General features: G+C 61.2%; 10 protein-coding genes and 2 long non-coding RNA genes across 22 annotated transcripts; all 12 read left to right on the top strand.

Annotated features, from left to right (window-relative positions):
- The first annotated feature begins 3170 nt into the window (after positions 1-3170).
- Positions 3171-4972, top strand: LOC125328829. 2 transcript variants are annotated; one of them, XR_007204891.1, is made up of 5 exons: positions 3171-3244; positions 3515-3579; positions 3689-3838; positions 4022-4641; positions 4886-4972. It is a non-coding gene; the product is annotated as an uncharacterized LOC125328829 (long non-coding RNA). The 2 variants fall into 2 exon arrangements; XR_007204890.1 differs by having other exon boundaries at positions 3689-4641.
- Positions 4973-5219: 247 nt separating this feature from the next.
- On the top strand, positions 5220-8258 carry LOC125328572. The gene is made up of 8 exons (XM_048309462.1): positions 5220-5299; positions 5594-5708; positions 5882-6019; positions 6228-6404; positions 6538-6936; positions 7334-7436; positions 7677-7733; positions 8024-8258. Exons 1-8 carry the CDS (start codon positions 5220-5222, stop codon positions 8221-8223), a joined length of 1269 nt encoding a protein of 422 aa, XP_048165419.1. The 3' UTR covers positions 8224-8258.
- A 4177-nt stretch (positions 8259-12435) lies between these two features.
- LOC125328791 lies at positions 12436-14237 on the top strand. Of its 2 annotated transcripts, XR_007204865.1 has the most exons (5): positions 12436-12509; positions 12780-12844; positions 12954-13103; positions 13287-13906; positions 14151-14237. It is a non-coding gene; the product is annotated as an uncharacterized LOC125328791 (long non-coding RNA). The 2 variants fall into 2 exon arrangements; XR_007204864.1 differs by having other exon boundaries at positions 12954-13906.
- A 247-nt stretch (positions 14238-14484) lies between these two features.
- Positions 14485-17525, top strand: LOC125328573. The gene is made up of 8 exons (XM_048309464.1): positions 14485-14564; positions 14859-14973; positions 15147-15284; positions 15493-15669; positions 15803-16201; positions 16599-16701; positions 16944-17000; positions 17291-17525. Exons 1-8 carry the CDS (start codon positions 14485-14487, stop codon positions 17488-17490), a joined length of 1269 nt encoding a protein of 422 aa, XP_048165421.1. The 3' UTR covers positions 17491-17525.
- Positions 17526-21448: 3923 nt separating this feature from the next.
- LOC125328787 lies at positions 21449-23507 on the top strand. 3 transcript variants are annotated; one of them, XM_048309891.1, is made up of 5 exons: positions 21449-21779; positions 22050-22114; positions 22224-22373; positions 22557-23176; positions 23421-23507. In XM_048309891.1, the coding sequence occupies exons 1-4, from the start codon at positions 21656-21658 to the stop codon at positions 22920-22922; spliced, it is 705 nt and encodes a 234-aa protein (XP_048165848.1). In that variant the 5' UTR covers positions 21449-21655; the 3' UTR covers positions 22923-23176; positions 23421-23507. The 3 variants fall into 3 exon arrangements, with proteins under 3 accessions (XP_048165848.1, XP_048165846.1, XP_048165847.1); XM_048309889.1 differs by having other exon boundaries at positions 22224-23176; XM_048309890.1 differs by having other exon boundaries at positions 22224-23473.
- Positions 23508-24141: 634 nt separating this feature from the next.
- Positions 24142-26792, top strand: LOC125328800. Its single transcript, XM_048309916.1, has 8 exons — positions 24142-24242; positions 24416-24553; positions 24762-24938; positions 25072-25221; positions 25369-25470; positions 25868-25970; positions 26211-26267; positions 26558-26792. The coding sequence occupies exons 1-8, from the start codon at positions 24186-24188 to the stop codon at positions 26755-26757; spliced, it is 984 nt and encodes a 327-aa protein (XP_048165873.1). The 5' UTR covers positions 24142-24185; the 3' UTR covers positions 26758-26792.
- A 3316-nt stretch (positions 26793-30108) lies between these two features.
- Positions 30109-32789, top strand: LOC125328753. 3 transcript variants are annotated; one of them, XM_048309846.1, is made up of 5 exons: positions 30109-31047; positions 31318-31382; positions 31492-31641; positions 31825-32444; positions 32689-32789. In XM_048309846.1, exons 1-4 carry the CDS (start codon positions 30924-30926, stop codon positions 32188-32190), a joined length of 705 nt encoding a protein of 234 aa, XP_048165803.1. In that variant the 5' UTR covers positions 30109-30923; the 3' UTR covers positions 32191-32444; positions 32689-32789. The 3 variants fall into 3 exon arrangements, with proteins under 3 accessions (XP_048165803.1, XP_048165801.1, XP_048165802.1); XM_048309844.1 differs by having other exon boundaries at positions 31492-32444; XM_048309845.1 differs by having other exon boundaries at positions 31492-32789.
- A 608-nt stretch (positions 32790-33397) lies between these two features.
- On the top strand, positions 33398-36062 carry LOC125328805. Its single transcript, XM_048309920.1, has 8 exons — positions 33398-33511; positions 33685-33822; positions 34031-34207; positions 34342-34491; positions 34639-34740; positions 35138-35240; positions 35481-35537; positions 35828-36062. Exons 1-8 carry the CDS (start codon positions 33401-33403, stop codon positions 36025-36027), a joined length of 1038 nt encoding a protein of 345 aa, XP_048165877.1. The 5' UTR covers positions 33398-33400; the 3' UTR covers positions 36028-36062.
- A 3315-nt stretch (positions 36063-39377) lies between these two features.
- Positions 39378-42058, top strand: LOC125328758. 3 transcript variants are annotated; one of them, XM_048309850.1, is made up of 5 exons: positions 39378-40316; positions 40587-40651; positions 40761-40910; positions 41094-41713; positions 41958-42058. In XM_048309850.1, the coding sequence occupies exons 1-4, from the start codon at positions 40193-40195 to the stop codon at positions 41457-41459; spliced, it is 705 nt and encodes a 234-aa protein (XP_048165807.1). In that variant the 5' UTR covers positions 39378-40192; the 3' UTR covers positions 41460-41713; positions 41958-42058. The 3 variants fall into 3 exon arrangements, with proteins under 3 accessions (XP_048165807.1, XP_048165805.1, XP_048165806.1); XM_048309848.1 differs by having other exon boundaries at positions 40761-41713; XM_048309849.1 differs by having other exon boundaries at positions 40761-42058.
- Positions 42059-43308: 1250 nt separating this feature from the next.
- LOC125328574 lies at positions 43309-45411 on the top strand. Its single transcript, XM_048309465.1, has 6 exons — positions 43309-43476; positions 43611-43760; positions 43908-44009; positions 44407-44509; positions 44750-44806; positions 45097-45411. Exons 1-6 carry the CDS (start codon positions 43309-43311, stop codon positions 45294-45296), a joined length of 780 nt encoding a protein of 259 aa, XP_048165422.1. The 3' UTR covers positions 45297-45411.
- Positions 45412-48553: 3142 nt separating this feature from the next.
- LOC125328282 lies at positions 48554-51327 on the top strand. 3 transcript variants are annotated; one of them, XM_048308668.1, is made up of 5 exons: positions 48554-49585; positions 49856-49920; positions 50030-50179; positions 50363-50982; positions 51227-51327. In XM_048308668.1, exons 1-4 carry the CDS (start codon positions 49462-49464, stop codon positions 50726-50728), a joined length of 705 nt encoding a protein of 234 aa, XP_048164625.1. In that variant the 5' UTR covers positions 48554-49461; the 3' UTR covers positions 50729-50982; positions 51227-51327. The 3 variants fall into 3 exon arrangements, with proteins under 3 accessions (XP_048164625.1, XP_048164622.1, XP_048164624.1); XM_048308665.1 differs by having other exon boundaries at positions 50030-50982; XM_048308667.1 differs by having other exon boundaries at positions 50030-51327.
- Positions 51328-51935: 608 nt separating this feature from the next.
- On the top strand, positions 51936-54600 carry LOC125328806. The gene is made up of 8 exons (XM_048309921.1): positions 51936-52049; positions 52223-52360; positions 52569-52745; positions 52880-53029; positions 53177-53278; positions 53676-53778; positions 54019-54075; positions 54366-54600. The coding sequence occupies exons 1-8, from the start codon at positions 51939-51941 to the stop codon at positions 54563-54565; spliced, it is 1038 nt and encodes a 345-aa protein (XP_048165878.1). The 5' UTR covers positions 51936-51938; the 3' UTR covers positions 54566-54600.
- The last annotated feature ends 7926 nt before the right edge of the window (positions 54601-62526 follow it).

Consider the following 62526-nt stretch of genomic DNA (forward strand, 5'->3'; position numbering starts at 1 on the left):
CTCTGGACGCCACAGGAACGGCACCAGAGCGTGCCCAGGAACAGCAGGAGCCCGAGCGCCGGCACCTGCTCAACGAGGCATCCGGGCCAGCCGGGATGCCAAAAAGGGGGATACTGTGGGCACAACTGCACGTGGTTTGGCAAAAGGCTCCAGCAGAATTGGCCATGATGGCTTTCTCTTGACTCGCCAGCCTCACAGCAATGCTTGGCAGCTTCAGCTGCAGCCTGTGCCCCTGACTGACTTCAGTGGCTGTGCTTGAGGGCAGACTGGCCTTCCACAGTCAGGCGTCCCAAGGCAGTGGCATTGGTGCCACCGTGAGAGCGAGACTCTGATGGGACACGAGCCCTGCGCTGCAGCTGCCGTCCCTCTCCTCCATGCAGGCACCTTACAGACACGTGCATGAGCTTCCAAACTAAATCCTGGACTTGCTTGGAACAAAGGAAGCAGCCGCAGCAGGCGCTGAAGAAAAGCAGGGACTTCTATGGCTCCGTTTTGCTCTCCACTTGGGGAATCACAGAATCCCAGAGCACTTTGTGTTGGAAAGTATCTTAAGGATCATCCAGTTCCAGCCACCCCGCCATGGGCACAGGTGGTGTGCACGCACACCAGTCACTAGAATTGGAAGAACACTTGGCTGCCGTGTTTACCTTTTCCCCTCCTGGATTTCAAGCTAAGAGGAAAAGGTCAGCTGGTTAAAGCTGAATCTTGTTGCTCACGGAACTAGGAATAGGAGTCTCCAATGGGACCTGGTATGTCCATTCAACCTTTGTAAGATCCCACGGTTGGAGCTCAGCCCTGTACAGCCCAGGCACAGGCTCCAGGCTGGTCCATTTCAGCATCCCCAAGTCTTTGTGGCTTCCTGTGCACCCTGAGACTTCTGAATCCATTCTTGAATTCCCAGTTACTGCTGTGCAGGACGTGAGAACACAGTGCTTGGAACAGCCTGTTTGGCTCATTCTTGGGTTTGCTGCTCCCGACTAAAGTAATAATCAGGAGTATATGCTGATGCACAGGTATAGCTGAACACCAGGGACTTTCTATGGAGTGTCTAAAACCTTGTGTGACTGCCCAGAGACTCTAAAACCCAGAGGTGAAAATGACGGCTTTGCTATTTAAGAATCCTAGAAATTTTGACATCTGATTTTTCTGGTCAAGGATTTTCATGCCAATGCGGAAATGACAAAAATATTAAAACTTGTTTTCCTTGGCAACCCCTTTTAAACGGCATCAGTAAACTTACAGGGGACAGGGTGTGACACTGGGCATGGTACTTGGCAGTCCATGGCTTCAGATGTGGGTGATTAATGTTTTGCCCGGTTTCACCCAGGAGTTCAAGTGTTCCCAGGGCTTTGTTCAACTGGTCATTGCAGGTAACTTCCACTAAATGCAAAAGGATGTCCCAGCAGAACTTCTGGAGAATGTGCCCTAGGGATAGGGACAAAACCTTGAAAATGATCAGCAGGGTCTGAAAAACTTTAAAAAAAAAAAAAAAAAAAAAGTTAAAGTAGATATGGCTCTGTGGCTTTTCAGGCACGACTCTTTGGGGCCGGAGGAAACGTTTGCCTTGCATCAGCTGCAACGTAGACAGACATGCAGCAACTGGAGTGTTGAACGTCAGAGACTGGGCTAATGTTTTTCCCAGGGAAACAGACAGAAGATCACAAGGAAACATGACCGTGTCTCTGTACAATCTAATTGTCCTGTGAAACTCAGAAGCTGGTGATGCTCTGGTTCTACTGCTAATCCCTTCCATGAAAAAATTCATTCCAGGAAGCAGCAACATCTCCTGTCAGATACTGAGTGTTGCCCCCAGTTGCTCCAGGTGCTCCTGCCAACAGCCCCCTGTAGGAAGGAGCACAGACCCCAATGCGCCTTGGCTTTGGCTGCCCTCTGGCAGAGAAGTCCCCCGGGGGCACAGGTCTCTGGGGCAGGAGACGGGCACCAGCGCGGCCAGGGCACGGGGGTCTAGCAGGTCTGCTTCGGCGGGGGCTCTGCCACACCTGCTGATTTCAGCGCTCCCCGGGGCCCCGGGGTCAGAGCAGCATTTGCGCCCTGGCTCACACGTCCTTGTGTCTGTGTCACAGCCCCGGCTTCAGGATGGCCACCAGCCGGGATGTGTCCCACGGAGGCCGTGCCAGCTTCTGTGGAAGACCCCGTGCCCTTCCTGCCACGGCTGTGTTGCTGGCCGTGGGGGCTCCTGGTGCTGCTCCGAACCCACAGAGCAGGGGAGCGTTTGCTTATGGATTGAGCCATTCTTAAAGCTGCTGTCGGGCTGTCTTAGGCACTTGGAGCAAGGGATTCCTTCCAACCTGGGCCACTTGGGGTGGGCTGGGGGCGGCCCCAGGGCAGGTGGCAGTGTGTGCAAAGGCCCTTTGTGACACGGTGCAGCATGGTCACCATGGGATGGAATGGGACAGGGTGTCCCAGGGCCCTTTGTGACACGTGCTGACATAGGTGCTGGTGGTGACGCGGCCACGCCACAGTGCTCGGAGCACGCGACGGGATAGGACAGGACAGAGCGGTGCTGTGAGGAGCCCCCGCACAGCGCGCTTGTTCTTTGCTGACCCGGAGCCTTTCCGAGGCGTTTACCTGTGCAGGTGCCCTCGAGGCCAGACCATAGGACTTGGTGACCCGTGGCCTTCCTGAGGCTTCTCTTCTGCAGGTGCCCTCGAGGGCAGACCATGGGACTTGGTGCCCCGGAGCTTTTCTAAGGCATCTCCCATCCCTGTGGCCGGTGCCCTCGAGACCAGACCGTGGGACTTGCTGTCCTTGCTTCCCAAGACTTCTCTCTTGAAGGTGCCTTGAAGGCGCGACTGCAGGACTTGCTGACCCGGAGCTTTTAAGAGGCATCTCTCCTGCAAGTAGCCTTCAATCCGGTCAGTGACATGGAGCAGAGACCCCCAACCATGCCCAAGCTGGCCTGGGTGAATGAGGATGAAGAAGGCCCTGGAGCTGTCCCAGAACAGCAGCTAGAAGAGGTGGAGCAGTTCCAGCCACCACAGGAGGGTGAGTGGCAGAGCTAGGCCACAGGGCTGGTGCCTTCAAGGCACAACTGCAAGACTTGATGACCTGGAACTTTTTGGAGGCGTATCTCTGCAAGTACCCTTCAATCCAGTCAGTGACATGGAGCAGAGACCCCCAACCGTGCCCAAGCTGGCCTGGGTGAAGGAGGAGGAAGAAGGCCCTGGAGCTGCCCCAGCACAGCAGCTAGAAGAGGTGGAGCAGTTCCAGCCACCACAGGAGGGTGAATAGCAAAGCTGGGTCACAGGGCTGGTGCCTGCAGCCAACTTGGCCCCATCCCATCCCGTCCCATCCCATCCCATCCTGTCCCGTCCCCTGGGGGCATGCCCATGGACAGGACGGAAGAGGGGCCGGGGCAGACCCCCCCCACAGCAGCCGTGCTCCATCCCCTGGGCATACCGGGGCTGTCCCTGCCTGGGGAGCGCAGGGCTGGGCTGTGTTCTCCGGCCTCTCCCGCAGCCCCTCAGCTCTGGCTGCGCTCGCTCTTTACCAGACCCAGCCGTGGACCCGACACAAGAGCACGACCCCGCCCGTGGCCGCTTCCGCAGAACAGCGCAGGTACCTGCAGCCGTCCCCACCTGGGCTGGGCCTGCTGTCGCTGCTCAGCCGAGCACTGTGCTTGGAGCACCCCATGGAACATCCTTCTCCTCTTGCCCTCCTCCTACAGATGGTTTGCAAATTCATCAGGAGCATTCGGGAGAAAGAGACCAGCGTCATGGGCACTGGGGTCATACCATACTCAGAGGTCTTCAAATACGAGACCAGTGCCGCCCTGCTGGATTTGCTTGTGAAGCAGGGTGTTTCCAGTCCAGAGCAAGTAAGCAGCATGTGGCCAGGGTTCAGTTCCCCCAGGAGTCACATGGCTTGCCAAGCCACGCCTGCTGGTCACTTTAAGCCTTTGAGGCCATCCCAGTGTGGTGGGAAGGGAAGCAGTTCTCTGGGGAAGCTGGGGGACATTACTCCCTGTGGCAGCTTCCAGCTCTCCCCGTACCTTCTCCAGGTGCCTGCCATGGTGAGGTTCATCCACCGATGGCTCATGGCCAATGAGCCTGCTGAGCACAGGCTGGACAATACCCTGCTGGAGCTGACAGAGGCACAGCCAGCTGATGTAGTCATGACTCTCCTGCGTGTGGCCCCATTGTGTGACAGGTATGGGGCCCACCTGCCCAAAGGGCTCAGGGCTCACCAGCCCATCACCCTGTGGAGCCTGTCTCCCAGGCGCGTGACAAACGGAGAGTTCCAGGGCCCTCTGGCTCCTCCATTTTCCAGCCGTGGCATGTCAGCCCCCAAGCCTGCTGCCATGCTCCCTCCCTGCCCCTCAGGGGCCGGTGCCCACAGGGGTGGGCTGCCTGGGTGCTGCTGGTGAAGGGCCGTGGGCAGAAGCAGAGCTGGCAGTCAGCCCGGGCCCCTACAGCTGCCCAGGCCACGGTGCTGTGGCTGACACCCCCCGACACAGAGTTCTGACCCCACAGAGCTGCTGCGACCATGTGGACGACAATCATGTCCTCGCCCAGGACTGCGGAGCTGGCGCAGCTGCTGCTCCTCGATGTGCTGGGGAGCTGGCCAGAGCACAGCATGCGCACCTCCGATGGCGACGACACAGATGTCTTTGCCCTGGCTGTGAGTTTCTGGAACTGGCCTTTGCTCGCCCCCAGGCCACCTTCCATCAGCTCTCCATCCTCCTGCCCCCACTGCGTCTCCCTGCCTCAGGCGCTGGGCTGAAACCTGGGCTAGGGGCAGGTTCAGGGGCACCAGGCCAGGTGCTCCGCCTACGTCTCCCCTGGCCTCCCCCTTCCATGCTCTGGCCCTGCCACGTGGACGCCTTGGCACTGGGCGCTGTCTCAGGGTGGTTTGTCCTTTGCAGGCAACTGTGGTGATGTGGAAGATCCTCCAGGTGCCCTGTGTCCCACACGTACTGATATTCTTTTTCCCCCGCCTCTTTGCGCATCTCCTCTTCCAGGTGTACTTCAGCACATTGGATACGCCAGAGGAGGTCAATACCTTCTGGAAGGGATGCCAGGAGGAACACGGCCTTGCCACCAACCCCAGCAGGTGCTCCATCCCAGTCCTCCTGTCCCTCCCATGTCGCCAGGGCAGGAGCCAGTCCCCCAGCGTGACCTGGGCTTTGCTCTGCACACAGGTTTGCAGTGCGGACCCTGAAGGCCCTGCTCTGCCTTCTCCAGTGTGAGCACGTGGTGATGGCAATGGAGCGCAAGCGTGGCTGGGACACGCTGCTCTGTGCCGACACCCACCACTATGCAGTGGGTCTGCTGGCCAGGTGAGACCCCCTTCTCCCCCGCTGCCCTCGGCTTTTGTGCCCTGTGCCCAGGGTGCCCCACACGGTGGCCGTGGTCGTGGGCCAGAGGGCCTTGTCACCGAGGAACGGCTGAGCTGACGGGAAAAGGCCGGGAGAGGAGGGTGCCCCGGAGCAGCCGCCTCCCAAAGGGCCCAGGTCCCTTCGCAGGGTGGTCGGGAAAGACCAGAACTATGTGACTCAGTCCTGGGACAGGTTTGCCCCGCCCCCCCCCCCCCACCCCAGCTCAGGGCCTGAGTGCTTTTTTCTGCCTTCCAGGGAGATGAGCCAAGCATCGCTGCACTTGTGTAAAAGCATCTTATGCTGTCTCCTTGAGATGCTCAGCAAAGAGATGCCATACTGGGATTTCCCCGCCCTGGCGTTCCTTGTGGAGGTGAGCCCGACGGCCAGCGCTGCCTCGCTAGAGCTGCCTCCCAGCTCTCTGCCCTCCCGTAGCCGCAGCTGCCTGGGACGGTGCCCGCGCCCTGCGCTGCTGCCTGGGCCCAGCCCTGTGCGCTTCCGGGCTCCTGCCGGCCGGCTCCCCTGTCACTGCCCTGTGCCTTTCAGGTCCTCGAGTGCCTGGACCTGAGTGAATGCGGTGACAGCATAATGGACGTCGTAACAAGACACCTGAAGAGCAAGCGCAGGGAGATGCGTCGCCTGGCACTCAGGGTCCTCCTCTTGCTCAGGGATGATCCCTCAATGGTGAGAAGGGGGCAGCACCTGAAGCTGCGCTGGCAGCGTGGGGCTGGGGAACACTGTCGCTTGGGCTTGGCCGGGCTTTGGGCGCTGAGGCAGCTGTTTCCAGCTCTCCTGCCTCCTGGTTCAGCTGCCCGAGTGCTTCGGGACAGGCCTTTGGCCTCTGGGCCCTACTGTAGAAGGGTGGCGTTGCACAGCTTTGTGTTCCACACAGGCCGAAAGAATGTGGAGCCTGACTAAAAGCCTTGTGGTGCTCCTGCGGGATAGCGACAACGACGTGGTTAGGATGACCGTCGTTCTCCTGACTTATTTCTTCCTGGACAAGGATGCCCCGATACCGAGCCCCATCGCCCTGCAGCTGGCTGAGGCCCTCCTGCCACTCTTTGACAACGTAAGGCTCTGTGCCCCCAGGCAAGGCCACTGGATGCCACCCAGATACTGTGTACCCTGTGGATTTTCAGGCCTGCGCCCAGGTGGGCCTGGAGCAGCTGATGTTGAGGTCTTTTTTTCTTCCTTTCATACAGGATGACAGCCAGGTGCAGCTGCTCTCCATGTTTGTCTTCAGAACACTGATGTCTTTTGTCATAGAAAAAGAGCCCCTGAAAACACAAGTGTGCCAGAGCCTGCTCCCACTCTTCTTCCACTGCCACGATGAGAACCAGCACGTGGCAGAGGTGAGGACTCGTGCCCCGGCATGGAGATGGGCTGCCTCCTGCCCTGGCGCCTCGCGGGCTTCAGCCTCCTCCTGGCCTTGGCACAGGGACGCGCGCGTCCCATGCCCTGGGCTGTGGTGCCATCTCCGGGTCTCTGCTGCTCGCCAGGCTTCTCAGGAAACGCTGCTTTGTGCGGTCCAGTTCCTGAAGAGGAGAGATCTCGAAAAGCTGGTGAAGAAGGAGAAGCTGTGGAAGTTCGCCGAGTGCCTGGTAAGGACGGCCTGGCCGCAGCCTGGAGAAGCCCCCTGCCCCCGGCGCTCAGTGTGCGGGGCTGGCAGCTGTGCTCCCTGTCCAGCGCTGCACCCAGGGGCGCCAGCCTGCGCCCCACACGCTGCTCCCTTCCCTGGGCCGCGCGGGCTCTTCTCCAGGCTCCTCTGGCCCCGAGCCGGGCGCCGATGGAGCGCCGGCCCAGCTGGGCTGTGGGGCGGGGGCGGCACCGAGGCTCCCCGGGCAGCACCCGGCCCTCGGCCCTCTCCAGAGCCTGGCGCCAGCGGCTGCTGGCCGGGCCTCGGGGCTGTGCGGGCAGGGGAGGCAGTGCCGGCCGTAGGGAGCGCCCGGCCAAGGGGCTGAGCCCGCGCTAAGCCTTCCCTCCTGGCGCTCTCTCCAGCTGGCAGAGGACAGGAGCCAAGCGGCCGAGCACCTGCGCCTGGCCCTGCCGTACCTGGAGAACCCGCAGGAGCCCCTGCGAGAGGCGGCCGTCAGGTTCATGGGTGAGCCACGAGGCCGGGGCCCCTCCCCGCCCCGCCGCAGCTCGGCCCCGGCCCCGCCTGCTGCCCCGGCAGCGGGATCCGGGCCCGGGGCCGTGGAGCCCCGCCTGCCCTCGGGCGTCAGGATGCGGCAGGAGCCCGGGCCGAGCGCTGCCAGGGAAGGAGGTCGTGTGGCCTCAGGGCTGGCAGCGCCGGTGTGGGGCAGCTGTGCCGCTGGGGCTGTGACAGGCTCTGTGTTCCCAGAGATTGCCGGGCGGAGCATGAGGGGGCAGCACAAAGAGCTCCAGCTCATGTGCAAAGGTGAGTGAGGGCAGCGGGCTCTCAGCGGGGGCTGGCGGGGGGATCTGCAATTCCTGCCCCGGCTGCGGAGGGCTCTGCTCCCTGTGCGGACGAGGGGCGGCGTGGGCAGAGCACAGAGAGGTTTCAGGGCCGCGTGGGGCATTGGTGGCCAGCACCTTTGGGCTGATCCTGTCGGTCCCTGCTCCCTCCTGGCCATGGCAAGAGCAGGCTGGGATGGCCCTGGAAGGGGGCTCTCCTCGGGTCCCCGCAGATCCGGGATCTGACCGTGGCTCTGTTCCTCTCTCTTGCAGCCCTTGAACACCTGACAGAGGACATCAGCCCTGCTGTCTCCAACCTGGCACTTCAAACATTGTACGTTCTCCGGTCACTAGAGACGTCTCGATACTCCATATTCCGGAGGCTGCAGGATCAACTCCGCAGGGCATGGAAGACACGGCCTCGGCTGTCGAGCCTTGGCCGGCTGTGTTTCTGGAGCTCTGCGGAGAGCTGATCTGGGAGGCTCTGCCTGCTGGGGCCACCTGAGCCAGAGGGGATTTTCTTTTCTTTAAGAATTTTCTTTTCTTTTCTGTATTCTGTAGAATATAAATATAGAATGTGTTATAATACACAGACTCCCAGGAGCTTTCTTTTGGTGCCCAGTATCGGCAGGGCATAGGGGAAGAGGGGAGAAGGGGTGCTTGCGCTCAGCAAGTTGCCCAAGCGTGCGGAGTGGAAGGGGAGATGGCCAGAAGCTCCTTGGCCTTTGGTGGGTCTGCTGAAGCCTTAACGCTGTCGAGAGAGCGGGTGGGCAGGGGCCAGAGCTGCGGGGATCCCTGCGGGACTGGTGCCGGGAGATGGCCATAAGCCCTGTCCCCGGCAGGAGCCGCCATCTGTGTCCTCCTGCCCGTGCGTTGCTGCCTGGCTTGCTGAGGGCTCTGAGGTGCCTCTTGATCCGGCTCGTCTGGAGCTCTGTCAGGGCTGTGCTGCTGCCGGGCAGGTTGGCCAGGCTGGGGGAGACCCTGAGGGGACGGGGCGGTGGTAGGCCGTGAAGGGAGGAGGTGCTGCGGAAGCCCTGACGGGACAAGGCAGCGGGAAGGCACGAGGAGGATGTGTGACGGAGTGGGTGGCAAGAGGCTACAAGGGGACAGGAGGTCCCTGAGGGGCGGGGGTGGTGGGAAGGCCTGAGGAATTGGGTGTCAGAGGCCATAAGCAGCCCCCAGGCAGCCACCTCGTTCCTGCCACCCGGCTGCTCTGGCGCTTCCCCGACACGTCTCCCAGGCCTGTGGCAGAAGCCCTTGAAGCCGGGCCTCAGCAGGACAGTGGGGACCAGCCCGAGGTGCCCAGGCTGGGCTGGCTGGGGACAAGGAGGGCAGAGGGGCCCTGCCGGGGCACGGCCACTGGGTGCTGCCAGTCCCCACGGCTGCCCAGGCCACGGTGCTGTGACCGCAGCCCCCCTGACACAGCGCTCTGGGCCCGCACGGCTGCTGCCACCATGGGACAGACGGCGATGTCTCCTCGAGCAGGGCTGCCGAGTCGCTGCTGCCAAAGCGGCTCTGGACGCCACAGGAACGGCACCAGAGCGTGCCCAGGAACAGCAGGAGCCCGAGCGCCGGCACCTGCTCAACGAGGCATCCGGGCCAGCCGGGATGCCAAAAAGGGGGATACTGTGGGCACAACTGCACGTGGTTTGGCAAAAGGCTCCAGCAGAATTGGCCATGATGGCTTTCTCTTGACTCGCCAGCCTCACAGCAATGCTTGGCAGCTTCAGCTGCAGCCTGTGCCCCTGACTGACTTCAGTGGCTGTGCTTGAGGGCAGACTGGCCTTCCACAGTCAGGCGTCCCAAGGCAGTGGCATTGGTGCCACCGTGAGAGCGAGACTCTGATGGGACACGAGCCCTGCGCTGCAGCTGCCGTCCCTCTCCTCCATGCAGGCACCTTACAGACACGTGCATGAGCTTCCAAACTAAATCCTGGACTTGCTTGGAACAAAGGAAGCAGCCGCAGCAGGCGCTGAAGAAAAGCAGGGACTTCTATGGCTCCGTTTTGCTCTCCACTTGGGGAATCACAGAATCCCAGAGCACTTTGTGTTGGAAAGTATCTTAAGGATCATCCAGTTCCAGCCACCCCGCCATGGGCACAGGTGGTGTGCACGCACACCAGTCACTAGAATTGGAAGAACACTTGGCTGCCGTGTTTACCTTTTCCCCTCCTGGATTTCAAGCTAAGAGGAAAAGGTCAGCTGGTTAAAGCTGAATCTTGTTGCTCACGGAACTAGGAATAGGAGTCTCCAATGGGACCTGGTATGTCCATTCAACCTTTGTAAGATCCCACGGTTGGAGCTCAGCCCTGTACAGCCCAGGCACAGGCTCCAGGCTGGTCCATTTCAGCATCCCCAAGTCTTTGTGGCTTCCTGTGCACCCTGAGACTTCTGAATCCATTCTTGAATTCCCAGTTACTGCTGTGCAGGACGTGAGAACACAGTGCTTGGAACAGCCTGTTTGGCTCATTCTTGGGTTTGCTGCTCCCGACTAAAGTAATAATCAGGAGTATATGCTGATGCACAGGTATAGCTGAACACCAGGGACTTTCTATGGAGTGTCTAAAACCTTGTGTGACTGCCCAGAGACTCTAAAACCCAGAGGTGAAAATGACGGCTTTGCTATTTAAGAATCCTAGAAATTTTGACATCTGATTTTTCTGGTCAAGGATTTTCATGCCAATGCGGAAATGACAAAAATATTAAAACTTGTTTTCCTTGGCAACCCCTTTTAAACGGCATCAGTAAACTTACAGGGGACAGGGTGTGACACTGGGCATGGTACTTGGCAGTCCATGGCTTCAGATGTGGGTGATTAATGTTTTGCCCGGTTTCACCCAGGAGTTCAAGTGTTCCCAGGGCTTTGTTCAACTGGTCATTGCAGGTAACTTCCACTAAATGCAAAAGGATGTCCCAGCAGAACTTCTGGAGAATGTGCCCTAGGGATAGGGACAAAACCTTGAAAATGATCAGCAGGGTCTGAAAAACTTTAAAAAAAAAAAAAAAAAAAAAAAGTTAAAGTAGATATGGCTCTGTGGCTTTTCAGGCACGACTCTTTGGGGCCGGAGGAAACGTTTGCCTTGCATCAGCTGCAACGTAGACAGACATGCAGCAACTGGAGTGTTGAACGTCAGAGACTGGGCTAATGTTTTTCCCAGGGAAACAGACAGAAGATCACAAGGAAACATGACCGTGTCTCTGTACAATCTAATTGTCCTGTGAAACTCAGAAGCTGGTGATGCTCTGGTTCTACTGCTAATCCCTTCCATGAAAAAATTCATTCCAGGAAGCAGCAACATCTCCTGTCAGATACTGAGTGTTGCCCCCAGTTGCTCCAGGTGCTCCTGCCAACAGCCCCCTGTAGGAAGGAGCACAGACCCCAATGCGCCTTGGCTTTGGCTGCCCTCTGGCAGAGAAGTCCCCCGGGGGCACAGGTCTCTGGGGCAGGAGACGGGCACCAGCGCGGCCAGGGCACGGGGGTCTAGCAGGTCTGCTTCGGCGGGGGCTCTGCCACACCTGCTGATTTCAGCGCTCCCCGGGGCCCCGGGGTCAGAGCAGCATTTGCGCCCTGGCTCACACGTCCTTGTGTCTGTGTCACAGCCCCGGCTTTAGGATGGCCACCAGCCGGGATGTGTCCCACGGAGGCCGTGCCAGCTTCTGTGGAAGACCCCGTGCCCTTCCTGCCACGGCTGTGTTGCTGGCCGTGGGGGCTCCTGGTGCTGCTCCGAACCCACAGAGCAGGGGAGCGTTTGCTTATGGATTGAGCCATTCTTAAAGCTGCTGTCGGGCTGTCTTAGGCACTTGGAGCAAGGGATTCCTTCCAACCTGGGCCACTTGGGGTGGGCTGGGGGCGGCCCCAGGGCAGGTGGCAGTGTGTGCAAAGGCCCTTTGTGACACGGTGCAGCATGGTCACCATGGGATGGAATGGGACAGGGTGTCCCAGGGCCCTTTGTGACACGTGCTGACATAGGTGCTGGTGGTGACGCGGCCACGCCACAGTGCTCGGAGCACGCGACGGGATAGGACAGGACAGAGCGGTGCTGTGAGGAGCCCCCGCACAGCGCGCTTGTTCTTTGCTGACCCGGAGCCTTTCCGAGGCGTTTACCTGTGCAGGTGCCCTCGAGGCCAGACCATAGGACTTGGTGACCCGTGGCCTTCCTGAGGCTTCTCTTCTGCAGGTGCCCTCGAGGGCAGACCATGGGACTTGGTGCCCCGGAGCTTTTCTAAGGCATCTCCCATCCCTGTGGCCGGTGCCCTCGAGACCAGACCGTGGGACTTGCTGTCCTTGCTTCCCAAGACTTCTCTCTTGAAGGTGCCTTGAAGGCGCGACTGCAGGACTTGCTGACCCGGAGCTTTTAAGAGGCACCTCTCCTGCAAGTAGCCTTCAGTCCGGTCAGTGACATGGAGCAGAGACCCCCAACCATGCCCAAGCTGGCCTGGGTGAATGAGGATGAAGAAGGCCCTGGAGCTGTCCCAGAACAGCAGCTAGAAGAGGTGGAGCAGTTCCAGCCACCACAGGAGGGTGAGTGGCAGAGCTAGGCCACAGGGCTGGTGCCTTCAAGGCACAACTGCAGGACTTGATGACCTGGAACTTTTTGGAGGCGTATCTCTGCAAGTACCCTTCAATCCAGTCAGTGACATGGAGCAGAGACCCCCAACCGTGCCCAAGCTGGCCTGGGTGAAGGAGGAGGAAGAAGGCCCTGGAGCTGCCCCAGCACAGCAGCTAGAAGAGGTGGAGCAGTTCCAGCCACCACAGGAGGGTGAATAGCAAAGCTGGGTCACAGGGCTGGTGCCTGCAGCCAACTTGGCCCCATCCCATCCCGTCCCATCCCATCCCATCCTGTCCCGTCCCCTGGGGGCATGCCCATGGACAGGACGGAAGAGGGGCCGGGGCAGACCCCCCCCACAGCAGCCGTGCTCCATCCCCTGGGCATACCGGGGCTGTCCCTGCCTGGGGAGCGCAGGGCTGGGCTGTGTTCTCCGGCCTCTCCCGCAGCCCCTCAGCTCTGGCTGCGCTCGCTCTTTACCAGACCCAGCCGTGGACCCGACACAAGAGCACGACCCCGCCCGTGGCCGCTTCCGCAGAACAGCGCAGGTACCTGCAGCCGTCCCCACCTGGGCTGGGCCTGCTGTCGCTGCTCAGCCGAGCACTGTGCTTGGAGCACCCCATGGAACATCCTTCTCCTCTTGCCCTCCTCCTACAGATGGTTTGCAAATTCATCAGGAGCATTCGGGAGAAAGAGACCAGCGTCATGGGCACTGGGGTCATACCATACTCAGAGGTCTTCAAATACGAGACCAGTGCCGCCCTGCTGGATTTGCTTGTGAAGCAGGGTGTTTCCAGTCCAGAGCAAGTAAGCAGCATGTGGCCAGGGTTCAGTTCCCCCAGGAGTCACATGGCTTGCCAAGCCACGCCTGCTGGTCACTTTAAGCCTTTGAGGCCATCCCAGTGTGGTGGGAAGGGAAGCAGTTCTCTGGGGAAGCTGGGGGACATTACTCCCTGTGGCAGCTTCCAGCTCTCCCCGTACCTTCTCCAGGTGCCTGCCATGGTGAGGTTCATCCACCGATGGCTCATGGCCAATGAGCCTGCTGAGCACAGGCTGGACAATACCCTGCTGGAGCTGACAGAGGCACAGCCAGCTGATGTAGTCATGACTCTCCTGCGTGTGGCCCCATTGTGTGACAGGTATGGGGCCCACCTGCCCAAAGGGCTCAGGGCTCACCAGCCCATCACCCTGTGGAGCCTGTCTCCCAGGCGCGTGACAAACGGAGAGTTCCAGGGCCCTCTGGCTCCTCCATTTTCCAGCCGTGGCATGTCAGCCCCCAAGCCTGCTGCCATGCTCCCTCCCTGCCCCTCAGGGGCCGGTGCCCACAGGGGTGGGCTGCCTGGGTGCTGCTGGTGAAGGGCCGTGGGCAGAAGCAGAGCTGGCAGTCAGCCCGGGCCCCTACAGCTGCCCAGGCCACGGTGCTGTGGCTGACACCCCCCGACACAGAGTTCTGACCCCACAGAGCTGCTGCGACCATGTGGACGACAATCATGTCCTCGCCCAGGACTGCGGAGCTGGCGCAGCTGCTGCTCCTCGATGTGCTGGGGAGCTGGCCAGAGCACAGCATGCGCACCTCCGATGGCGACGACACAGATGTCTTTGCCCTGGCTGTGAGTTTCTGGAACTGGCCTTTGCTCGCCCCCAGGCCACCTTCCATCAGCTCTCCATCCTCCTGCCCCCACTGCGTCTCCCTGCCTCAGGCGCTGGGCTGAAACCTGGGCTAGGGGCAGGTTCAGGGGCACCAGGCCAGGTGCTCCGCCTACGTCTCCCCTGGCCTCCCCCTTCCATGCTCTGGCCCTGCCACGTGGACGCCTTGGCACTGGGCGCTGTCTCAGGGTGGTTTGTCCTTTGCAGGCAACTGTGGTGATGTGGAAGATCCTCCAGGTGCCCTGTGTCCCACACGTACTGATATTCTTTTTCCCCCGCCTCTTTGCGCATCTCCTCTTCCAGGTGTACTTCAGCACATTGGATACGCCAGAGGAGGTCAATACCTTCTGGAAGGGATGCCAGGAGGAACACGGCCTTGCCACCAACCCCAGCAGGTGCTCCATCCCAGTCCTCCTGTCCCTCCCATGTCGCCAGGGCAGGAGCCAGTCCCCCAGCGTGACCTGGGCTTTGCTCTGCACACAGGTTTGCAGTGCGGACCCTGAAGGCCCTGCTCTGCCTTCTCCAGTGTGAGCACGTGGTGATGGCAATGGAGCGCAAGCGTGGCTGGGACACGCTGCTCTGTGCCGACACCCACCACTATGCAGTGGGTCTGCTGGCCAGGTGAGACCCCCTTCTCCCCCGCTGCCCTCGGCTTTTGTGCCCTGTGCCCAGGGTGCCCCACACGGTGGCCGTGGTCGTGGGCCAGAGGGCCTTGTCACCGAGGAACGGCTGAGCTGACGGGAAAAGGCCGGGAGAGGAGGGTGCCCCGGAGCAGCCGCCTCCCAAAGGGCCCAGGTCCCTTCGCAGGGTGGTCGGGAAAGACCAGAACTATGTGACTCAGTCCTGGGACAGGTTTGCCCCGCCCCCCCCCCCCCACCCCAGCTCAGGGCCTGAGTGCTTTTTTCTGCCTTCCAGGGAGATGAGCCAAGCATCGCTGCACTTGTGTAAAAGCATCTTATGCTGTCTCCTTGAGATGCTCAGCAAAGAGATGCCATACTGGGATTTCCCCGCCCTGGCGTTCCTTGTGGAGGTGAGCCCGACGGCCAGCGCTGCCTCGCTAGAGCTGCCTCCCAGCTCTCTGCCCTCCCGTAGCCGCAGCTGCCTGGGACGGTGCCCGCGCCCTGCGCTGCTGCCTGGGCCCAGCCCTGTGCGCTTCCGGGCTCCTGCCGGCCGGCTCCCCTGTCACTGCCCTGTGCCTTTCAGGTCCTCGAGTGCCTGGACCTGAGTGAATGCGGTGACAGCATAATGGACGTCGTAACAAGACACCTGAAGAGCGAGCGCAGGGAGATGCGTCGCCTGGCACTCAGGGTCCTCCTCTTGCTCAGGGATGATCCCTCAATGGTGAGAAGGGGGCAGCACCTGAAGCTGCGCTGGCAGCGTGGGGCTGGGGAACACAGTCGCTTGGGCTTGGCCGGGCTTTGGGCGCTGAGGCAGCTGTTTCCAGCTCTCCTGCCTCCTGGTTCAGCTGCCCGAGTGCTTCGGGACAGGCCTTTGGCCTCTGGGCCCTACTGTAGAAGGGTGGCGTTGCACAGCTTTGTGTTCCACACAGGCCGAAAGAATGTGGAGCCTGACTAAAAGCCTTGTGGTGCTCCTGCGGGATAGCGACAACGACGTGGTTAGGATGACCGTCGTTCTCCTGACTTATTTCTTCCTGGACAAGGATGCCCCGATACCGAGCCCCATCGCCCTGCAGCTGGCTGAGGCCCTCCTGCCACTCTTTGACAACGTAAGGCTCTGTGCCCCCAGGCAAGGCCACTGGATGCCACCCAGATACTGTGTACCCTGTGGATTTTCAGGCCTGCGCCCAGGTGGGCCTGGAGCAGCTGATGTTGAGGTCTTTTTTTCTTCCTTTCATACAGGATGACAGCCAGGTGCAGCTGCTCTCCATGTTTGTCTTCAGAACACTGATGTCTTTTGTCATAGAAAAAGAGCCCCTGAAAACACAAGTGTGCCAGAGCCTGCTCCCACTCTTCTTCCACTGCCACGATGAGAACCAGCACGTGGCAGAGGTGAGGACTCGTGCCCCGGCATGGAGATGGGCTGCCTCCTGCCCTGGCGCCTCGCGGGCTTCAGCCTCCTCCTGGCCTTGGCACAGGGACGCGCGCGTCCCATGCCCTGGGCTGTGGTGCCATCTCCGGGTCTCTGCTGCTCGCCAGGCTTCTCAGGAAACGCTGCTTTGTGCGGTCCAGTTCCTGAAGAGGAGAGATCTCGAAAAGCTGGTGAAGAAGGAGAAGCTGTGGAAGTTCGCCGAGTGCCTGGTAAGGACGGCCTGGCCGCAGCCTGGAGAAGCCCCCTGCCCCCGGCGCTCAGTGTGCGGGGCTGGCAGCTGTGCTCCCTGTCCAGCGCTGCACCCAGGGGCGCCAGCCTGCGCCCCACACGCTGCTCCCTTCCCTGGGCCGCGCGGGCTCTTCTCCAGGCTCCTCTGGCCCCGAGCCGGGCGCCGATGGAGCGCCGGCCCAGCTGGGCTGTGGGGCGGGGGCGGCACCGAGGCTCCCCGGGCAGCACCCGGCCCTCGGCCCTCTCCAGAGCCTGGCGCCAGCGGCTGCTGGCCGGGCCTCGGGGCTGTGCGGGCAGGGGAGGCAGTGCCGGCCGTAGGGAGCGCCCGGCCAAGGGGCTGAGCCCGCGCTAAGCCTTCCCTCCTGGCGCTCTCTCCAGCTGGCAGAGGACAGGAGCCAAGCGGCCGAGCACCTGCGCCTGGCCCTGCCGTACCTGGAGAACCCGCAGGAGCCCCTGCGAGAGGCGGCCGTCAGGTTCATGGGTGAGCCACGAGGCCGGGGGCCCCTCCCCGCCCCGCCGCAGCTCGGCCCCGGCCCCCGCCTGCTGCCCCGGCAGCGGGATCCGGGCCCGGGGCCGTGGAGCCCCGCCTGCCCTCGGGCGTCAGGATGCGGCAGGAGCCCGGGCCGAGCGCTGCCAGGGAAGGAGGTCGTGTGGCCTCAGGGCTGGCAGCGCCGGTGTGGGGCAGCTGTGCCGCTGGGGCTGTGACAGGCTCTGTGTTCCCAGAGATTGCCGGGCGGAGCATGAGGGGGCAGCACAAAGAGCTCCAGCTCATGTGCAAAGGTGAGTGAGGGCAGCGGGCTCTCAGCGGGGGCTGGCGGGGGGATCTGCAATTCCTGCCCCGGCTGCGGAGGGCTCTGCTCCCTGTGCGGACGAGGGGCGGCGTGGGCAGAGCACAGAGAGGTTTCAGGGCCGCGTGGGGCATTGGTGGCCAGCACCTTTGGGCTGATCCTGTCGGTCCCTGCTCCCTCCTGGCCATGGCAAGAGCAGGCTGGGATGGCCCTGGAAGGGGGCTCTCCTCGGGTCCCCGCAGATCCGGGATCTGACCGTGGCTCTGTTCCTCTCTCTTGCAGCCCTTGAACACCTGACAGAGGACATCAGCCCTGCTGTCTCCAACCTGGCACTTCAAACATTGTACGTTCTCCGGTCACTAGAGACGTCTCGATACTCCATATTCCGGAGGCTGCAGGATCAACTCCGCAGGGCATGGAAGACACGGCCTCGGCTGTCGAGCCTTGGCCGGCTGTGTTTCTGGAGCTCTGCGGAGAGCTGATCTGGGAGGCTCTGCCTGCTGGGGCCACCTGAGCCAGAGGGGATTTTCTTTTCTTTAAGAATTTTCTTTTCTTTTCTGTATTCTGTAGAATATAAATATAGAATGTGTTATAATACACAGACTCCCAGGAGCTTTCTTTTGGTGCCCAGTATCGGCAGGGCATAGGGGAAGAGGGGAGAAGGGGTGCTTGCGCTCAGCAAGTTGCCCAAGCGTGCGGAGTGGAAGGGGAGATGGCCAGAAGCTCCTTGGCCTTTGGTGGGTCTGCTGAAGCCTTAACGCTGTCGAGAGAGCGGGTGGGCAGGGGCCAGAGCTGCGGGGATCCCTGCGGGACTGGTGCCGGGAGATGGCCACAAGCCCTGTCCCCGGCAGGAGCCGCCATCTGTGTCCTCCTGCCCGTGCGTTGCTGCCTGGCTTGCTGAGGGCTCTGAGGTGCCTCTTGATCCGGCTCGTCTGGAGCTCTGTCAGGGCTGTGCTGCTGCCGGGCAGGTTGGCCAGGCTGGGGGAGACCCTGAGGGGACGGGGCGGTGGTAGGCCGTGAAGGGAGGAGGTGCTGCGGAAGCCCTGACAGGACAAGGCAGCGGGAAGGCACGAGGAGGATGTGTGACGGAGTGGGTGGCAAGAGGCTACAAGGGGACAGGAGGTCCCTGAGGGGCGGGGGTGGTGGGAAGGCCTGAGGAATTGGGTGTCAGAGGCCATAAGCAGCCCCCAGGCAGCCACCTCGTTCCTGCCACCCGGCTGCTCTGGCGCTTCCCCGACACGTCTCCCAGGCCTGTGGCAGAAGCCCTTGAAGCCGGGCCTCAGCAGGACAGTGGGGACCAGCCCGAGGTGCCCAGGCTGGGCTGGCTGGGGACAAGGAGGGCAGAGGGGCCCTGCCGGGGCACGGCCACTGGGTGCTGCCAGTCCCCACGGCTGCCCAGGCCACGGTGCTGTGACCGCAGCCCCCCTGACACAGCGCTCTGGGCCCGCACGGCTGCTGCCACCATGGGACAGACGGCGATGTCTCCTCGAGCAGGGCTGCCGAGTCGCTGCTGCCAAAGCGGCTCTGGACGCCACAGGAACGGCACCAGAGCGTGCCCAGGAACAGCAGGAGCCCGAGCGCCGGCACCTGCTCAACGAGGCATCCGGGCCAGCCGGGATGCCAAAAAGGGGGATACTGTGGGCACAACTGCACGTGGTTTGGCAAAAGGCTCCAGCAGAATTGGCCATGATGGCTTTCTCTTGACTCGCCAGCCTCACAGCAATGCTTGGCAGCTTCAGCTGCAGCCTGTGCCCCTGACTGACTTCAGTGGCTGTGCTTGAGGGCAGACTGGCCTTCCACAGTCAGGCGTCCCAAGGCAGTGGCATTGGTGCCACCGTGAGAGCGAGACTCTGATGGGACACGAGCCCTGCGCTGCAGCTGCCGTCCCTCTCCTCCATGCAGGCACCTTACAGACACGTGCATGAGCTTCCAAACTAAATCCTGGACTTGCTTGGAACAAAGGAAGCAGCCGCAGCAGGCGCTGAAGAAAAGCAGGGACTTCTATGGCTCCGTTTTGCTCTCCACTTGGGGAATCACAGAATCCCAGAGCACTTTGTGTTGGAAAGTATCTTAAGGATCATCCAGTTCCAGCCACCCCGCCATGGGCACAGGTGGTGTGCACGCACACCAGTCACTAGAATTGGAAGAACACTTGGCTGCCGTGTTTACCTTTTCCCCTCCTGGATTTCAAGCTAAGAGGAAAAGGTCAGCTGGTTAAAGCTGAATCTTGTTGCTCACGGAACTAGGAATAGGAGTCTCCAATGGGACCTGGTATGTCCATTCAACCTTTGTAAGATCCCACGGTTGGAGCTCAGCCCTGTACAGCCCAGGCACAGGCTCCAGGCTGGTCCATTTCAGCATCCCCAAGTCTTTGTGGCTTCCTGTGCACCCTGAGACTTCTGAATCCATTCTTGAATTCCCAGTTACTGCTGTGCAGGACGTGAGAACACAGTGCTTGGAACAGCCTGTTTGGCTCATTCTTGGGTTTGCTGCTCCCGACTAAAGTAATAATCAGGAGTATATGCTGATGCACAGGTATAGCTGAACACCAGGGACTTTCTATGGAGTGTCTAAAACCTTGTGTGACTGCCCAGAGACTCTAAAACCCAGAGGTGAAAATGACGGCTTTGCTATTTAAGAATCCTAGAAATTTTGACATCTGATTTTTCTGGTCAAGGATTTTCATGCCAATGCGGAAATGACAAAAATATTAAAACTTGTTTTCCTTGGCAACCCCTTTTAAACGGCATCAGTAAACTTACAGGGGACAGGGTGTGACACTGGGCATGGTACTTGGCAGTCCATGGCTTCAGATGTGGGTGATTAATGTTTTGCCCGGTTTCACCCAGGAGTTCAAGTGTTCCCAGGGCTTTGTTCAACTGGTCATTGCAGGTAACTTCCACTAAATGCAAAAGGATGTCCCAGCAGAACTTCTGGAGAATGTGCCCTAGGGATAGGGACAAAACCTTGAAAATGATCAGCAGGGTCTGAAAAACTTTAAAAAAAAAAAAAAAAAAAAAAAGTTAAAGTAGATATGGCTCTGTGGCTTTTCAGGCACGACTCTTTGGGGCCGGAGGAAACGTTTGCCTTGCATCAGCTGCAACGTAGACAGACATGCAGCAACTGGAGTGTTGAACGTCAGAGACTGGGCTAATGTTTTTCCCAGGGAAACAGACAGAAGATCACAAGGAAACATGACCGTGTCTCTGTACAATCTAATTGTCCTGTGAAACTCAGAAGCTGGTGATGCTCTGGTTCTACTGCTAATCCCTTCCATGAAAAAATTCATTCCAGGAAGCAGCAACATCTCCTGTCAGATACTGAGTGTTGCCCCCAGTTGCTCCAGGTGCTCCTGCCAACAGCCCCCTGTAGGAAGGAGCACAGACCCCAATGCGCCTTGGCTTTGGCTGCCCTCTGGCAGAGAAGTCCCCCGGGGGCACAGGTCTCTGGGGCAGGAGACGGGCACCAGCGCGGCCAGGGCACGGGGGTCTAGCAGGTCTGCTTCGGCGGGGGCTCTGCCACACCTGCTGATTTCAGCGCTCCCCGGGGCCCCGGGGTCAGAGCAGCATTTGCGCCCTGGCTCACACGTCCTTGTGTCTGTGTCACAGCCCCGGCTTTAGGATGGCCACCAGCCGGGATGTGTCCCACGGAGGCCGTGCCAGCTTCTGTGGAAGACCCCGTGCCCTTCCTGCCACGGCTGTGTTGCTGGCCGTGGGGGCTCCTGGTGCTGCTCCGAACCCACAGAGCAGGGGAGCGTTTGCTTATGGATTGAGCCATTCTTAAAGCTGCTGTCGGGCTGTCTTAGGCACTTGGAGCAAGGGATTCCTTCCAACCTGGGCCACTTGGGGTGGGCTGGGGGCGGCCCCAGGGCAGGTGGCAGTGTGTGCAAAGGCCCTTTGTGACACGGTGCAGCATGGTCACCATGGGATGGAATGGGACAGGGTGTCCCAGGGCCCTTTGTGACACGTGCTGACATAGGTGCTGGTGGTGACGCGGCCACGCCACAGTGCTCGGAGCACGCGACGGGATAGGACAGGACAGAGCGGTGCTGTGAGGAGCCCCCGCACAGCGCGCTTGTTCTTTGCTGACCCGGAGCCTTTCCGAGGCGTTTACCTGTGCAGGTGCCCTCGAGGCCAGACCATAGGACTTGGTGACCCGTGGCCTTCCTGAGGCTTCTCTTCTGCAGGTGCCCTCGAGGGCAGACCATGGGACTTGGTGCCCCGGAGCTTTTCTAAGGCATCTCCCATCCCTGTGGCCGGTGCCCTCGAGACCAGACCGTGGGACTTGCTGTCCTTGCTTCCCAAGACTTCTCTCTTGAAGGTGCCTTGAAGGCGCGACTGCAGGACTTGCTGACCCGGAGCTTTTAAGAGGCACCTCTCCTGCAAGTAGCCTTCAGTCCGGTCAGTGACATGGAGCAGAGACCCCCAACCATGCCCAAGCTGGCCTGGGTGAATGAGGATGAAGAAGGCCCTGGAGCTGTCCCAGAACAGCAGCTAGAAGAGGTGGAGCAGTTCCAGCCACCACAGGAGGGTGAGTGGCAGAGCTAGGCCACAGGGCTGGTGCCTTCAAGGCACAACTGCAGGACTTGATGACCTGGAACTTTTTGGAGGCGTATCTCTGCAAGTACCCTTCAATCCAGTCAGTGACATGGAGCAGAGACCCCCAACCGTGCCCAAGCTGGCCTGGGTGAAGGAGGAGGAGGAAGAAGGCCCTGGAGCTGCCCCAGCACAGCAGCTAGAAGAGGTGGAGCAGTTCCAGCCACCACAGGAGGGTGAATAGCAAAGCTGGGTCACAGGGCTGGTGCCTGCAGCCAACTTGGCCCCATCCCATCCCGTCCCATCCCATCCCATCCTGTCCCGTCCCCTGGGGGCATGCCCATGGACAGGACGGAAGAGGGGCCGGGGCAGACCCCCCCCACAGCAGCCGTGCTCCATCCCCTGGGCATACCGGGGCTGTCCCTGCCTGGGGAGCGCAGGGCTGGGCTGTGTTCTCCGGCCTCTCCCGCAGCCCCTCAGCTCTGGCTGCGCTCGCTCTTTACCAGACCCAGCCGTGGACCCGACACAAGAGCACGACCCCGCCCGTGGCCGCTTCCGCAGAACAGCGCAGGTACCTGCAGCCGTCCCCACCTGGGCTGGGCCTGCTGTCGCTGCTCAGCCGAGCACTGTGCTTGGAGCACCCCATGGAACATCCTTCTCCTCTTGCCCTCCTCCTACAGATGGTTTGCAAATTCATCAGGAGCATTCGGGAGAAAGAGACCAGCGTCATGGGCACTGGGGTCATACCATACTCAGAGGTCTTCAAATACGAGACCAGTGCCGCCCTGCTGGATTTGCTTGTGAAGCAGGGTGTTTCCAGTCCAGAGCAAGTAAGCAGCATGTGGCCAGGGTTCAGTTCCCCCAGGAGTCACATGGCTTGCCAAGCCACGCCTGCTGGTCACTTTAAGCCTTTGAGGCCATCCCAGTGTGGTGGGAAGGGAAGCAGTTCTCTGGGGAAGCTGGGGGACATTACTCCCTGTGGCAGCTTCCAGCTCTCCCCGTACCTTCTCCAGGTGCCTGCCATGGTGAGGTTCATCCACCGATGGCTCATGGCCAATGAGCCTGCTGAGCACAGGCTGGACAATACCCTGCTGGAGCTGACAGAGGCACAGCCAGCTGATGTAGTCATGACTCTCCTGCGTGTGGCCCCATTGTGTGACAGGTATGGGGCCCACCTGCCCAAAGGGCTCAGGGCTCACCAGCCCATCACCCTGTGGAGCCTGTCTCCCAGGCGCGTGACAAACGGAGAGTTCCAGGGCCCTCTGGCTCCTCCATTTTCCAGCCGTGGCATGTCAGCCCCCAAGCCTGCTGCCATGCTCCCTCCCTGCCCCTCAGGGGCCGGTGCCCACAGGGGTGGGCTGCCTGGGTGCTGCTGGTGAAGGGCCGTGGGCAGAAGCAGAGCTGGCAGTCAGCCCGGGCCCCTACAGCTGCCCAGGCCACGGTGCTGTGGCTGACACCCCCCGACACAGAGTTCTGACCCCACAGAGCTGCTGCGACCATGTGGACGACAATCATGTCCTCGCCCAGGACTGCGGAGCTGGCGCAGCTGCTGCTCCTCGATGTGCTGGGGAGCTGGCCAGAGCACAGCATGCGCACCTCCGATGGCGACGACACAGATGTCTTTGCCCTGGCTGTGAGTTTCTGGAACTGGCCTTTGCTCGCCCCCAGGCCACCTTCCATCAGCTCTCCATCCTCCTGCCCCCACTGCGTCTCCCTGCCTCAGGCGCTGGGCTGAAACCTGGGCTAGGGGCAGGTTCAGGGGCACCAGGCCAGGTGCTCCGCCTACGTCTCCCCTGGCCTCCCCCTTCCATGCTCTGGCCCTGCCACGTGGACGCCTTGGCACTGGGCGCTGTCTCAGGGTGGTTTGTCCTTTGCAGGCAACTGTGGTGATGTGGAAGATCCTCCAGGTGCCCTGTGTCCCACACGTACTGATATTCTTTTTCCCCCGCCTCTTTGCGCATCTCCTCTTCCAGGTGTACTTCAGCACATTGGATACGCCAGAGGAGGTCAATACCTTCTGGAAGGGATGCCAGGAGGAACACGGCCTTGCCACCAACCCCAGCAGGTGCTCCATCCCAGTCCTCCTGTCCCTCCCATGTCGCCAGGGCAGGAGCCAGTCCCCCAGCGTGACCTGGGCTTTGCTCTGCACACAGGTTTGCAGTGCGGACCCTGAAGGCCCTGCTCTGCCTTCTCCAGTGTGAGCACGTGGTGATGGCAATGGAGCGCAAGCGTGGCTGGGACACGCTGCTCTGTGCCGACACCCACCACTATGCAGTGGGTCTGCTGGCCAGGTGAGACCCCCTTCTCCCCCGCTGCCCTCGGCTTTTGTGCCCTGTGCCCAGGGTGCCCCACACGGTGGCCGTGGTCGTGGGCCAGAGGGCCTTGTCACCGAGGAACGGCTGAGCTGACGGGAAAAGGCCGGGAGAGGAGGGTGCCCCGGAGCAGCCGCCTCCCAAAGGGCCCAGGTCCCTTCGCAGGGTGGTCGGGAAAGACCAGAACTATGTGACTCAGTCCTGGGACAGGTTTGCCCCGCCCCCCCCCCCCACCCCAGCTCAGGGCCTGAGTGCTTTTTTCTGCCTTCCAGGGAGATGAGCCAAGCATCGCTGCACTTGTGTAAAAGCATCTTATGCTGTCTCCTTGAGATGCTCAGCAAAGAGATGCCATACTGGGATTTCCCCGCCCTGGCGTTCCTTGTGGAGGTGAGCCCGACGGCCAGCGCTGCCTCGCTAGAGCTGCCTCCCAGCTCTCTGCCCTCCCGTAGCCGCAGCTGCCTGGGACGGTGCCCGCGCCCTGCGCTGCTGCCTGGGCCCAGCCCTGTGCGCTTCCGGGCTCCTGCCGGCCGGCTCCCCTGTCACTGCCCTGTGCCTTTCAGGTCCTCGAGTGCCTGGACCTGAGTGAATGCGGTGACAGCATAATGGACGTCGTAACAAGACACCTGAAGAGCGAGCGCAGGGAGATGCGTCGCCTGGCACTCAGGGTCCTCCTCTTGCTCAGGGATGATCCCTCAATGGTGAGAAGGGGGCAGCACCTGAAGCTGCGCTGGCAGCGTGGGGCTGGGGAACACAGTCGCTTGGGCTTGGCCGGGCTTTGGGCGCTGAGGCAGCTGTTTCCAGCTCTCCTGCCTCCTGGTTCAGCTGCCCGAGTGCTTCGGGACAGGCCTTTGGCCTCTGGGCCCTACTGTAGAAGGGTGGCGTTGCACAGCTTTGTGTTCCACACAGGCCGAAAGAATGTGGAGCCTGACTAAAAGCCTTGTGGTGCTCCTGCGGGATAGCGACAACGACGTGGTTAGGATGACCGTCGTTCTCCTGACTTATTTCTTCCTGGACAAGGATGCCCCGATACCGAGCCCCATCGCCCTGCAGCTGGCTGAGGCCCTCCTGCCACTCTTTGACAACGTAAGGCTCTGTGCCCCCAGGCAAGGCCACTGGATGCCACCCAGATACTGTGTACCCTGTGGATTTTCAGGCCTGCGCCCAGGTGGGCCTGGAGCAGCTGATGTTGAGGTCTTTTTTTCTTCCTTTCATACAGGATGACAGCCAGGTGCAGCTGCTCTCCATGTTTGTCTTCAGAACACTGATGTCTTTTGTCATAGAAAAAGAGCCCCTGAAAACACAAGTGTGCCAGAGCCTGCTCCCACTCTTCTTCCACTGCCACGATGAGAACCAGCACGTGGCAGAGGTGAGGACTCGTGCCCCGGCATGGAGATGGGCTGCCTCCTGCCCTGGCGCCTCGCGGGCTTCAGCCTCCTCCTGGCCTTGGCACAGGGACGCGCGCGTCCCATGCCCTGGGCTGTGGTGCCATCTCCGGGTCTCTGCTGCTCGCCAGGCTTCTCGGGAAACGCTGCTTTGTGCGGTCCAGTTCCTGAAGAGGAGAGATCTCGAAAAGCTGGTGAAGAAGGAGAAGCTGTGGAAGTTCGCCGAGTGCCTGGTAAGGACGGCCTGGCCGCAGCCTGGAGAAGCCCCCTGCCCCCGGCGCTCAGTGTGCGGGGCTGGCAGCTGTGCTCCCTGTCCAGCGCTGCACCCAGGGGCGCCAGCCTGCGCCCCACACGCTGCTCCCTTCCCTGGGCCGCGCGGGCTCTTCTCCAGGCTCCTCTGGCCCCGAGCCGGGCGCCGATGGAGCGCCGGCCCAGCTGGGCTGTGGGGCGGGGGCGGCACCGAGGCTCCCCGGGCAGCACCCGGCCCTCGGCCCTCTCCAGAGCCCGGCGCCAGCGGCTGCTGGCCGGGCCTCGGGGCTGTGCGGGCAGGGGAGGCAGTGCCGGCCGTAGGGAGCGCCCGGCCAAGGGGCTGAGCCCGCGCTAAGCCTTCCCTCCTGGCGCTCTCTCCAGCTGGCAGAGGACAGGAGCCAAGCGGCCGAGCACCTGCGCCTGGCCCTGCCGTACCTGGAGAACCCGCAGGAGCCCCTGCGAGAGGCGGCCGTCAGGTTCATGGGTGAGCCACGAGGCCGGGGCCCCTCCCCGCCCCGCCGCAGCTCGGCCCCGGCCCCGCCTGCTGCCCCGGCAGCGGGATCCGGGCCCGGGGCCGTGGAGCCCCGCCTGCCCTCGGGCGTCAGGATGCGGCAGGAGCCCGGGCCGAGCGCTGCCAGGGAAGGAGGTCGTGTGGCCTCAGGGCTGGCAGCGCCGGTGTGGGGCAGCTGTGCCGCTGGGGCTGTGACAGGCTCTGTGTTCCCAGAGATTGCCGGGCGGAGCATGAGGGGGCAGCACAAAGAGCTCCAGCTCATGTGCAAAGGTGAGTGAGGGCAGCGGGCTCTCAGCGGGGGCTGGCGGGGGGATCTGCAATTCCTGCCCCGGCTGCGGAGGGCTCTGCTCCCTGTGCGGACGAGGGGCGGCGTGGGCAGAGCACAGAGAGGTTTCAGGGCCGCGTGGGGCATTGGTGGCCAGCACCTTTGGGCTGATCCTGTCGGTCCCTGCTCCCTCCTGGCCATGGCAAGAGCAGGCTGGGATGGCCCTGGAAGGGGGCTCTCCTCGGGTCCCCGCAGATCCGGGATCTGACCGTGGCTCTGTTCCTCTCTCTTGCAGCCCTTGAACACCTGACAGAGGACATCAGCCCTGCTGTCTCCAACCTGGCACTTCAAACATTGTACGTTCTCCGGTCACTAGAGACGTCTCGATACTCCATATTCCGGAGGCTGCAGGATCAACTCCGCAGGGCATGGAAGACACGGCCTCGGCTGTCGAGCCTTGGCCGGCTGTGTTTCTGGAGCTCTGCGGAGAGCTGATCTGGGAGGCTCTGCCTGCTGGGGCCACCTGAGCCAGAGGGGATTTTCTTTTCTTTAAGAATTTTCTTTTCTTTTCTGTATTCTGTAGAATATAAATATAGAATGTGTTATAATACACAGACTCCCAGGAGCTTTCTTTTGGTGCCCAGTATCGGCAGGGCATAGGGGAAGAGGGGAGAAGGGGTGCTTGCGCTCAGCAAGTTGCCCAAGCGTGCGGAGTGGAAGGGGAGATGGCCAGAAGCTCCTTGGCCTTTGGTGGGTCTGCTGAAGCCTTAACGCTGTCGAGAGAGCGGGTGGGCAGGGGCCAGAGCTGCGGGGATCCCTGCGGGACTGGTGCCGGGAGATGGCCACAAGCCCTGTCCCCGGCAGGAGCCGCCATCTGTGTCCTCCTGCCCGTGCGTTGCTGCCTGGCTTGCTGAGGGCTCCGAGGTGCCTCTTGATCCGGCTCGTCTGGAGCTCTGTCAGGGCTGTGCTGCTGCCGGGCAGGTTGGCCAGGCTGGGGGAGACCCTGAGGGGACGGGGCGGTGGTAGGCCGTGAAGGGAGGAGGTGCTGCGGAAGCCCTGACGGGACAAGGCAGCGGGAAGGCACGAGGAGGATGTGTGACGGAGTGGGTGGCAGGAGGCTACAAGGGGACAGGAGGTCCCTGAGGGGCGGGGGTGGTGGGAAGGCCTGAGGAATTGGGTGTCAGAGGCCATAAGCAGCCCCCAGGCAGCCACCTCGTTCCTGCCACCCGGCTGCTCTGGCGCTTCCCCGACACGTCTCCCAGGCCTGTGGCAGAAGCCCTTGAAGCCGGGCCTCAGCAGGACAGTGGGGACCAGCCCGAGGTGCCCAGGCTGGGCTGGCTGGGGACAAGGAGGGCAGAGGGGCCCTGCCGGGGCACGGCCACTGGGTGCTGCCAGTCCCCACGGCTGCCCAGGCCACGGTGCTGTGACCGCAGCCCCCCTGACACAGCGCTCTGGGCCCGCACGGCTGCTGCCACCATGGGACAGACGGCGATGTCTCCTCGAGCAGGGCTGCCGAGTCGCTGCTGCCAAAGCGGCTCTGGACGCCACAGGAACGGCACCAGAGCGTGCCCAGGAACAGCAGGAGCCCGAGCGCCGGCACCTGCTCAACGAGGCATCCGGGCCAGCCGGGATGCCAAAAAGGGGGATACTGTGGGCACAACTGCACGTGGTTTGGCAAAAGGCTCCAGCAGAATTGGCCATGATGGCTTTCTCTTGACTCGCCAGCCTCACAGCAATGCTTGGCAGCTTCAGCTGCAGCCTGTGCCCCTGACTGACTTCAGTGGCTGTGCTTGAGGGCAGACTGGCCTTCCACAGTCAGGCGTCCCAAGGCAGTGGCATTGGTGCCACCGTGAGAGCGAGACTCTGATGGGACACGAGCCCTGCGCTGCAGCTGCCGTCCCTCTCCTCCATGCAGGCACCTTACAGACACGTGCATGAGCTTCCAAACTAAATCCTGGACTTGCTTGGAACAAAGGAAGCAGCCGCAGCAGGCGCTGAAGAAAAGCAGGGACTTCTATGGCTCCGTTTTGCTCTCCACTTGGGGAATCACAGAATCCCAGAGCACTTTGTGTTGGAAAGTATCTTAAGGATCATCCAGTTCCAGCCACCCCGCCATGGGCACAGGTGGTGTGCACGCACACCAGTCACTAGAATTGGAAGAACACTTGGCTGCCGTGTTTACCTTTTCCCCTCCTGGATTTCAAGCTAAGAGGAAAAGGTCAGCTGGTTAAAGCTGAATCTTGTTGCTCACGGAACTAGGAATAGGAGTCTCCAATGGGACCTGGTATGTCCATTCAACCTTTGTAAGATCCCACGGTTGGAGCTCAGCCCTGTACAGCCCAGGCACAGGCTCCAGGCTGGTCCATTTCAGCATCCCCAAGTCTTTGTGGCTTCCTGTGCACCCTGAGACTTCTGAATCCATTCTTGAATTCCCAGTTACTGCTGTGCAGGACGTGAGAACACAGTGCTTGGAACAGCCTGTTTGGCTCATTCTTGGGTTTGCTGCTCCCGACTAAAGTAATAATCAGGAGTATATGCTGATGCACAGGTATAGCTGAACACCAGGGACTTTCTATAGAGTGTCTAAAACCTTGTGTGACTGCCCAGAGACTCTAAAACCCAGAGGTGAAAATGACGGCTTTGCTATTTAAGAATCCTAGAAATTTTGACATCTGATTTTTCTGGTCAAGGATTTTCATGCCAATGCGGAAATGACAAAAATATTAAAACTTGTTTTCCTTGGCAACCCCTTTTAAACGGCATCAGTAAACTTACAGGGGACAGGGTGTGACACTGGGCATGGTACTTGGCAGTCCATGGCTTCAGATGTGGGTGATTAATGTTTTGCCCGGTTTCACCCAGGAGTTCAAGTGTTCCCAGGGCTTTGTTCAACTGGTCATTGCAGGTAACTTCCACTAAATGCAAAAGGATGTCCCAGCAGAACTTCTGGAGAATGTGCCCTAGGGATAGGGAGAAAACCTTGAAAATGATCAGCAGGGTCTGAAAAACTTTAAAAAAAAAAAAAAAAAAAAAAAAGTTAAAGTAGATATGGCTCTGTGGCTTTTCAGGCACGACTCTTTGGGGCCGGAGGAAACGTTTGCCTTGCATCAGCTGCAACGTAGACAGACATGCAGCAACTGGAGTGTTGAACGTCAGAGACTGGGCTAATGTTTTTCCCAGGGAAACAGACAGAAGATCACAAGGAAACATGACCGTGTCTCTGTACAATCTAATTGTCCTGTGAAACTCAGAAGCTGGTGATGCTCTGGTTCTACTGCTAATCCCTTCCATGAAAAAATTCATTCCAGGAAGCAGCAACATCTCCTGTCAGATACTGAGTGTTGCCCCCAGTTGCTCCAGGTGCTCCTGCCAACAGCCCCCTGTAGGAAGGAGCACAGACCCCAATGCGCCTTGGCTTTGGCTGCCCTCTGGCAGAGAAGTCCCCCGGGGGCACAGGTCTCTGGGGCAGGAGACGGGCACCAGCGCGGCCAGGGCACGGGGGTCTAGCAGGTCTGCTTCGGCGGGGGCTCTGCCACACCTGCTGATTTCAGCGCTCCCCGGGGCCCCGGGGTCAGAGCAGCATTTGCGCCCTGGCTCACACGTCCTTGTGTCTGTGTCACAGCCCCGGCTTTAGGATGGCCACCAGCCGGGATGTGTCCCACGGAGGCCGTGCCAGCTTCTGTGGAAGACCCCGTGCCCTTCCTGCCACGGCTGTGTTGCTGGCCGTGGGGGCTCCTGGTGCTGCTCCGAACCCACAGAGCAGGAGAGCGTTTGCTTATGGATTGAGCCATTCTTAAAGCTGCTGTCGGGCTGTCTTAGGCACTTGGAGCAAGGGATTCCTTCCAACCTGGGCCACTTGGGGTGGGCTGGGGGCGGCCCCAGGGCAGGTGGCAGTGTGTGCAAAGGCCCTTTGTGACACGGTGCAGCATGGTCACCATGGGATGGAATGGGACAGGGTGTCCCAGGGCCCTTTGTGACACGTGCTGACATAGGTGCTGGTGGTGACGCGGCCACGCCACAGTGCTCGGAGCACGCGACGGGATAGGACAGGACAGAGCGGTGCTGTGAGGAGCCCCCGCACAGCGCGCTTGTTCTTTGCTGACCCGGAGCCTTTCCGAGGCGTTTACCTGTGCAGGTGCCCTCGAGGCCAGACCATAGGACTTGGTGACCCGTGGCCTTCCTGAGGCTTCTCTTCTGCAGGTGCCCTCGAGGGCAGACCATGGGACTTGGTGCCCCGGAGCTTTTCTAAGGCATCTCCCATCCCTGTGGCCGGTGCCCTCGAGACCAGACCGTGGGACTTGCTGTCCTTGCTTCCCAAGACTTCTCTCTTGAAGGTGCCTTGAAGGCACGACTGCAGGACTTGCTGACCCGGAGCTTTTAAGAGGCACCTCTCCTGCAAGTAGCCTTCAATCCGGTCAGTGACATGGAGCAGAGACCCCCAACCATGCCCAAGCTGGCCTGGGTGAATGAGGATGAAGAAGGCCCTGGAGCTGTCCCAGAACAGCAGCTAGAAGAGGTGGAGCAGTTCCAGCCACCACAGGAGGGTGAGTGGCAGAGCTAGGCCACAGGGCTGGTGCCTTCAAGGCACAACTGCAGGACTTGATGACCTGGAACTTTTTGGAGGCGTATCTCTGCAAGTACCCTTCAATCCAGTCAGTGACATGGAGCAGAGACCCCCAACCGTGCCCAAGCTGGCCTGGGTGAAGGAGGAGGAGGAAGAAGGCCCTGGAGCTGCCCCAGCACAGCAGCTAGAAGAGGTGGAGCAGTTCCAGCCACCACAGGAGGGTGAATAGCAAAGCTGGGTCACAGGGCTGGTGCCTGCAGCCAACTTGGCCCCATCCCATCCCGTCCCATCCCATCCCATCCTGTCCCGTCCCCTGGGGACATGCCCATGGACAGGACGGAAGAGAGGCCGGGGCAGACCCCCCCCACAGCAGCCGTGCTCCATCCCCTGGGCATACCGGGGCTGTCCCTGCCTGGGGAGCGCAGGGCTGGGCTGTGTTCTCCGGCCTCTCCCGCAGCCCCTCAGCTCTGGCTGCGCTCGCTCTTTACCAGACCCAGCCGTGGACCCGACACAAGAGCACGACCCCGCCCGTGGCCGCTTCCGCAGAACAGCGCAGGTACCTGCAGCCGTCCCCACCTGGGCTGGGCCTGCTGTCGCTGCTCAGCCGAGCACTGTGCTTGGAGCACCCCATGGAACATCCTTCTCCTCTTGCCCTCCTCCTACAGATGGTTTGCAAATTCATCAGGAGCATTCGGGAGAAAGAGACCAGCGTCATGGGCACTGGGGTCATACCATACTCAGAGGTCTTCAAATACGAGACCAGTGCCGCCCTGCTGGATTTGCTTGTGAAGCAGGGTGTTTCCAGTCCAGAGCAAGTAAGCAGCATGTGGCCAGGGTTCAGTTCCCCCAGGAGTCACATGGCTTGCCAAGCCACGCCTGCTGGTCACTTTAAGCCTTTGAGGCCATCCCAGTGTGGTGGGAAGGGAAGCAGTTCTCTGGGGAAGCTGGGGGACATTACTCCCTGTGGCAGCTTCCAGCTCTCCCCGTACCTTCTCCAGGTGCCTGCCATGGTGAGGTTCATCCACCGATGGCTCATGGCCAATGAGCCTGCTGAGCACAGGCTGGACAATACCCTGCTGGAGCTGACAGAGGCACAGCCAGCTGATGTAGTCATGACTCTCCTGCGTGTGGCCCCATTGTGTGACAGGTATGGGGCCCACCTGCCCAAAGGGCTCAGGGCTCACCAGCCCATCACCCTGTGGAGCCTGTCTCCCAGGCGCGTGACAAACGGAGAGTTCCAGGGCCCTCTGGCTCCTCCATTTTCCAGCCGTGGCATGTCAGCCCCCAAGCCTGCTGCCATGCTCCCTCCCTGCCCCTCAGGGGCCGGTGCCCACAGGGGTGGGCTGCCTGGGTGCTGCTGGTGAAGGGCCGTGGGCAGAAGCAGAGCTGGCAGTCAGCCCGGGCCCCTACAGCTGCCCAGGCCACGGTGCTGTGGCTGACACCCCCCGACACAGAGTTCTGACCCCACAGAGCTGCTGCGACCATGTGGACGACAATCATGTCCTCGCCCAGGACTGCGGAGCTGGCGCAGCTGCTGCTCCTCGATGTGCTGGGGAGCTGGCCAGAGCACAGCATGCGCACCTCCGATGGCGACGACACAGATGTCTTTGCCCTGGCTGTGAGTTTCTGGAACTGGCCTTTGCTCGCCCCCAGGCCACCTTCCATCAGCTCTCCATCCTCCTGCCCCCACTGCGTCTCCCTGCCTCAGGCGCTGGGCTGAAACCTGGGCTAGGGGCAGGTTCAGGGGCACCAGGCCAGGTGCTCCGCCTACGTCTCCCCTGGCCTCCCCCTTCCATGCTCTGGCCCTGCCACGTGGACGCCTTGGCACTGGGCGCTGTCTCAGGGTGGTTTGTCCTTTGCAGGCAACTGTGGTGATGTGGAAGATCCTCCAGGTGCCCTGTGTCCCACACGTACTGATATTCTTTTTCCCCCGCCTCTTTGCGCATCTCCTCTTCCAAGTGTACTTCAGCACATTGGATATGCCAGAGGAGGTCAATACCTTCTGGAAGGGATGCCAGGAGGAACACAGCCTTGCCACCAACCCCAGCAGGTGCTCCATCCCAGTCCTCCTGTCCCTCCCATGTCGCCAGGGCAGGAGCCAGTCCCCCAGCGTGACCTGGGCTTTGCTCTGCACACAGGTTTGCAGTGCGGACCCTGAAGGCCCTGCTCTGCCTTCTCCAGTGTGAGCACGTGGTGATGGCAATGGAGCACAAGCGTGGCTGGGACACGCTGCTCTGTGCCGACACCCACCACTATGCAGTGGGTCTGCTGGCCAGGTGAGACCCCCTTCTCCCCCGCTGCCCTCGGCTTTTGTGCCCTGTGCCCAGGGTGCCCCACACGGTGGCCGTGGTCGTGGGCCAGAGGGCCTTGTCACCGAGGAACGGCTGAGCTGACGGGAAAAGGCCGGGAGAGGAGGGTGCCCCGGAGCAGCCGCCTCCCAAAGGGCCCAGGTCCCTTCGCAGGGTGGTCGGGAAAGACCAGAACTATGTGACTCAGTCCTGGGACAGGTTTGCCCCGCCCCCCCCCCCCCACCCCAGCTCAGGGCCTGAGTGCCTTTTTCTGCCTTCCAGGGAGATGAGCCAAGCATCGCTGCACTTGTGTAAAAGCATCTTATGCTGTCTCCTTGAGATGCTCAGCAAAGAGATGCCATACTGGGATTTCCCCGCCCTGGCGTTCCTTGTGGAGGTGAGCCCGACGGCCAGCGCTGCCTCGCTAGAGCTGCCTCCCAGCTCTCTGCCCTCCCGTAGCCGCAGCTGCCTGGGACGGTGCCCGCGCCCTGCGCTGCTGCCTGGGCCCAGCCCTGTGCGCTTCCGGGCTCCTGCCGGCCGGCTCCCCTGTCACTGCCCTGTGCCTTTCAGGTCCTCGAGTGCCTGGACCTGAGTGAATGCGGTGACAGCATAATGGACGTCGTAACAAGACACCTGAAGAGCGAGCGCAGGGAGATGCGTCGCCTGGCACTCAGGGTCCTCCTCTTGCTCAGGGATGATCCCTCAATGGTGAGAAGGGGGCAGCACCTGAAGCTGCGCTGGCAGCGTGGGGCTGGGGAACACAGTCGCTTGGGCTTGGCCGGGCTTTGGGCGCTGAGGCAGCTGTTTCCAGCTCTCCTGCCTCCTGGTTCAGCTGCCCGAGTGCTTCGGGACAGGCCTTTGGCCTCTGGGCCCTACTGTAGAAGGGTGGCGTTGCACAGCTTTGTGTTCCACACAGGCCGAAAGAATGTGGAGCCTGACTAAAAGCCTTGTGGTGCTCCTGCGGGATAGCGACAACGACGTGGTTAGGATGACCGTCGTTCTCCTGACTTATTTCTTCCTGGACAAGGATGCCCCGATACCGAGCCCCATCGCCCTGCAGCTGGCTGAGGCCCTCCTGCCACTCTTTGACAACGTAAGGCTCTGTGCCCCCAGGCAAGGCCACTGGATGCCACCCAGATACTGTGTACCCTGTGGATTTTCAGGCCTGCGCCCAGGTGGGCCTGGAGCAGCTGATGTTGAGGTCTTTTTTTTCTTCCTTTCATACAGGATGACAGCCAGGTGCAGCTGCTCTCCATGTTTGTCTTCAGAACACTGATGTCTTTTGTCATAGAAAAAGAGCCCCTGAAAACACAAGTGTGCCAGAGCCTGCTCCCACTCTTCTTCCACTGCCACGATGAGAACCAGCACGTGGCAGAGGTGAGGACTCGTGCCCCGGCATGGAGATGGGCTGCCTCCTGCCCTGGCGCCTCGCGGGCTTCAGCCTCCTCCTGGCCTTGGCACAGGGACGCGCGCGTCCCATGCCCTGGGCTGTGGTGCCATCTCCGGGTCTCTGCTGCTCGCCAGGCTTCTCGGGAAACGCTGCTTTGTGCGGTCCAGTTCCTGAAGAGGAGAGATCTCGAAAAGCTGGTGAAGAAGGAGAAGCTGTGGAAGTTCGCCGAGTGCCTGGTAAGGACGGCCTGGCCGCAGCCTGGAGAAGCCCCCTGCCCCCGGCGCTCAGTGTGCGGGGCTGGCAGCTGTGCTCCCTGTCCAGCGCTGCACCCAGGGGCGCCAGCCTGCGCCCCACACGCTGCTCCCTTCCCTGGGCCGCGCGGGCTCTTCTCCAGGCTCCTCTGGCCCCGAGCCGGGCGCCGATGGAGCGCCGGCCCAGCTGGGCTGTGGGGCGGGGGCGGCACCGAGGCTCCCCGGGCAGCACCCGGCCCTCGGCCCTCTCCAGAGCCCGGCGCCAGCGGCTGCTGGCCGGGCCTCGGGGCTGTGCGGGCAGGGGAGGCAGTGCCGGCCGTAGGGAGCGCCCGGCCAAGGGGCTGAGCCCGCGCTAAGCCTTCCCTCCTGGCGCTCTCTCCAGCTGGCAGAGGACAGGAGCCAAGCGGCCGAGCACCTGCGCCTGGCCCTGCCGTACCTGGAGAACCCGCAGGAGCCCCTGCGAGAGGCGGCCGTCAGGTTCATGGGTGAGCCACGAGGCCGGGGCCCCTCCCCGCCCCGCCGCAGCTCGGCCCCGGCCCCGCCTGCTGCCCCGGCAGCGGGATCCGGGCCCGGGGCCGTGGAGCCCCGCCTGCCCTCGGGCGTCAGGATGCGGCAGGAGCCCGGGCCGAGCGCTGCCAGGGAAGGAGGTCGTGTGGCCTCAGGGCTGGCAGCGCCGGTGTGGGGCAGCTGTGCCGCTGGGGCTGTGACAGGCTCTGTGTTCCCAGAGATTGCCGGGCGGAGCATGAGGGGGCAGCACAAAGAGCTCCAGCTCATGTGCAAAGGTGAGTGAGGGCAGCGGGCTCTCAGCGGGGGCTGGCGGGGGGATCTGCAATTCCTGCCCCGGCTGCGGAGGGCTCTGCTCCCTGTGCGGACGAGGGGCGGCGTGGGCAGAGCACAGAGAGGTTTCAGGGCCGCGTGGGGCATTGGTGGCCAGCACCTTTGGGCTGATCCTGTCGGTCCCTGCTCCCTCCTGGCCATGGCAAGAGCAGGCTGGGATGGCCCTGGAAGGGGGCTCTCCTCGGGTCCCCGCAGATCCGGGATCTGACCGTGGCTCTGTTCCTCTCTCTTGCAGCCCTTGAACACCTGACAGAGGACATCAGCCCTGCTGTCTCCAACCTGGCACTTCAAACATTGTACGTTCTCCGGTCACTAGAGACGTCTCGATACTCCATATTCCGGAGGCTGCAGGATCAACTCCGCAGGGCATGGAAGACACGGCCTCGGCTGTCGAGCCTTGGCCGGCTGTGTTTCTGGAGCTCTGCGGAGAGCTGATCTGGGAGGCTCTGCCTGCTGGGGCCACCTGAGCCAGAGGGGATTTTCTTTTCTTTAAGAATTTTCTTTTCTTTTCTGTATTCTGTAGAATATAAATATAGAATGTGTTATAATACACAGACTCCCAGGAGCTTTCTTTTGGTGCCCAGTATCGGCAGGGCATAGGGGAAGAGGGGAGAAGGGGTGCTTGCGCTCAGCAAGTTGCCCAAGCGTGCGGAGTGGAAGGGGAGATGGCCAGAAGCTCCTTGGCCTTTGGTGGGTCTGCTGAAGCCTTAACGCTGTCGAGAGAGCGGGTGGGCAGGGGCCAGAGCTGCGGGGATCCCTGCGGGACTGGTGCCGGGAGATGGCCACAAGCCCTGTCCCCGGCAGGAGCCGCCATCTGTGTCCTCCTGCCCGTGCGTTGCTGCCTGGCTTGCTGAGGGCTCCGAGGTGCCTCTTGATCCGGCTCGTCTGGAGCTCTGTCAGGGCTGTGCTGCTGCCGGGCAGGTTGGCCAGGCTGGGGGAGACCCTGAGGGGACGGGGCGGTGGTAGGCCGTGAAGGGAGGAGGTGCTGCGGAAGCGCTGACGGGACAAGGCAGCGGGAAGGCACGAGGAGGATGTGTGACGGAGTGGGTGGCAGGAGGCTACAAGGGGACAGGAGGTCCCTGAGGGGCGGGGGTGGTGGGAAGGCCTGAGGAATTGGGTGTCAGAGGCCATAAGCAGCCCCCAGGCAGCCACCTCGTTCCTGCCACCCGGCTGCTCTGGCGCTTCCCCGACACGTCTCCCAGGCCTGTGGCAGAAGCCCTTGAAGCCGGGCCTCAGCAGGACAGTGGGGACCAGCCCGAGGTGCCCAGGCTGGGCTGGCTGGGGACAAGGAGGGCAGAGGGGCCCTGCCGGGGCACGGCCACTGGGTGCTGCCAGTCCCCACGGCTGCCCAGGCCACGGTGCTGTGACCGCAGCCCCCCTGACACAGCGCTCTGGGCCCGCACGGCTGCTGCCACCATGGGACAGACGGCGATGTCTCCTCGAGCAGGGCTGCCGAGTCGCTGCTGCCAAAGCGGCTCTGGACGCCACAGGAACGGCACCAGAGCGTGCCCAGGAACAGCAGGAGCCCGAGCGCCGGCACCTGCTCAACGAGGCATCCGGGCCAGCCGGGATGCCAAAAAGGGGGATACTGTGGGCACAGCTGCACGTGGTTTGGCAAAAGGCTCCAGCAGAATTGGCCATGATGGCTTTCTCTTGACTCGCCAGCCTCACAGCAATGCTTGGCAGCTTCAGCTGCAGCCTGTGCCCCTGACTGACTTCAGTGGCTGTGCTTGAGGGCAGACTGGCCTTCCACAGTCAGGCGTCCCAAGGCAGTGGCATTGGTGCCACCGTGAGAGCGAGACTCTGATGGGACACGAGCCCTGCGCTGCAGCTGCCGTCCCTCTCCTCCATGCAGGCACCTTACAGACACGTGCATGAGCTTCCAAACTAAATCCTGGACTTGCTTGGAACAAAGGAAGCAGCCGCAGCAGGCGCTGAAGAAAAGCAGGGACTTCTATGGCTCCGTTTTGCTCTCCACTTGGGGAATCACAGAATCCCAGAGCACTTTGTGTTGGAAAGTATCTTAAGGATCATCCAGTTCCAGCCACCCCGCCATGGGCACAGGTGGTGTGCACGCACACCAGTCACTAGAATTGGAAGAACACTTGGCTGCCGTGTTTACCTTTTCCCCTCCTGGATTTCAAGCTAAGAGGAAAAGGTCAGCTGGTTAAAGCTGAATCTTGTTGCTCACAGAACTAGGAATAGGAGTCTCCAATGGGACCTGGTATGTCCATTCAACCTTTGTAAGATCCCACGGTTGGAGCTCAGCCCTGTACAGCCCAGGCACAGGCTCCAGGCTGGTCCATTTCAGCATCCCCAAGTCTTTGTGGCTTCCTGTGCACCCTGAGACTTCTGAATCCATTCTTGAATTCCCAGTTACTGCTGTGCAGGACGTGAGAACACAGTGCTTGGAACAGCCTGTTTGGCTCATTCTTGGGTTTGCTGCTCCCGACTAAAGTAATAATCAGGAGTATATGCTGATGCACAGGTATAGCTGAACACCAGGGACTTTCTATGGAGTGTCTAAAACCTTGTGTGACTGCCCAGAGACTCTAAAACCCAGAGGTGAAAATGACGGCTTTGCTATTTAAGAATCCTAGAAATTTTGACATCTGATTTTTCTGGTCAAGGATTTTCATGCCAATGCGGAAATGACAAAAATATTAAAACTTGTTTTCCTTGGCAACCCCTTTTAAACGGCATCAGTAAACTTACAGGGGACAGGGTGTGACACTGGGCATGGTACTTGGCAGTCCATGGCTTCAGATGTGGGTGATTAATGTTTTGCCCGGTTTCACCCAGGAGTTCAAGTGTTCCCAGGGCTTTGTTCAACTGGTCATTGCAGGTAACTTCCACTAAATGCAAAAGGATGTCCCAGCAGAACTTCTGGAGAATGTGCCCTAGGGATAGGGACAAAACCTTGAAAATGATCAGCAGGGTCTGAAAAACTTTAAAAAAAAAAAAAAAAAAAAAAAGTTAAAGTAGATATGGCTCTGTGGCTTTTCAGGCACGACTCTTTGGGGCCGGAGGAAACGTTTGCCTTGCATCAGCTGCAACGTAGACAGACATGCAGCAACTGGAGTGTTGAACGTCAGAGACTGGGCTAATGTTTTTCCCAGGGAAACAGACAGAAGATCACAAGGAAACATGACCGTGTCTCTGTACAATCTAATTGTCCTGTGAAACTCAGAAGCTGGTGATGCTCTGGTTCTACTGCTAATCCCTTCCATGAAAAAATTCATTCCAGGAAGCAGCAACATCTCCTGTCAGATACTGAGTGTTGCCCCCAGTTGCTCCAGGTGCTCCTGCCAACAGCCCCCTGTAGGAAGGAGCACAGACCCCAATGCGCCTTGGCTTTGGCTGCCCTCTGGCAGAGAAGTCCCCCGGGGGCACAGGTCTCTGGGGCAGGAGACGGGCACCAGCGCGGCCAGGGCACGGGGGTCTAGCAGGTCTGCTTCGGCGGGGGCTCTGCCACACCTGCTGATTTCAGCGCTCCCCGGGGCCCCGGGGTCAGAGCAGCATTTGCGCCCTGGCTCACACGTCCTTGTGTCTGTGTCACAGCCCCGGCTTTAGGATGGCCACCAGCCGGGATGTGTCCCACGGAGGCCGTGCCAGCTTCTGTGGAAGACCCCGTGCCCTTCCTGCCACGGCTGTGTTGCTGGCCGTGGGGGCTCCTGGTGCTGCTCCGAACCCACAGAGCAGGAGAGCGTTTGCTTATGGATTGAGCCATTCTTAAAGCTGCTGTCGGGCTGTCTTAGGCACTTGGAGCAAGGGATTCCTTCCAACCTGGGCCACTTGGGGTGGGCTGGGGGCGGCCCCAGGGCAGGTGGCAGTGTGTGCAAAGGCCCTTTGTGACACGGTGCAGCATGGTCACCATGGGATGGAATGGGACAGGGTGTCCCAGGGCCCTTTGTGACACGTGCTGACATAGGTGCTGGTGGTGACGCGGCCACGCCACAGTGCTCGGAGCACGCGACGGGATAGGACAGGACAGAGCGGTGCTGTGAGGAGCCCCCGCACAGCGCGCTTGTTCTTTGCTGACCCGGAGCCTTTCCGAGGCGTTTACCTGTGCAGGTGCCCTCGAGGCCAGACCATAGGACTTGGTGACCCGTGGCCTTCCTGAGGCTTCTCTTCTGCAGGTGCCCTCGAGGGCAGACCATGGGACTTGGTGCCCCGGAGCTTTTCTAAGGCATCTCCCATCCCTGTGGCCGGTGCCCTCGAGACCAGACCGTGGGACTTGCTGTCCTTGCTTCCCAAGACTTCTCTCTTGAAGGTGCCTTGAAGGCACGACTGCAGGACTTGCTGACCCGGAGCTTTTAAGAGGCACCTCTCCTGCAAGTAGCCTTCAATCCGGTCAGTGACATGGAGCAGAGACCCCCAACCATGCCCAAGCTGGCCTGGGTGAATGAGGATGAAGAAGGCCCTGGAGCTGTCCCAGAACAGCAGCTAGAAGAGGTGGAGCAGTTCCAGCCACCACAGGAGGGTGAGTGGCAGAGCTAGGCCACAGGGCTGGTGCCTTCAAGGCACAACTGCAGGACTTGATGACCTGGAACTTTTTGGAGGCGTATCTCTGCAAGTACCCTTCAATCCAGTCAGTGACATGGAGCAGAGACCCCCAACCGTGCCCAAGCTGGCCTGGGTGAAGGAGGAGGAGGAAGAAGGCCCTGGAGCTGCCCCAGCACAGCAGCTAGAAGAGGTGGAGCAGTTCCAGCCACCACAGGAGGGTGAATAGCAAAGCTGGGTCACAGGGCTGGTGCCTGCAGCCAACTTGGCCCCATCCCATCCCGTCCCATCCCATCCCATCCTGTCCCGTCCCCTGGGGACATGCCCATGGACAGGACGGAAGAGAGGCCGGGGCAGACCCCCCCCACAGCAGCCGTGCTCCATCCCCTGGGCATACCGGGGCTGTCCCTGCCTGGGGAGCGCAGGGCTGGGCTGTGTTCTCCGGCCTCTCCCGCAGCCCCTCAGCTCTGGCTGCGCTCGCTCTTTACCAGACCCAGCCGTGGACCCGACACAAGAGCACGACCCCGCCCGTGGCCGCTTCCGCAGAACAGCGCAGGTACCTGCAGCCGTCCCCACCTGGGCTGGGCCTGCTGTCGCTGCTCAGCCGAGCACTGTGCTTGGAGCACCCCATGGAACATCCTTCTCCTCTTGCCCTCCTCCTACAGATGGTTTGCAAATTCATCAGGAGCATTCGGGAGAAAGAGACCAGCGTCATGGGCACTGGGGTCATACCATACTCAGAGGTCTTCAAATACGAGACCAGTGCCGCCCTGCTGGATTTGCTTGTGAAGCAGGGTGTTTCCAGTCCAGAGCAAGTAAGCAGCATGTGGCCAGGGTTCAGTTCCCCCAGGAGTCACATGGCTTGCCAAGCCACGCCTGCTGGTCACTTTAAGCCTTTGAGGCCATCCCAGTGTGGTGGGAAGGGAAGCAGTTCTCTGGGGAAGCTGGGGGACATTACTCCCTGTGGCAGCTTCCAGCTCTCCCCGTACCTTCTCCAGGTGCCTGCCATGGTGAGGTTCATCCACCGATGGCTCATGGCCAATGAGCCTGCTGAGCACAGGCTGGACAATACCCTGCTGGAGCTGACAGAGGCACAGCCAGCTGATGTAGTCATGACTCTCCTGCGTGTGGCCCCATTGTGTGACAGGTATGGGGCCCACCTGCCCAAAGGGCTCAGGGCTCACCAGCCCATCACCCTGTGGAGCCTGTCTCCCAGGCGCGTGACAAACGGAGAGTTCCAGGGCCCTCTGGCTCCTCCATTTTCCAGCCGTGGCATGTCAGCCCCCAAGCCTGCTGCCATGCTCCCTCCCTGCCCCTCAGGGGCCGGTGCCCACAGGGGTGGGCTGCCTGGGTGCTGCTGGTGAAGGGCCGTGGGCAGAAGCAGAGCTGGCAGTCAGCCCGGGCCCCTACAGCTGCCCAGGCCACGGTGCTGTGGCTGACACCCCCCGACACAGAGTTCTGACCCCACAGAGCTGCTGCGACCATGTGGACGACAATCATGTCCTCGCCCAGGACTGCGGAGCTGGCGCAGCTGCTGCTCCTCGATGTGCTGGGGAGCTGGCCAGAGCACAGCATGCGCACCTCCGATGGCGACGACACAGATGTCTTTGCCCTGGCTGTGAGTTTCTGGAACTGGCCTTTGCTCGCCCCCAGGCCACCTTCCATCAGCTCTCCATCCTCCTGCCCCCACTGCGTCTCCCTGCCTCAGGCGCTGGGCTGAAACCTGGGCTAGGGGCAGGTTCAGGGGCACCAGGCCAGGTGCTCCGCCTACGTCTCCCCTGGCCTCCCCCTTCCATGCTCTGGCCCTGCCACGTGGACGCCTTGGCACTGGGCGCTGTCTCAGGGTGGTTTGTCCTTTGCAGGCAACTGTGGTGATGTGGAAGATCCTCCAGGTGCCCTGTGTCCCACACGTACTGATATTCTTTTTCCCCCGCCTCTTTGCGCATCTCCTCTTCCAAGTGTACTTCAGCACATTGGATATGCCAGAGGAGGTCAATACCTTCTGGAAGGGATGCCAGGAGGAACACGGCCTTGCCACCAACCCCAGCAGGTGCTCCATCCCAGTCCTCCTGTCCCTCCCATGTTGCCAGGGCAGGAGCCAGTCCCCCAGCGTGACCTGGGCTTTGCTCTGCACACAGGTTTGCAGTGCGGACCCTGAAGGCCCTGCTCTGCCTTCTCCAGTGTGAGCACGTGGTGATGGCAATGGAGCGCAAGCGTGGCTGGGACACGCTGCTCTGTGCCGACACCCACCACTATGCAGTGGGTCTGCTGGCCAGGTGAGACCCCCTTCTCCCCCGCTGCCCTCGGCTTTTGTGCCCTGTGCCCAGGGTGCCCCACACGGTGGCCGTGGTCGTGGGCCAGAGGGCCTTGTCACCGAGGAACGGCTGAGCTGACGGGAAAAGGCCGGGAGAGGAGGGTGCCCCGGAGCAGCCGCCTCCCAAAGGGCCCAGGTCCCTTCGCAGGGTGGTCGGGAAAGACCAGAACTATGTGACTCAGTCCTGGGACAGGTTTGCCCCGCCCCCCCCCCCCCACCCCAGCTCAGGGCCTGAGTGCCTTTTTCTGCCTTCCAGGGAGATGAGCCAAGCATCGCTGCACTTGTGTAAAAGCATCTTATGCTGTCTCCTTGAGATGCTCAGCAAAGAGATGCCATACTGGGATTTCCCCGCCCTGGCGTTCCTTGTGGAGGTGAGCCCGACGGCCAGCACTGCCTCGCTAGAGCTGCCTCCCAGCTCTCTGCCCTCCCGTAGCCGCAGCTGCCTGGGACGGTGCCCGCGCCCTGCGCTGCTGCCTGGGCCCAGCCCTGTGCGCTTCCGGGCTCCTGCCGGCCGGCTCCCCTGTCACTGCCCTGTGCCTTTCAGGTCCTCGAGTGCCTGGACCTGAGTGAATGCGGTGACAGCATAATGGACGTCGTAACAAGACACCTGAAGAGCGAGCGCAGGGAGATGCGTCGCCTGGCACTCAGGGTCCTCCTCTTGCTCAGGGATGATCCCTCAATGGTGAGAAGGGGGCAGCACCTGAAGCTGCGCTGGCAGCGTGGGGCTGGGGAACACAGTCGCTTGGGCTTGGCCGGGCTTTGGGCGCTGAGGCAGCTGTTTCCAGCTCTCCTGCCTCCTGGTTCAGCTGCCCGAGTGCTTCGGGACAGGCCTTTGGCCTCTGGGCCCTACTGTAGAAGGGTGGCGTTGCACAGCTTTGTGTTCCACACAGGCCGAAAGAATGTGGAGCCTGACTAAAAGCCTTGTGGTGCTCCAGCGGGATAGCGACAACGACGTGGTTAGGATGACCGTCGTTCTCCTGACTTATTTCTTCCTGGACAAGGATGCCCCGATACCGAGCCCCATCGCCCTGCAGCTGGCTGAGGCCCTCCTGCCACTCTTTGACAACGTAAGGCTCTGTGCCCCCAGGCAAGGCCACTGGATGCCACCCAGATACTGTGTACCCTGTGGATTTTCAGGCCTGCGCCCAGGTGGGCCTGGAGCAGCTGATGTTGAGGTCTTTTTTTTCTTCCTTTCATACAGGATGACAGCCAGGTGCAGCTGCTCTCCATGTTTGTCTTCAGAACACTGATGTCTTTTGTCATAGAAAAAGAGCCCCTGAAAACACAAGTGTGCCAGAGCCTGCTCCCACTCTTCTTCCACTGCCACGATGAGAACCAGCACGTGGCAGAGGTGAGGACTCGTGCCCCGGCATGGAGATGGGCTGCCTCCTGCCCTGGCGCCTCGCGGGCTTCAGCCTCCTCCTGGCCTTGGCACAGGGACGCGCGCGTCCCATGCCCTGGGCTGTGGTGCCATCTCCGGGTCTCTGCTGCTCGCCAGGCTTCTCGGGAAACGCTGCTTTGTGCGGTCCAGTTCCTGAAGAGGAGAGATCTCGAAAAGCTGGTGAAGAAGGAGAAGCTGTGGAAGTTCGCCGAGTGCCTGGTAAGGACGGCCTGGCCGCAGCCTGGAGAAGCCCCCTGCCCCCGGCGCTCAGTGTGCGGGGCTGGCAGCTGTGCTCCCTGTCCAGCGCTGCACCCAGGGGCGCCAGCCTGCGCCCCACACGCTGCTCCCTTCCCTGGGCCGCGCGGGCTCTTCTCCAGGCTCCTCTGGCCCCGAGCCTGGCGCCGATGGAGCGCCGGCCCAGCTGGGCTGTGGGGCGGGGGCGGCACCGAGGCTCCCCGGGCAGCACCCGGCCCTCGGCCCTCTCCAGAGCCCGGCGCCAGCGGCTGCTGGCCGGGCCTCGGGGCTGTGCGGGCAGGGGAGGCAGTGCCGGCCGTAGGGAGCGCCCGGCCAAGGGGCTGAGCCCGCGCTAAGCCTTCCCTCCTGGCGCTCTCTCCAGCTGGCAGAGGACAGGAGCCAAGCGGCCGAGCACCTGCGCCTGGCCCTGCCGTACCTGGAGAACCCGCAGGAGCCCCTGCGAGAGGCGGCCGTCAGGTTCATGGGTGAGCCACGAGGCCGGGGCCCCTCCCCGCCCCGCCGCAGCTCGGCCCCGGCCCCGCCTGCTGCCCCGGCAGCGGGATCCGGGCCCGGGGCCGTGGAGCCCCGCCTGCCCTCGGGCGTCAGGATGCGGCAGGAGCCCGGGCCGAGCGCTGCCAGGGAAGGAGGTCGTGTGGCCTCAGGGCTGGCAGCGCCGGTGTGGGGCAGCTGTGCCGCTGGGGCTGTGACAGGCTCTGTGTTCCCAGAGATTGCCGGGCGGAGCATGAGGGGGCAGCACAAAGAGCTCCAGCTCATGTGCAAAGGTGAGTGAGGGCAGCGGGCTCTCAGCGGGGGCTGGCGGGGGGATCTGCAATTCCTGCCCCGGCTGCGGAGGGCTCTGCTCCCTGTGCGGACGAGGGGCGGCGTGGGCAGAGCACAGAGAGGTTTCAGGGCCGCGTGGGGCATTGGTGGCCAGCACCTTTGGGCTGATCCTGTCGGTCCCTGCTCCCTCCTGGCCATGGCAAGAGCAGGCTGGGATGGCCCTGGAAGGGGGCTCTCCTCGGGTCCCCGCAGATCCGGGATCTGACCGTGGCTCTGTTCCTCTCTCTTGCAGCCCTTGAACACCTGACAGAGGACATCAGCCCTGCTGTCTCCAACCTGGCACTTCAAACATTGTACGTTCTCCGGTCACTAGAGACGTCTCGATACTCCATATTCCGGAGGCTGCAGGATCAACTCCGCAGGGCATGGAAGACACGGCCTCGGCTGTCGAGCCTTGGCCGGCTGTGTTTCTGGAGCTCTGCGGAGAGCTGATCTGGGAGGCTCTGCCTGCTGGGGCCACCTGAGCCAGAGGGGATTTTCTTTTCTTTAAGAATTTTCTTTTCTTTTCTATATTCTGTAGAATATAAATATAGAATGTGTTATAATACACAGACTCCCAGGAGCTTTCTTTTGGTGCCCAGTATCGGCAGGGCATAGGGGAAGAGGGGAGAAGGGGTGCTTGCGCTCAGCAAGTTGCCCAAGCGTGCGGAGTGGAAGGGGAGATGGCCAGAAGCTCCTTGGCCTTTGGTGGGTCTGCTGAAGCCTTAACGCTGTCGAGAGAGCGGGTGGGCAGGGGCCAGAGCTGCGGGGATCCCTGCGGGACTGGTGCCGGGAGATGGCCACAAGCCCTGTCCCCGGCAGGAGCCGCCATCTGTGTCCTCCTGCCCGTGCGTTGCTGCCTGGCTTGCTGAGGGCTCCGAGGTGCCTCTTGATCCGGCTCGTCTGGAGCTCTGTCAGGGCTGTGCTGCTGCCGGGCAGGTTGGCCAGGCTGGGGGAGACCCTGAGGGGACGGGGCGGTGGTAGGCCGTGAAGGGAGGAGGTGCTGCGGAAGCGCTGACGGGACAAGGCAGCGGGAAGGCACGAGGAGGATGTGTGACGGAGTGGGTGGCAGGAGGCTACAAGGGGACAGGAGGTCCCTGAGGGGCGGGGGTGGTGGGAAGGCCTGAGGAATTGGGTGTCAGAGGCCATAAGCAGCCCCCAGGCAGCCACCTCGTTCCTGCCACCCGGCTGCTCTGGCGCTTCCCCGACACGTCTCCCAGGCCTGTGGCAGAAGCCCTTGAAGCCGGGCCTCAGCAGGACAGTGGGGACCAGCCCGAGGTGCCCAGGCTGGGCTGGCTGGGGACAAGGAGGGCAGAGGGGCCCTGCCGGGGCACGGCCACTGGGTGCTGCCAGTCCCCACGGCTGCCCAGGCCACGGTGCTGTGACCGCAGCCCCCCTGACACAGCGCTCTGGGCCCGCACGGCTGCTGCCACCATGGGACAGACGGCGATGTCTCCTCGAGCAGGGCTGCCGAGTCGCTGCTGCCAAAGCGGCTCTGGACGCCACAGGAACGGCACCAGAGCGTGCCCAGGAACAGCAGGAGCCCGAGCGCCGGCACCTGCTCAACGAGGCATCCGGGCCAGCCGGGATGCCAAAAAGGGGGATACTGTGGGCACAGCTGCACGTGGTTTGGCAAAAGGCTCCAGCAGAATTGGCCATGATGGCTTTCTCTTGACTCGCCAGCCTCACAGCAATGCTTGGCAGCTTCAGCTGCAGCCTGTGCCCCTGACTGACTTCAGTGGCTGTGCTTGAGGGCAGACTGGCCTTCCACAGTCAGGCGTCCCAAGGCAGTGGCATTGGTGCCACCGTGAGAGCGAGACTCTGATGGGACACGAGCCCTGCGCTGCAGCTGCCGTCCCTCTCCTCCATGCAGGCACCTTACAGACACGTGCATGAGCTTCCAAACTAAATCCTGGACTTGCTTGGAACAAAGGAAGCAGCCGCAGCAGGCGCTGAAGAAAAGCAGGGACTTCTATGGCTCCGTTTTGCTCTCCACTTGGGGAATCACAGAATCCCAGAGCACTTTGTGTTGGAAGGTATCTTAAGGATCATCCAGTTCCAGCCACCCCGCCATGGGCACAGGTGGTGTGCACGCACACCAGTCACTAGAATTGGAAGAACACTTGGCTGCCATGTTTACCTTTTCCCCTCCTGGATTTCAAGCTAAGAGGAAAAGGTCAGCTGGTTAAAGCTGAATCTTGTTGCTCACGGAACTAGGAATAGGAGTCTCCAATGGGACCTGGTATGTCCATTCAACCTTTGTAAGATCCCACGGTTGGAGCTCAGCCCTGTACAGCCCAGGCACAGGCTCCAGGCTGGTCCATTTCAGCATCCCCAAGTCTTTGTGGCTTCCTGTGCACCCTGAGACTTCTGAATCCATTCTTGAATTCCCAGTTACTGCTGTGCAGGACGTGAGAACACAGTGCTTGGAACAGCCTGTTTGGCTCATTCTTGGGTTTGCTGCTCCCGACTAAAGTAATAATCAGGAGTATATGCTGATGCACAGGTATAGCTGAACACCAGGGACTTTCTATGGAGTGTCTAAAACCTTGTGTGACTGCCCAGAGACTCTAAAACCCAGAGGTGAAAATGACGGCTTTGCTATTTAAGAATCCTAGAAATTTTGACATCTGATTTTTCTGGTCAAGGATTTTCATGCCAATGCGGAAATGACAAAAATATTAAAACTTGTTTTCCTTGGCAACCCCTTTTAAACGGCATCAGTAAACTTACAGGGGACAGGGTGTGACACTGGGCATGGTACTTGGCAGTCCATGGCTTCAGATGTGGGTGATTAATGTTTTGCCCGGTTTCACCCAGGAGTTCAAGTGTTCCCAGGGCTTTGTTCAACTGGTCATTGCAGGTAACTTCCACTAAATGCAAAAGGATGTCCCAGCAGAACTTCTGGAGAATGTGCCCTAGGGATAGGGACAAAACCTTGAAAATGATCAGCAGGGTCTGAAAAACTTTAAAAAAAAAAAAAAAAAAAAAAAGTTAAAGTAGATATGGCTCTGTGGCTTTTCAGGCACGACTCTTTGGGGCCGGAGGAAACGTTTGCCTTGCATCAGCTGCAACGTAGACAGACATGCAGCAACTGGAGTGTTGAACGTCAGAGACTGGGCTAATGTTTTTCCCAGGGAAACAGACAGAAGATCACAAGGAAACATGACCGTGTCTCTGTACAATCTAATTGTCCTGTGAAACTCAGAAGCTGGTGATGCTCTGGTTCTACTGCTAATCCCTTCCATGAAAAAATTCATTCCAGGAAGCAGCAACATCTCCTGTCAGATACTGAGTGTTGCCCCCAGTTGCTCCAGGTGCTCCTGCCAACAGCCCCCTGTAGGAAGGAGCACAGACCCCAATGCGCCTTGGCTTTGGCTGCCCTCTGGCAGAGAAGTCCCCCGGGGGCACAGGTCTCTGGGGCAGGAGACGGGCACCAGCGCGGCCAGGGCACGGGGGTCTAGCAGGTCTGCTTCGGCGGGGGCTCTGCCACACCTGCTGATTTCAGCGCTCCCCGGGGCCCCGGGGTCAGAGCAGCATTTGCGCCCTGGCTCACACGTCCTTGTGTCTGTGTCACAGCCCCGGCTTTAGGATGGCCACCAGCCGGGATGTGTCCCACGGAGGCCGTGCCAGCTTCTGTGGAAGACCCCGTGCCCTTCCTGCCACGGCTGTGTTGCTGGCCGTGGGGGCTCCTGGTGCTGCTCCGAACCCACAGAGCAGGGGAGCGTTTGCTTATGGATTGAGCCATTCTTAAAGCTGCTGTCGGGCTGTCTTAGGCACTTGGAGCAAGGGATTCCTTCCAACCTGGGCCACTTGGGGTGGGCTGGGGGCGGCCCCAGGGCAGGTGGCAGTGTGTGCAAAGGCCCTTTGTGACACGGTGCAGCATGGTCACCATGGGATGGAATGGGACAGGGTGTCCCAGGGCCCTTTGTGACACGTGCTGACATAGGTGCTGGTGGTGACGCGGCCACGCCACAGTGCTCGGAGCACGCGACGGGATAGGACAGGACAGAGCGGTGCTGTGAGGAGCCCCCGCACAGCGCGCTTGTTCTTTGCTGACCCGGAGCCTTTCCGAGGCGTTTACCTGTGCAGGTGCCCTCGAGGCCAGACCATAGGACTTGGTGACCCGTGGCCTTCCTGAGGCTTCTCTTCTGCAGGTGCCCTCGAGGGCAGACCATGGGACTTGGTGCCCCGGAGCTTTTCTAAGGCATCTCCCATCCCTGTGGCCGGTGCCCTCGAGACCAGACCGTGGGACTTGCTGTCCTTGCTTCCCAAGACTTCTCTCTTGAAGGTGCCTTGAAGGCACGACTGCAGGACTTGCTGACCCGGAGCTTTTAAGAGGCACCTCTCCTGCAAGTAGCCTTCAATCCGGTCAGTGACATGGAGCAGAGACCCCCAACCATGCCCAAGCTGGCCTGGGTGAATGAGGATGAAGAAGGCCCTGGAGCTGTCCCAGAACAGCAGCTAGAAGAGGTGGAGCAGTTCCAGCCACCACAGGAGGGTGAGTGGCAGAGCTAGGCCACAGGGCTGGTGCCTTCAAGGCACAACTGCAGGACTTGATGACCTGGAACTTTTTGGAGGCGTATCTCTGCAAGTACCCTTCAATCCAGTCAGTGACATGGAGCAGAGACCCCCAACCGTGCCCAAGCTGGCCTGGGTGAAGGAGGAGGAGGAAGAAGGCCCTGGAGCTGCCCCAGCACAGCAGCTAGAAGAGGTGGAGCAGTTCCAGCCACCACAGGAGGGTGAATAGCAAAGCTGGGTCACAGGGCTGGTGCCTGCAGCCAACTTGGCCCCATCCCATCCCGTCCCATCCCATCCCATCCTGTCCCGTCCCCTGGGGACATGCCCATGGACAGGACGGAAGAGAGGCCGGGGCAGACCCCCCCCACAGCAGCCGTGCTCCATCCCCTGGGCATACCGGGGCTGTCCCTGCCTGGGGAGCGCAGGGCTGGGCTGTGTTCTCCGGCCTCTCCCGCAGCCCCTCAGCTCTGGCTGCGCTCGCTCTTTACCAGACCCAGCCGTGGACCCGACACAAGAGCACGACCCCGCCCGTGGCCGCTTCCGCAGAACAGCGCAGGTACCTGCAGCCGTCCCCACCTGGGCTGGGCCTGCTGTCGCTGCTCAGCCGAGCACTGTGCTTGGAGCACCCCATGGAACATCCTTCTCCTCTTGCCCTCCTCCTACAGATGGTTTGCAAATTCATCAGGAGCATTCGGGAGAAAGAGACCAGCGTCATGGGCACTGGGGTCATACCATACTCAGAGGTCTTCAAATACGAGACCAGTGCCGCCCTGCTGGATTTGCTTGTGAAGCAGGGTGTTTCCAGTCCAGAGCAAGTAAGCAGCATGTGGCCAGGGTTCAGTTCCCCCAGGAGTCACATGGCTTGCCAAGCCACGCCTGCTGGTCACTTTAAGCCTTTGAGGCCATCCCAGTGTGGTGGGAAGGGAAGCAGTTCTCTGGGGAAGCTGGGGGACATTACTCCCTGTGGCAGCTTCCAGCTCTCCCCGTACCTTCTCCAGGTGCCTGCCATGGTGAGGTTCATCCACCGATGGCTCATGGCCAATGAGCCTGCTGAGCACAGGCTGGACAATACCCTGCTGGAGCTGACAGAGGCACAGCCAGCTGATGTAGTCATGACTCTCCTGCGTGTGGCCCCATTGTGTGACAGGTATGGGGCCCACCTGCCCAAAGGGCTCAGGGCTCACCAGCCCATCACCCTGTGGAGCCTGTCTCCCAGGCGCGTGACAAACGGAGAGTTCCAGGGCCCTCTGGCTCCTCCATTTTCCAGCCGTGGCATGTCAGCCCCCAAGCCTGCTGCCATGCTCCCTCCCTGCCCCTCAGGGGCCGGTGCCCACAGGGGTGGGCTGCCTGGGTGCTGCTGGTGAAGGGCCGTGGGCAGAAGCAGAGCTGGCAGTCAGCCCGGGCCCCTACAGCTGCCCAGGCCACGGTGCTGTGGCTGACACCCCCCGACACAGAGTTCTGACCCCACAGAGCTGCTGCGACCATGTGGACGACAATCATGTCCTCGCCCAGGACTGCGGAGCTGGCGCAGCTGCTGCTCCTCGATGTGCTGGGGAGCTGGCCAGAGCACAGCATGCGCACCTCCGATGGCGACGACACAGATGTCTTTGCCCTGGCTGTGAGTTTCTGGAACTGGCCTTTGCTCGCCCCCAGGCCACCTTCCATCAGCTCTCCATCCTCCTGCCCCCACTGCGTCTCCCTGCCTCAGGCGCTGGGCTGAAACCTGGGCTAGGGGCAGGTTCAGGGGCACCAGGCCAGGTGCTCCGCCTACGTCTCCCCTGGCCTCCCCCTTCCATGCTCTGGCCCTGCCACGTGGACGCCTTGGCACTGGGCGCTGTCTCAGGGTGGTTTGTCCTTTGCAGGCAACTGTGGTGATGTGGAAGATCCTCCAGGTGCCCTGTGTCCCACACGTACTGATATTCTTTTTCCCCCGCCTCTTTGCGCATCTCCTCTTCCAAGTGTACTTCAGCACATTGGATATGCCAGAGGAGGTCAATACCTTCTGGAAGGGATGCCAGGAGGAACACGGCCTTGCCACCAACCCCAGCAGGTGCTCCATCCCAGTCCTCCTGTCCCTCCCATGTCGCCAGGGCAGGAGCCAGTCCCCCAGCGTGACCTGGGCTTTGCTCTGCACACAGGTTTGCAGTGCGGACCCTGAAGGCCCTGCTCTGCCTTCTCCAGTGTGAGCACGTGGTGATGGCAATGGAGCGCAAGCGTGGCTGGGACACGCTGCTCTGTGCCGACACCCACCACTATGCAGTGGGTCTGCTGGCCAGGTGAGACCCCCTTCTCCCCCGCTGCCCTCGGCTTTTGTGCCCTGTGCCCAGGGTGCCCCACACGGTGGCCGTGGTCGTGGGCCAGAGGGCCTTGTCACCGAGGAACGGCTGAGCTGACGGGAAAAGGCCGGGAGAGGAGGGTGCCCCGGAGCAGCCGCCTCCCAAAGGGCCCAGGTCCCTTCGCAGGGTGGTCGGGAAAGACCAGAACTATGTGACTCAGTCCTGGGACAGGTTTGCCCCGCCCCCCCCCCCCCACCCCAGCTCAGGGCCTGAGTGCCTTTTTCTGCCTTCCAGGGAGATGAGCCAAGCATCGCTGCACTTGTGTAAAAGCATCTTATGCTGTCTCCTTGAGATGCTCAGCAAAGAGATGCCATACTGGGATTTCCCCGCCCTGGCGTTCCTTGTGGAGGTGAGCCCGACGGCCAGCGCTGCCTCGCTAGAGCTGCCTCCCAGCTCTCTGCCCTCCCGTAGCCGCAGCTGCCTGGGACGGTGCCCGCGCCCTGCGCTGCTGCCTGGGCCCAGCCCTGTGCGCTTCCGGGCTCCTGCCGGCCGGCTCCCCTGTCACTGCCCTGTGCCTTTCAGGTCCTCGAGTGCCTGGACCTGAGTGAATGCGGTGACAGCATAATGGACGTCGTAACAAGACACCTGAAGAGCGAGCGCAGGGAGATGCGTCGCCTGGCACTCAGGGTCCTCCTCTTGCTCAGGGATGATCCCTCAATGGTGAGAAGGGGGCAGCACCTGAAGCTGCGCTGGCAGCGTGGGGCTGGGGAACACAGTCGCTTGGGCTTGGCCGGGCTTTGGGCGCTGAGGCAGCTGTTTCCAGCTCTCCTGCCTCCTGGTTCAGCTGCCCGAGTGCTTCGGGACAGGCCTTTGGCCTCTGGGCCCTACTGTAGAAGGGTGGCGTTGCACAGCTTTGTGTTCCACACAGGCCGAAAGAATGTGGAGCCTGACTAAAAGCCTTGTGGTGCTCCTGCGGGATAGCGACAACGACGTGGTTAGGATGACCGTCGTTCTCCTGACTTATTTCTTCCTGGACAAGGATGCCCCGATACCGAGCCCCATCGCCCTGCAGCTGGCTGAGGCCCTCCTGCCACTCTTTGACAACGTAAGGCTCTGTGCCCCCAGGCAAGGCCACTGGATGCCACCCAGATACTGTGTACCCTGTGGATTTTCAGGCCTGCGCCCAGGTGGGCCTGGAGCAGCTGATGTTGAGGTCTTTTTTTTCTTCCTTTCATACAGGATGACAGCCAGGTGCAGCTGCTCTCCATGTTTGTCTTCAGAACACTGATGTCTTTTGTCATAGAAAAAGAGCCCCTGAAAACACAAGTGTGCCAGAGCCTGCTCCCACTCTTCTTCCACTGCCACGATGAGAACCAGCACGTGGCAGAGGTGAGGACTCGTGCCCCGGCATGGAGATGGGCTGCCTCCTGCCCTGGCGCCTCGCGGGCTTCAGCCTCCTCCTGGCCTTGGCACAGGGACGCGCGCGTCCCATGCCCTGGGCTGTGGTGCCATCTCCGGGTCTCTGCTGCTCGCCAGGCTTCTCGGGAAACGCTGCTTTGTGCGGTCCAGTTCCTGAAGAGGAGAGATCTCGAAAAGCTGGTGAAGAAGGAGAAGCTGTGGAAGTTCGCCGAGTGCCTGGTAAGGACGGCCTGGCCGCAGCCTGGAGAAGCCCCCTGCCCCCGGCGCTCAGTGTGCGGGGCTGGCAGCTGTGCTCCCTGTCCAGCGCTGCACCCAGGGGCGCCAGCCTGCGCCCCACACGCTGCTCCCTTCCCTGGGCCGCGCGGGCTCTTCTCCAGGCTCCTCTGGCCCCGAGCCGGGCGCCGATGGAGCGCCGGCCCAGCTGGGCTGTGGGGCGGGGGCGGCACCGAGGCTCCCCGGGCAGCACCCGGCCCTCGGCCCTCTCCAGAGCCCGGCGCCAGCGGCTGCTGGCCGGGCCTCGGGGCTGTGCGGGCAGGGGAGGCAGTGCCGGCCGTAGGGAGCGCCCGGCCAAGGGGCTGAGCCCGCGCTAAGCCTTCCCTCCTGGCGCTCTCTCCAGCTGGCAGAGGACAGGAGCCAAGCGGCCGAGCACCTGCGCCTGGCCCTGCCGTACCTGGAGAACCCGCAGGAGCCCCTGCGAGAGGCGGCCGTCAGGTTCATGGGTGAGCCACGAGGCCGGGGCCCCTCCCCGCCCCGCCGCAGCTCGGCCCCGGCCCCGCCTGCTGCCCCGGCAGCGGGATCCGGGCCCGGGGCCGTGGAGCCCCGCCTGCCCTCGGGCGTCAGGATGCGGCAGGAGCCCGGGCCGAGCGCTGCCAGGGAAGGAGGTCGTGTGGCCTCAGGGCTGGCAGCGCCGGTGTGGGGCAGCTGTGCCGCTGGGGCTGTGACAGGCTCTGTGTTCCCAGAGATTGCCGGGCGGAGCATGAGGGGGCAGCACAAAGAGCTCCAGCTCATGTGCAAAGGTGAGTGAGGGCAGCGGGCTCTCAGCGGGGGCTGGCGGGGGGATCTGCAATTCCTGCCCCGGCTGCGGAGGGCTCTGCTCCCTGTGCGGACGAGGGGCGGCGTGGGCAGAGCACAGAGAGGTTTCAGGGCCGCGTGGGGCATTGGTGGCCAGCACCTTTGGGCTGATCCTGTCGGTCCCTGCTCCCTCCTGGCCATGGCAAGAGCAGGCTGGGATGGCCCTGGAAGGGGGCTCTCCTCGGGTCCCCGCAGATCCGGGATCTGACCGTGGCTCTGTTCCTCTCTCTTGCAGCCCTTGAACACCTGACAGAGGACATCAGCCCTGCTGTCTCCAACCTGGCACTTCAAACATTGTACGTTCTCCGGTCACTAGAGACGTCTCGATACTCCATATTCCGGAGGCTGCAGGATCAACTCCGCAGGGCATGGAAGACACGGCCTCGGCTGTCGAGCCTTGGCCGGCTGTGTTTCTGGAGCTCTGCGGAGAGCTGATCTGGGAGGCTCTGCCTGCTGGGGCCACCTGAGCCAGAGGGGATTTTCTTTTCTTTAAGAATTTTCTTTTCTTTTCTGTATTCTGTAGAATATAAATATAGAATGTGTTATAATACACAGACTCCCAGGAGCTTTCTTTTGGTGCCCAGTATCGGCAGGGCATAGGGGAAGAGGGGAGAAGGGGTGCTTGCGCTCAGCAAGTTGCCCAAGCGTGCGGAGTGGAAGGGGAGATGGCCAGAAGCTCCTTGGCCTTTGGTGGGTCTGCTGAAGCCTTAACGCTGTCGAGAGAGCGGGTGGGCAGGGGCCAGAGCTGCGGGGATCCCTGCGGGACTGGTGCCGGGAGATGGCCACAAGCCCTGTCCCCGGCAGGAGCCGCCATCTGTGTCCTCCTGCCCGTGCGTTGCTGCCTGGCTTGCTGAGGGCTCCGAGGTGCCTCTTGATCCGGCTCGTCTGGAGCTCTGTCAGGGCTGTGCTGCTGCCGGGCAGGTTGGCCAGGCTGGGGGAGACCCTGAGGGGACAGGGCGGTGGTAGGCCGTGAAGGGAGGAGGTGCTGCGGAAGCCCTGACGGGACAAGGCAGCGGGAAGGCACGAGGAGGATGTGTGACGGAGTGGGTGGCAGGAGGCTACAAGGGGACAGGAGGTCCCTGAGGGGCGGGGGGTGGTGGGAAGGCCTGAGGAATTGGGTGTCAGAGGCCATAAGCAGCCCCCAGGCAGCCACCTCGTTCCTGCCACCCGGCTGCTCTGGCGCTTCCCCGACACGTCTCCCAGGCCTGTGGCAGAAGCCCTTGAAGCCGGGCCTCAGCAGGACAGTGGGGACCAGCCCGAGGTGCCCAGGCTGGGCTGGCTGGGGACAAGGAGGGCAGAGGGGCCCTGCCGGGGCACGGCCACTGGGTGCTGCCAGTCCCCACGGCTGCCCAGGCCACGGTGCTGTGACCGCAGCCCCCCTGACACAGCGCTCTGGGCCCGCACGGCTGCTGCCACCATGGGACAGACGGCGATGTCTCCTCGAGCAGGGCTGCCGAGTCGCTGCTGCCAAAGCGGCTCTGGACGCCACAGGAACGGCACCAGAGCGTGCCCAGGAACAGCAGGAGCCCGAGCGCCGGCACCTGCTCAACGAGGCATCCGGGCCAGCCGGGATGCCAAAAAGGGGGATACTGTGGGCACAGCTGCACGTGGTTTGGCAAAAGGCTCCAGCAGAATTGGCCATGATGGCTTTCTCTTGACTCGCCAGCCTCACAGCAATGCTTGGCAGCTTCAGCTGCAGCCTGTGCCCCTGACTGACTTCAGTGGCTGTGCTTGAGGGCAGACTGGCCTTCCACAGTCAGGCGTCCCAAGGCAGTGGCATTGGTGCCACCGTGAGAGCGAGACTCTGATGGGACACGAGCCCTGCGCTGCAGCTGCCGTCCCTCTCCTCCATGCAGGCACCTTACAGACACGTGCATGAGCTTCCAAACTAAATCCTGGACTTGCTTGGAACAAAGGAAGCAGCCGCAGCAGGCGCTGAAGAAAAGCAGGGACTTCTATGGCTCCGTTTTGCTCTCCACTTGGGGAATCACAGAATCCCAGAGCACTTTGTGTTGGAAGGTATCTTAAGGATCATCCAGTTCCAGCCACCCCGCCATGGGCACAGGTGGTGTGCACGCACACCAGTCACTAGAATTGGAAGAACACTTGGCTGCCATGTTTACCTTTTCCCCTCCTGGATTTCAAGCTAAGAGGAAAAGGTCAGCTGGTTAAAGCTGAATCTTGTTGCTCACGGAACTAGGAATAGGAGTCTCCAATGGGACCTGGTATGTCCATTCAACCTTTGTAAGATCCCACGGTTGGAGCTCAGCCCTGTACAGCCCAGGCACAGGCTCCAGGCTGGTCCATTTCAGCATCCCCAAGTCTTTGTGGCTTCCTGTGCACCCTGAGACTTCTGAATCCATTCTTGAATTCCCAGTTACTGCTGTGCAGGACGTGAGAACACAGTGCTTGGAACAGCCTGTTTGGCTCATTCTTGGGTTTGCTGCTCCCGACTAAAGTAATAATCAGGAGTATATGCTGATGCACAGGTATAGCTGAACACCAGGGACTTTCTATGGAGTGTCTAAAACCTTGTGTGACTGCCCAGAGACTCTAAAACCCAGAGGTGAAAATGACGGCTTTGCTATTTAAGAATCCTAGAAATTTTGACATCTGATTTTTCTGGTCAAGGATTTTCATGCCAATGCGGAAATGACAAAAATATTAAAACTTGTTTTCCTTGGCAACCCCTTTTAAACGGCATCAGTAAACTTACAGGGGACAGGGTGTGACACTGGGCATGGTACTTGGCAGTCCATGGCTTCAGATGTGGGTGATTAATGTTTTGCCCGGTTTCACCCAGGAGTTCAAGTGTTCCCAGGGCTTTGTTCAACTGGTCATTGCAGGTAACTTCCACTAAATGCAAAAGGATGTCCCAGCAGAACTTCTGGAGAATGTGCCCTAGGGATAGGGACAAAACCTTGAAAATGATCAGCAGGGTCTGAAAAACTTTAAAAAAAAAAAAAAAAAAAAAAGTTAAAGTAGATATGGCTCTGTGGCTTTTCAGGCACGACTCTTTGGGGCCGGAGGAAACGTTTGCCTTGCATCAGCTGCAACGTAGACAGACATGCAGCAACTGGAGTGTTGAACGTCAGAGACTGGGCTAATGTTTTTCCCAGGGAAACAGACAGAAGATCACAAGGAAACATGACCGTGTCTCTGTACAATCTAATTGTCCTGTGAAACTCAGAAGCTGGTGATGCTCTGGTTCTACTGCTAATCCCTTCCATGAAAAAATTCATTCCAGGAAGCAGCAACATCTCCTGTCAGATACTGAGTGTTGCCCCCAGTTGCTCCAGGTGCTCCTGCCAACAGCCCCCTGTAGGAAGGAGCACAGACCCCAATGCGCCTTGGCTTTGGCTGCCCTCTGGCAGAGAAGTCCCCCGGGGGCACAGGTCTCTGGGGCAGGAGACGGGCACCAGCGCGGCCAGGGCACGGGGGTCTAGCAGGTCTGCTTCGGCGGGGGCTCTGCCACACCTGCTGATTTCAGCGCTCCCCGGGGCCCCGGGGTCAGAGCAGCATTTGCGCCCTGGCTCACACGTCCTTGTGTCTGTGTCACAGCCCCGGCTTTAGGATGGCCACCAGCCGGGATGTGTCCCACGGAGGCCGTGCCAGCTTCTGTGGAAGACCCCGTGCCCTTCCTGCCACGGCTGTGTTGCTGGCCGTGGGGGCTCCTGGTGCTGCTCCGAACCCACAGAGCAGGGGAGCGTTTGCTTATGGATTGAGCCATTCTTAAAGCTGCTGTCGGGCTGTCTTAGGCACTTGGAGCAAGGGATTCCTTCCAACCTGGGCCACTTGGGGTGGGCTGGGGGCGGCCCCAGGGCAGGTGGCAGTGTGTGCAAAGGCCCTTTGTGACACGGTGCAGCATGGTCACCATGGGATGGAATGGGACAGGGTGTCCCAGGGCCCTTTGTGACACGTGCTGACATAGGTGCTGGTGGTGACGCGGCCACGCCACAGTGCTCGGAGCACGCGACGGGATAGGACAGGACAGAGCGGTGCTGTGAGGAGCCCCCGCACAGCGCGCTTGTTCTTTGCTGACCCGGAGCCTTTCCGAGGCGTTTACCTGTGCAGGTGCCCTCGAGGCCAGACCATAGGACTTGGTGACCCGTGGCCTTCCTGAGGCTTCTCTTCTGCAGGTGCCCTCGAGGGCAGACCATGGGACTTGGTGCCCCGGAGCTTTTCTAAGGCATCTCCCATCCCTGTGGCCGGTGCCCTCGAGACCAGACCGTGGGACTTGCTGTCCTTGCTTCCCAAGACTTCTCTCTTGAAGGTGCCTTGAAGGCACGACTGCAGGACTTGCTGACCCGGAGCTTTTAAGAGGCACCTCTCCTGCAAGTAGCCTTCAATCCGGTCAGTGACATGGAGCAGAGACCCCCAACCATGCCCAAGCTGGCCTGGGTGAATGAGGATGAAGAAGGCCCTGGAGCTGTCCCAGAACAGCAGCTAGAAGAGGTGGAGCAGTTCCAGCCACCACAGGAGGGTGAGTGGCAGAGCTAGGCCACAGGGCTGGTGCCTTCAAGGCACAACTGCAGGACTTGATGACCTGGAACTTTTTGGAGGCGTATCTCTGCAAGTACCCTTCAATCCAGTCAGTGACATGGAGCAGAGACCCCCAACCGTGCCCAAGCTGGCCTGGGTGAAGGAGGAGGAGGAAGAAGGCCCTGGAGCTGCCCCAGCACAGCAGCTAGAAGAGGTGGAGCAGTTCCAGCCACCACAGGAGGGTGAATAGCAAAGCTGGGTCACAGGGCTGGTGCCTGCAGCCAACTTGGCCCCATCCCATCCCCGTCCCATCCCATCCCATCCTGTCCCGTCCCCTGGGGACATGCCCCATGGACAGGACGGAAGAGAGGCCGGGGGCAGACCCCCCCCCACAGCAGCCGTGCTCCATCCCCTGGGCATACCGGGGCTGTCCCTGCCTGGGGAGCGCAGGGCTGGGCTGTGTTCTCCGGCCTCTCCCGCAGCCCCTCAGCTCTGGCTGCGCTCGCTCTTTACCAGACCCAGCCGTGGACCCGACACAAGAGCACGACCCCGCCGTGGCCGCTTCCGCAGAACAGCGCAGGTACCTGCAGCCGTCCCCACCTGGGCTGGGCCTGCTGTCGCTGCTCAGCCGAGCACTGTGCTTGGAGCACCCCATGGAACATCCTTCTCCTCTTGCCCTCCTCCTACAGATGGTTTGCAAATTCATCAGGAGCATTCGGGAGAAAGAGACCAGCGTCATGGGCACTGGGGTCATACCATACTCAGAGGTCTTCAAATACGAGACCAGTGCCGCCCTGCTGGATTTGCTTGTGAAGCAGGGTGTTTCCAGTCCAGAGCAAGTAAGCAGCATGTGGCCAGGGGTTCAGTTCCCCCAGGAGTCACATGGCTTGCCAAGCCACGCCTGCTGGTCACTTTAAGCCTTTGAGGCCATCCCAGTGTGGTGGGAAGGGAAGCAGTTCTCTGGGGAAGCTGGGGGACATTACTCCCTGTGGCAGCTTCCAGCTCTCCCCGTACCTTCTCCAGGTGCCTGCCATGGTGAGGTTCATCCACCGATGGCTCATGGCCAATGAGCCTGCTGAGCACAGGCTGGACAATACCCTGCTGGAGCTGACAGAGGCACAGCCAGCTGATGTAGTCATGACTCTCCTGCGTGTGGCCCCATTGTGTGACAGGTATGGGGCCCACCTGCCCAAAGGGCTCAGGGCTCACCAGCCCATCACCCTGGTGGAGCCTGTCTCCCAGGGCGCGTGACAAACGGAGAGTTCCAGGGCCCTCTGGCTCCTCCATTTTCCAGCCGTGGCATGTCAGCCCCCAAGCCTGCTGCCATGCTCCCTCCCTGCCCCTCAGGGGCCGGTGCCCACAGGGGTGGGCTGCCTGGGTGCTGCTGGTGAAGGGCCGTGGGCAGAAGCAGAGCTGGCAGTCAGCCCGGGCCCCTACAGCTGCCCAGGCCACGGTGCCTGTGGCTGACACCCCCCGACACAGAGTTCTGACCCCACAGAGCTGCTGCGACCATGTGGACGACAATCATGTCCTCGCCCAGGACTGCGGAGCTGGCGCAGCTGCTGCTCCTCGATGTGCTGGGGAGCTGGCCAGAGCACAGCATGCGCACCTCCGATGGCGACGACACAGATGTCTTTGCCCTGGCTGTGAGTTTCTGGAACTGGCCTTTGCTCGCCCCCAGGCCACCTTCCATCAGCTCTCCATCCTCCTGCCCCCACTGCGTCTCCCTGCCTCAGGCGCTGGGCTGAAACCTGGGCTAGGGGCAGGTTCAGGGGCACCAGGCCAGGTGCTCCGCCTACGTCTCCCCTGGCCTCCCCCTTCCATGCTCTGGCCCTGCCACGTGGACGCCTTGGCACTGGGCGCTGTCCTCAGGGTGGTTTGTCCTTTGCAGGCAACTGTGGTGATGTGGAAGATCCTCCAGGTGCCCTGTGTCCCCACACGTACTGATATTCTTTTTCCCCCGCCTCTTTGCGCATCTCCTCTTCCAAGTGTACTTCAGCACATTGGATACGCCAGAGGAGGTCAATACCTTCTGGAAGGGATGCCAGGAGGAACACGGCCTTGCCACCAACCCCAGCAGGTGCTCCATCCCAGTCCTCCTGTCCCTCCCATGTCGCCAGGGCAGGAGCCAGTCCCCCAGCGTGACCTGGGCTTTGCTCTGCACACAGGTTTGCAGTGCGGACCCTGAAGGCCCTGCTCTGCCTTCTCCAGTGTGAGCACGTGGTGATGGCAATGGAGCGCAAGCGTGGCTGGGACACGCTGCTCTGTGCCGACACCCACCACTATGCAGTGGGTCTGCTGGCCAGGTGAGACCCCCTTCTCCTCCGCTGCCCTCGGCTTTTGTGCCCTGTGCCCAGGGTGCCCCACACGGTGGCCGTGGTCGTGGGCCAGAGGGCCTTGTCACCGAGGAACGGCTGAGCTGACGGGAAAAGGCCGGGGAGAGGAGGGTGCCCCGGAGCAGCCGCCTCCCAAAGGGCCCAGGTCCCTTCGCAGGGTGGTCGGGAAAGACCAGAACTATGTGACTCAGTCCTGGGACAGGTTTGCCCCGCCCCCCCCCCCCACCCCAGCTCAGGGCCTGAGTGCCTTTTTCTGCCTTCCAGGGAGATGAGCCAAGCATCGCTGCACTTGTGTAAAAGCATCTTATGCTGTCTCCTTGAGATGCTCAGCAAAGAGATGCCATACTGGGATTTCCCCGCCCTGGCGTTCCTTGTGGAGGTGAGCCCGACGGCCAGCGCTGCCTCGCTAGAGCTGCCTCCCAGCTCTCTGCCCTCCCGTAGCCGCAGCTGCCTGGGGACGGTGCCCGCGCCCTGCGCTGCTGCCTGGGCCCAGCCCTGTGCGCTTCCGGGCTCCTGCCGGCCGGCTCCCCTGTCACTGCCCTGTGCCTTTCAGGTCCTCGAGTGCCTGGACCTGAGTGAATGCGGTGACAGCATAATGGACGTCGTAACAAGACACCTGAAGAGCGAGCGCAGGGAGATGCGTCGCCTGGCACTCAGGGTCCTCCTCTTGCTCAGGGATGATCCCTCAATGGTGAGAAGGGGGCAGCACCTGAAGCTGCGCTGGCAGCGTGGGGCTGGGAACACAGTCGCTTGGGCTTGGCCGGGCTTTTGGGCGCTGAGGCAGCTGTTTCCAGCTCTCCTGCCTCCTGGTTCAGCTGCCCGAGTGCTTCGGGACAGGCCTTTGGCCTCTGGGCCCTACTGTAGAAGGGTGGCGTTGCACAGCTTTGTGTTCCACACAGGCCGAAAGAATGTGGAGCCTGACTAAAAGCCTTGTGGTGCTCCAGCGGGATAGCGACAACGACGTGGTTAGGATGACCGTCGTTCTCCTGACTTATTTCTTCCTGGACAAGGATGCCCCGATACCGAGCCCCCATCGCCCTGCAGCTGGCTGAGGCCCTCCTGCCACTCTTTGACAACGTAAGGCTCTGTGCCCCCAGGCAAGGCCACTGGATGCCACCCAGATACTGTGTACCCTGTGGATTTTCAGGCCTGCGCCCAGGTGGGCCTGGGAGCAGCTGATGTTGAGGTCTTTTTTTTCTTCCTTTCATACAGATGACAGCCAGGTGCAGCTGCTCTCCATGTTTGTCTTCAGAACACTGATGTCTTTTGTCATAGAAAAAGAGCCCCTGAAAACACAAGTGTGCCAGAGCCTGCTCCCACTCTTCTTCCACTGCCACGATGAGAACCAGCACGTGGCAGAGGTGAGGACTCGTGCCCCGGCATGGAGATGGGCTGCCTCCTGCCCTGGCGGCCTCGCGGGCTTCAGCCTCCTCCTGGCCTTGGCACAGGGACGCGCGCGTCCCATGCCCTGGGCTGTGGTGCCATCTCCGGGTCTCTGCTGCTCGCCAGGCTTCTCGGGGAAACGCTGCTTTGTGCGGTCCAGTTCCTGAAGAGGAGAGATCTCGAAAAGCTGGTGAA

Source organism: Corvus hawaiiensis, chromosome 7 (genome assembly GCF_020740725.1).
Source record: "Corvus hawaiiensis isolate bCorHaw1 chromosome 7, bCorHaw1.pri.cur, whole genome shotgun sequence".
In the NCBI taxonomy this organism is placed as follows: Eukaryota; Metazoa; Chordata; class Aves; order Passeriformes; family Corvidae; genus Corvus; species Corvus hawaiiensis.

Excerpts from the sequence above, each read along its gene's own strand:
- LOC125328572 (XM_048309462.1), top strand. The coding sequence starts at position 5,220 with ATGGCAATGGAGCGCAAGCGTGGCTGGGACACGCTGCTCTGTGCCGAC. Across the intron at positions 5,709-5,881 it reads CCCTGGCGTTCCTTGTGGAG|GTCCTCGAGTGCCTGGACCT; the intron begins GTGAGCCCGACG and ends TGTGCCTTTCAG. Across the intron at positions 6,405-6,537 it reads TCCTGCCACTCTTTGACAAC|GATGACAGCCAGGTGCAGCT; the intron begins GTAAGGCTCTGT and ends CCTTTCATACAG.
- LOC125328758 (XM_048309849.1), top strand. The coding sequence starts at position 40,193 with ATGGAGCAGAGACCCCCAACCGTGCCCAAGCTGGCCTGGGTGAAGGAG. Across the intron at positions 40,317-40,586 it reads GTTCCAGCCACCACAGGAGG|ACCCAGCCGTGGACCCGACA; the intron begins GTGAATAGCAAA and ends GCTCTTTACCAG. Across the intron at positions 40,652-40,760 it reads GCTTCCGCAGAACAGCGCAG|ATGGTTTGCAAATTCATCAG; the intron begins GTACCTGCAGCC and ends CTCCTCCTACAG.
- LOC125328805 (XM_048309920.1), top strand. The coding sequence starts at position 33,401 with ATGAGCCAAGCATCGCTGCACTTGTGTAAAAGCATCTTATGCTGTCTC. Across the intron at positions 33,823-34,030 it reads TCAGGGATGATCCCTCAATG|GCCGAAAGAATGTGGAGCCT; the intron begins GTGAGAAGGGGG and ends TGTTCCACACAG. Across the intron at positions 35,241-35,480 it reads GGCGGCCGTCAGGTTCATGG|AGATTGCCGGGCGGAGCATG; the intron begins GTGAGCCACGAG and ends CTGTGTTCCCAG.
- LOC125328573 (XM_048309464.1), top strand. The coding sequence starts at position 14,485 with ATGGCAATGGAGCGCAAGCGTGGCTGGGACACGCTGCTCTGTGCCGAC. Across the intron at positions 14,974-15,146 it reads CCCTGGCGTTCCTTGTGGAG|GTCCTCGAGTGCCTGGACCT; the intron begins GTGAGCCCGACG and ends TGTGCCTTTCAG. Across the intron at positions 16,702-16,943 it reads GGCGGCCGTCAGGTTCATGG|AGATTGCCGGGCGGAGCATG; the intron begins GTGAGCCACGAG and ends CTGTGTTCCCAG.
- LOC125328800 (XM_048309916.1), top strand. The coding sequence starts at position 24,186 with ATGCTCAGCAAAGAGATGCCATACTGGGATTTCCCCGCCCTGGCGTTC. Across the intron at positions 24,243-24,415 it reads CCCTGGCGTTCCTTGTGGAG|GTCCTCGAGTGCCTGGACCT; the intron begins GTGAGCCCGACG and ends TGTGCCTTTCAG. Across the intron at positions 24,554-24,761 it reads TCAGGGATGATCCCTCAATG|GCCGAAAGAATGTGGAGCCT; the intron begins GTGAGAAGGGGG and ends TGTTCCACACAG.
- LOC125328574 (XM_048309465.1), top strand. The coding sequence starts at position 43,309 with ATGTGGAGCCTGACTAAAAGCCTTGTGGTGCTCCAGCGGGATAGCGAC. Across the intron at positions 43,761-43,907 it reads AGAACCAGCACGTGGCAGAG|GCTTCTCGGGAAACGCTGCT; the intron begins GTGAGGACTCGT and ends GCTGCTCGCCAG. Across the intron at positions 44,807-45,096 it reads GCTCCAGCTCATGTGCAAAG|CCCTTGAACACCTGACAGAG; the intron begins GTGAGTGAGGGC and ends TCTCTCTTGCAG.
- LOC125328282 (XM_048308667.1), top strand. The coding sequence starts at position 49,462 with ATGGAGCAGAGACCCCCAACCGTGCCCAAGCTGGCCTGGGTGAAGGAG. Across the intron at positions 49,586-49,855 it reads GTTCCAGCCACCACAGGAGG|ACCCAGCCGTGGACCCGACA; the intron begins GTGAATAGCAAA and ends GCTCTTTACCAG. Across the intron at positions 49,921-50,029 it reads GCTTCCGCAGAACAGCGCAG|ATGGTTTGCAAATTCATCAG; the intron begins GTACCTGCAGCC and ends CTCCTCCTACAG.
- LOC125328787 (XM_048309889.1), top strand. The coding sequence starts at position 21,656 with ATGGAGCAGAGACCCCCAACCGTGCCCAAGCTGGCCTGGGTGAAGGAG. Across the intron at positions 21,780-22,049 it reads GTTCCAGCCACCACAGGAGG|ACCCAGCCGTGGACCCGACA; the intron begins GTGAATAGCAAA and ends GCTCTTTACCAG. Across the intron at positions 22,115-22,223 it reads GCTTCCGCAGAACAGCGCAG|ATGGTTTGCAAATTCATCAG; the intron begins GTACCTGCAGCC and ends CTCCTCCTACAG.
- LOC125328806 (XM_048309921.1), top strand. The coding sequence starts at position 51,939 with ATGAGCCAAGCATCGCTGCACTTGTGTAAAAGCATCTTATGCTGTCTC. Across the intron at positions 52,361-52,568 it reads TCAGGGATGATCCCTCAATG|GCCGAAAGAATGTGGAGCCT; the intron begins GTGAGAAGGGGG and ends TGTTCCACACAG. Across the intron at positions 54,076-54,365 it reads GCTCCAGCTCATGTGCAAAG|CCCTTGAACACCTGACAGAG; the intron begins GTGAGTGAGGGC and ends TCTCTCTTGCAG.
- LOC125328753 (XM_048309845.1), top strand. The coding sequence starts at position 30,924 with ATGGAGCAGAGACCCCCAACCGTGCCCAAGCTGGCCTGGGTGAAGGAG. Across the intron at positions 31,048-31,317 it reads GTTCCAGCCACCACAGGAGG|ACCCAGCCGTGGACCCGACA; the intron begins GTGAATAGCAAA and ends GCTCTTTACCAG. Across the intron at positions 31,383-31,491 it reads GCTTCCGCAGAACAGCGCAG|ATGGTTTGCAAATTCATCAG; the intron begins GTACCTGCAGCC and ends CTCCTCCTACAG.